The 72,089-nt window shown below is 44.1% G+C and overlaps 2 protein-coding genes across 2 annotated transcripts in view; one reads left to right on the forward strand and one right to left on the reverse strand.

Moving 5' to 3' along the window:
• The first annotated feature begins 13,997 nt into the window (after window positions 1–13,997).
• Window positions 13,998–46,676, forward strand: serpine3 (serpin peptidase inhibitor, clade E (nexin, plasminogen activator inhibitor type 1), member 3). Its single transcript, XM_034186475.1, has 9 exons — window positions 13,998–14,192; window positions 16,096–16,401; window positions 18,504–18,731; window positions 34,035–34,277; window positions 39,182–39,380; window positions 39,453–39,553; window positions 41,240–41,326; window positions 41,405–41,488; window positions 46,499–46,676. Exons 2-9 carry the CDS (start codon window positions 16,122–16,124, stop codon window positions 46,540–46,542), a joined length of 1,266 nt encoding a protein of 421 aa, XP_034042366.1. The 5' UTR covers window positions 13,998–14,192; window positions 16,096–16,121; the 3' UTR covers window positions 46,543–46,676.
• A 19,778-nt stretch (window positions 46,677–66,454) lies between these two features.
• ints6 (integrator complex subunit 6) overlaps window positions 66,455–72,089 on the reverse strand; it is a 61,438-nt gene continuing 55,803 nt past the window's right edge. Inside the window, 2 exon segments of the mRNA XM_034186539.1 lie at window positions 66,455–67,993; window positions 70,879–70,972. Coding sequence (XP_034042430.1) covers window positions 67,900–67,993; window positions 70,879–70,972 — 188 coding nt within the window. The 3' untranslated portion in view covers window positions 66,455–67,899.

A 72,089-nucleotide genomic window follows, 5' to 3' on the forward strand; every position in this document is an offset into this window, starting at 1 on the left:
AGGAGTAGAGACCGTATCAGCGGACTTGATTAAACAACGGCCCACACAGGCGGGTCCCCAAGACCACTTAAACTGTGGCTGTGTTTCTTTAACCAGGGGTGCCCCAAGATCGCCGAATGAGTCATTTTGTCGAATACATGAAAACTTATTGTCTCAGAGTGATTCTCTGCAATAATTAGCCAGACTGACTGTGTACGGTGGTTGATTTGACTGAGCTCATGGTCATCCACAGCATGCACCACCAGAGGGCACGAGAGGCGGTATAATTTAAGGTGCAGGGACCTGGCAAGAGAAGATAGCCACAGATTAGCATCAGAGCACGAGTCAATAAACACCAGCACAGAACAGGAAGGATACTCAGAGATGAATTTAGCAGCGATTGTGTTCTGAGGAATTACAGAAGAAATGGAACTCTGACTCACCCGCAGTACCGGTTTTGACCGTGCTGGGCCTACCCTGGACTGACAATCTGTGACCACATGCCCTGCCTGCCCACAGTAAAAACACAGGCCCTGGTCTTTACGTTCTTCCGTGGTCAGGCAAGTGCGACCCAGCTGCATGGGTTCCTCCGAGGAACTGCAAGGTGAACTTGAGCTGAGATGAGATGGACCAATGGGACTAGCTGGAGGCGTAAAAGAGTGCTGAGCCGGGAGGCGGGCCTCCCGCCAAGGTTGGTCTGCCAGATGGCGATTGGTGCAAATGGCGAGAGCAATGAACTCATCCAGATCTTCGGGGAGATCTATGGTGACGAGTTGGTTCTGGATCTGATTGGAGAGGCCCTGGAAGAACATGTCCTGGAGCGCTGCTGGGACCCACTCGCTCTTTCAAGCCAGGATGCAGAAGTCAATGGGGTAGTCAGTGACTCGTCTGCTACCTTGCTTAAACCACATCAGGGAATGGACTGCCTCATGCCCCAGTGAAGTGTGCTGGAATACTTGGAAGAGCATGATCTTAAAGGCCTGGAGTGAGCCACTTGATGGTGACTGTCCGCTCCACTCTTCCAATGCCCACGCCATTGCCTGGCCAGTCAGGTGAGTTATTATGAATGCTATCTTCATCTGGTCAGACGGAAACATTGCTGATATTAACCCAAAATGCAGTTCACATTGAGTGAGAAAAGGTTTTGCATCTCCAGAATCTCCAGAGAAAAGCTGTGGTCATGACAGCTGATTGCAGAATACAGGCACAACTGCAGATGCTGGCGGGGCAGGACTCGTACCTTGAAGTGGTTGACTGATTGAGACGGGTGCCGAGTCAGAGGAGGCCTGATGTGAAACAGTAGCAAGACGTTGCTCTATCTGAGAACTCACAGAACTCATGAGGTCGCTGATTGCGGAGCTCAGTGCAGTAAGACGGTCCTCTTGTTGTGCTACCTGGCGGCTATGGTGGCGTACACCACCTGGAACGCACTTGAATCTACTGTGTCCATGGTTGGCCAGATCGTTCTATCAGGTTTGATGGACAGAAACGTCTGGACACAAATGCAGGACTCAACACAGTAGCTCTGGTTAGTAAAAATGTTTACTGAAGGATTTGGTGGGGACCAGTACACAGCAAGGCAGTGAAAGATGAGCAAACAGATCCAAAACATTAGGCGTAAGGCGTGGTCGGTACAAATAGGCAGGTGGTTGAAACGCAACGTGGTAGCATGACTTGGAAACATAGAACACAGAGCTGGAAGCGACGGCACAAGGTGCAACGATCTGGCGAGGAGTGAGTGCAAACAGGGGAGCTTAAATACACCCAGGTGATGAGCTACAGATTAGAAACAGGTGTGTGGAAAGATCCAGAACAGGGTGTGGCCCAGACAGAGTGTGACGCCCACCACCAAGCACCAAGAGAGACGGACAAGAGAGATAGGGACAAACAAATCCCAAGCAGGAAAAGCCCATCAAGAGAAATCACACACTGAAACAACAACCAAAACTAAACTAAACTAAACAGACAAACATGATATAGCAAGTCCAGATCATGACAATATTGTGAGATTGTCTTATTTGAAACTAATCATGTCACTAAAAACAAAGTTGTCCTCTGAAGAGGGGGGATGTGGCAGGAGAAAAACAAAGAAAACAAATCATTATTTGTGCTACACAAATGTGAGGCTCAAAACTTGTTTTTACCCAATGGCCTCAGAACTGCAGGGACAAAAGCTGTTATTTACCATGGAATCGTTTCAAACAATTGTCTTTGGTCAATCACCGTGGCATCTCCTCTCCTTCATCCTTGTCTTCAAAATTCCACATTCTTCTATAAATAGAGCTGAGTGTTGAGTTTTACAGAATGCTGTGACTCGGGTTAACAAAGCCACACTGGTTCCACCAATTAGTCAATTCCAGTAAAGGATGGAATCTGTGTGAGACAAAGCACCAAATACCTGATGGCTAACAATCACATTCTCTCCTTCATGGGAAAAATGCCTGTACTTTCATTTGCTGGCTACCATGTCTCATAATTAGGAGGGCCAGCTGAGCGGACATCTTTCAATGGCAGATTTATTTGTCTGTAAATTACAGGGTGTCATTCTTCATTTTATTTCTTTAATGATTCATCAGACAAGTGCAGTCTACAGAGCCAGTGACAATGAATGTGTGTTTGAGTAAACACACTCATGTATCATTTAAATGGGGCTATATATATGTAGTAAAAATGACAGGAAACTAAACTTTGTGAATCTCCCTTTTCTGTGACATCACATATTCTAAATTGAAATCTAATTTTGCGTAAGTTTTTTAACTGTATTTCCCTACAGATTATTTTTTTCCATGGTTTTTCCATATTATGAGTGCAGAATATAGTCGTTGCTTGCTTGAGTCATTACCAACAGGTCAGGTTTGGGGTAATGTGCCAGTGATGCACGTCCCCACATCCACCACACCACGGAACTGCCCCAGGTCCTGGATGGCAACCACCGAAGCACACAACTGGATGCCCAAAGAAGCAGACAACTGGGAGCCCAGAGGAACCACATGGCCAAAATGTCATAGCTGATGCTCCCTCATAATGCAAGTGCAACACCTCACCTGAAGTGTAGCACTAAATAACTCCTCCTTTGACACAAAATATTCCAGCATTACCAAAGAGACCTTGTACCAAAGACATCAAAGTCTTTCAACCATGCAGCAACACAGGAATCACCAGGACCGTAAAGACTTGGACTTTCATTCATACCTCCAAAGGTCATCAGACACCTTTGTCTAGGAACCACGATTCCAAGGTCTTCACAGGTGTTTCACTACACCTGTGTCAGTATCTCAATTTTCTCTATACAGGCCAATCTCTACATTATGTATTTTGGCTAAAGTCCTTGATAAGTTTGCTATTGAGCAACTTAAAAATATATGTAAACAATATCTGTGAGAATTTATTAAATGCCGCAGTCATCTATTGTTTGTCCCTTTCAGTATTAAAAACTCTAGAATATCTGCAGTCTTGCCTTTGATGTTGTTCAGACCCACTTAATCTAAGATGGTGTTAAATGCAGAAAAATCCAAATACATGCTATTTCAAAATGACAAAGAGTTAAAGTCTAATCTTTCCAAGATCTCAACTAGTCAAGTGGGTGAAACTGAAATAGTCACAACTTAGCATTTAGGTATCATTGTTGATCAAAACCTGTCATTCAGACCACATACTGAAAACAGGCTGAAGGTTAAGTTGGGTTGCTTTTAGAAGAACAAATCCCATGTTTTCCCTCCAGGCAAGGCAACATTTGATATCAGCAAACCTTTTAACCTCTGCTGGATTATGGTGAGTTGTATTTTATGAATGCCCCTGAAGAGCATCTAAAGACATTGAACACTGTGTACTGTTGGTGCTATTACTGGCTGTGGAAATTGCACATATCACTGTACTCTGTGCGCCGCTGCTAAGTGGCCATGTCTGTATGTTGGCAGGTTCTCTCTTTGGTTGCTTTTTATTCACAAAACTATTCTTAGCCAAGTTCCCTCTTATCTGTCTACATACATATGAAGAAACCATAATCAATCAGACCTTTGCACCCATAACATTTTCCAGATGCTTGTCCCAAGAATGAGAACACAATGCTGCAAAACAACAACAAAAAAGTTTAAATATGCTGCTTCTCCATACAGGAATAACTTGGACAAGGATCTGAAATTGGCAGAGGTGGATTGAAAAAAATAGCTCCCTTGGTCAATGTGACTACTCATCAGTCACGGAAAGACTAGATCCTAGCTCCTGGAGATCTCCTGAACTATGTTTTCAAGCTTCCCTGCTGCAGCTTCTACTAATTAACTAATTCGGGTATGTTGGGCCAATCAACAGCTATGAAACATCACACCAAACTTAACTAATCAGCTGTTTACAACAGGCACCCATAGAAAACATGCAGGATAAGTGATCTCCAGGAATCAGGATCAGGGCTGGTGATCCCATGAACTTGATCGTAGCCATGCAACCACAGATCTGTGGTTCTATCAGTACCTGTTGTACTGGATGTTGTTAACTTATCACCATCTACTGAATTTGGTTTAAAGCTGCTGTGACACCACCTCTCCTTTAAAACCCCAGTGTGGACCCTATAGGTCTTTGACAACACAGTAAAATCACCAGTGTTAAATTAACACTGACAGTGAACAGATGGTCTTACTCGAGGCAGCGTAGGACCATATGTACACTGGCAGTGTTAGTGTAAGTGTTAGTTTTACATTGGTGATTTTACTGTGAAGCTGCAGACCTACTTAATATGGTGTTTCTTTGCAAGATTCTTGAGAAAGTGTTTGCTAATCAGTTACTGTTACATGTGTCAGAGAATCACGTTTTTCTGCATTTTAGGTACATCAATCCACACCAACAAGAGTGGTGATATGCATTATGTTATCCTCCCAGGGCCTGGCATCCACATATGTGGACATGACGTTTTGGTTGTCTAGACCATAATACTAAGTTTTGTTTCATGAGAACCTCGGGGTCTTAGGAGGTTAAGCATTATATTATATGTTTTTTAAAAAATACCAATACTATGAGCCCTATATTGATGGTGGACAAGAAAAAACAAGTTGCGCACAAGGTGTTGGCCCATTTGGGGCATGTCTGAGCATACTTTGTTGCTAGTTAAGTGGCAGTAAACCCTGTTTTCATTAGGCATGGGTGTATTGCATTCCAAACATGATATTAACAAATCAGTGGTAGATGCGAGTGAAAGGATTTAAGTATTAGTATCAACTTGCCAGAAAGAACAGAATGCAGAAGCCACCAAAGCTCCCTGACATGAAGTCTGTAGGAAGGTGAGAGTTATTGGTTTTTTGCACCCTGACTACAACCTCGACAGTGGTTTTGTTATTTAGAGGAAGCAGGTGCTGAGCTTAAAAATGTGCCATGTGTAAGGTCGGACCCTATGTCTCAATTTGGTCTACTACCACATTCCTTATACAACCCCAATTCCAATGAAGTTGGGACGTTGCGTAAAATGTAAATAAAAACAGAATACAATGATTTGCAAATCCTCTTCAACCTGTATTCAGTTGAATACACCACAAAGACAAGATACTTAATGTTCAAACTGATAAACTTTATTGTTTTTGTGCAAATAGTTTCTCATTTTGAAATGGATGCCTGCAACACATTTCAAAAAGCTGGGACAGTGGTATGTTTACCACTGTGTTACATCACCTTTCCTTCTAACAACACTTAACAAGCGTCTGAGAACTGAGGACACTAATTGTTGAAGCTTTGTAGGTAGAATTCTTTCCCATTCTTGCTTGATGTACGACTTCAGTTGTTCAACAGTCTGGAGTCTCCGTTGTCGTATTTTGCGCTTCATAATGCGCCACACATTTTCAATGGGCGACAGGTCTGGACTGCAGGCAGGCCAGTCTCATACTCGCACTCTTTTACAACGAAGCCATGCTGTTGTAACACGTGCAAAATGTGGCTTGGCATTGTCTTGCTGAAATAAGCAGGGACGTCCCTGAAAAAGACATTGCTTGGATGGGAGCATGTGTTGCTCCAAAAACTGAATGTACCTTTCAGCATTGATGGTGCCATCACAGATGTATAAGTTGCCCATGCCATGGGCACTAACACACCCCCATACCATCACAGATGCTGGATTTTGAACTTTGCGCTGGTAACAATCTGGTCTTTATCCTCTTTTGTCTGGAGGACACGACATCCATGATGTCCAAAAACAATCTGAAATGTGGCCTCATCAGACCACAGCACACTTTTCCTCTTTGTGTCTGTCCTTTTCAAATGAGCTTGGGCCCAGAGAAGGCGGCGGCATTTCTGGATGTTGTTGATGTATGGCTTTCACTTTGCATGGTAGAGTTTTAACTTGCACTTGTAGATGTAGCGACGAACTGTGCTAACTGACAATGGTTTTCTTAAGTGTTGCTGAGCCCGCGCGGTAAGATCCTTTACACAATGATATCGGTTTTTAATGCAGTGCCGCCTGAGGGATCGAAGGTCACGGGCATTCAATGTTGGTTTTTGGCCTTGCCGCTTACGTGTAGAAAGTTCTCCAGATTCTCTGAATCTTCTGATTATATTATGGTCTGTTGATGATGGAATCCTTAAATTCTTTGCAATTGAACATTGAGAAACACTGTTCTTAAATGTTGGGCTATTTTTTCATGCAGTTGTTCACAAAGTGGTGATCCTCGCCCCATCTTTGCTTGTGAACAGCTGAGCCTTTTGGGGATACTCCTTTTATACCCAATCATGACACTCACCTGTTTCCAATTAACCTGTTCACCTGTGGAATGTTCCAAACAGGTGTTCTTTGAGCATTCATTGTTGTGTGGGCCGCCAGAAGAGGAGGTACTGCTGGCCCACCACCAGAGGGCGCCCTGTCTGGAGTGCGGGCTCCAGGCACCAGAGGGCGCAGCCGCCTCACAGGAGCAGCCAGGGTGACAGCTGTCACGCATCACCTGCAACAGCTGTTACCAATCATCCGATCAGCAGGGGTACATCAGCAGGACGACGTCTCCACCTCTTTGCCGAGATATCGTTCTACCTGGAAGGTAACGTACTCAGCTGACTGTGTGACAGTAATCGTTTGTGACTTTTGTGAGTTGTTTAGCTGACTCCTTTTCCAACGAGAGGTGGAGGTAGTTTTCCTGCCGTGCGGATTGCTGGGTGCAAACGCGCCCACATTTAATTGTTTTTTGTTCCTCGCCAGCAGTACCAGGTCCGACACGCGGAGGCAGTGGCCACCTGGGAGTTCGGGACTTGGCGGCTCCAGTATTCCCGGGGTCTGGTGGCGGAGGAAATCGTGTGGTTCCGGTTCTGCTTTGGACAGACGTCTCCTATCTTCGAGCCTGCCCACACGACACCTTTTGTGATTTGGCTTTTTGTCTATTGTTGTAATCTGTTGTATTTGTTGTGCCCATTCACAACAGTAAAGTGTTGTTATTTGACCTCCTCCATTGTCCGTTCATTTGCGCCCCCTGTTGTGGGTCCGTGTACCTACACTTTCCCAACAGGATATCTCGGCCAACGTCATGGACCCCGAGGGGCGTCAACCGGCTGTTGAACGGCCAATGGAAGAGCAGGGCGCACAGGCGTCTGCAGGAGGAATGGTCGGTGAGTTGCAGCGAATCCTCACTGCTTTTACGGCTCGGCTGGATCTGATGACCGAGCAGAACGTCCTCCTTAACCGCAGGGTGGAGGCTCTCGCCGCGCAGGTGGAGGTGCGCCCTCAGGGCGCTGCTGCGGCTCCCCCTCCTGTCGATCCTGTGCGCAACAGTGACGTTCCACAGGTCGTTCAACGACCCCTCCCACCTTCCCCTGAAGCATACATAAGCCCTCCGGAGCCGTACGGGGGTTGTGTGGAGACATGCGTGGACTTTCTTATGCAGTGTTCGCTCGTCTTCGCACAACGTCCCGTCATGTATGCGACTGATGCTAGTAAGATAGCTTATGTGATTAATCTGCTTCGCGGCAAGGCACGCGCTTGGGCTACAGCGCTCTGGGAGCAAAATTCACGGCTCCTTCTGACATATGATGGGTTTGTGAGGGAGTTCAGAACAGTGTTCAATCACCCAAATAGAGGAGAGACCGCTTCAGCCGTGCTGCTGTCAATGAGACAGGAGCGCCGGAGCGCAGCTGCTTATGCAGTCGACTTCCGCATCGCGGCTGCGAGGTCCGGCTGGAATAACACTGCCCTCCGTGCCGCCTTCGTAAACGAACTGTCGTTGGTCCTGAAGGAGCTCCTGGTGGCCAAGGACGAACCGCGGGATTTAGACGGGCTTATTGATCTCGTTATACGATTAGACAATCGGTTAGAAGAACGCCATCGGGAACGAGACGAAGGGCGTGGCCGGGCACGCGCCGTCCCTCTCCCTTCCGGTTCCGACCGAGTTCCGCCCTCCCCACGCTCCACGGCCTCTACGCTCCGTGTGGTGACAGCTCCCCCTGTTGACGAAGCTATGGACACGAGCAGGGCCACATTTAGGGCACCAGATAGACAGAGGAGGCTGGCCCGCGGAGCGTGCTTTGTTTGTGGCTCAATACAGCATCAAGTAAGGGACTGCCCCGAGCGGTTAAAACACCAACGCCCCCCCTAGACACTGGGTTAGGGGTGGGCCAAAACATTCACGTGGGACATACCCATATTGCCACACGACTCCCAGTGACAATCCTTTATGAGGATTTAACCCTGAAGGCCCCAGCACTGGTGGACACGGGCTCTGAAGGGAATCTGTTAGACAGCAGATGGGCTAGGGAGGTAGGGCTCCCTCTGGTGGCGCTTACCTCGCCTGTGCAGGTGCGGGCACTAGATGGCTCCCTACTCCCTCTAATCACACATAAGACACCACCAGTAACTCTGGTGGTGTCTGGAAATCACCGGGAGGAGATCGAGTTTTTTGTGACTCCTGCCACCTCCCGCGTGATTCTAGGGTTCCCCTGGATGTTAAAACACAATCCCCGGATCGATTGGCCGTCCGGGGTAGTGGTTCAGTGGAGCGAGACCTGCCATCGGGTATGTTTAGGTTCCTCGGTTCCTCCCGGTTCCCAGGCTAAGGAGGAGGTCAGAGTCCCGCCCAATCTGGGGACGGTGCCGGTGGAGTACCATGACCTTGTGGATGTGTTCAGTAAGGATCTGGCGCTCACCCTTCCCCCCCACCGTCCGTACGATTGTGCCATTGATTTGGTTCCAGGTGTTGAGTTTCCGTCCAGCAGGCTGTACAACCTCTCACGACCTGAGCGTGAATCAATGGAGACCTACATCCGGGACTCTTTAGCCGCCGGGTTGATCCGGAATTCCACCTCCCCGATGGGTGCAGGTTTCTTTTTTGTGGGTAAAAAAGACGGCGGACTTCGTCCATACATTGATTATAGGGGACTGAACGAAATCACGGTTCGTAATCGATACCCATTGCCCTTGTTGGATTCAGTGTTCACGCCCCTGCATGGAGCCCAAATATTCACGAAGCTAGATCTTAGAAATGCATATCACCTGGTTCGGATCCGGAAGGGAGACGAGTGGAAGACGGCATTTAACACCCCCTTAAGTCACTTTGAGTACCTGGTCATGCCGTTCGGCCTCACAAACGCCCCCGCGACGTTCCAAGCATTGGTTAATAATGTCTTGCGGGATTTCCTGCACCGATTCGTCTTCGTATATCTAGACGATATACTCATCTTTTCTCCGGATCCTGAGACTCATGTCCGGCATGTACGTCAGGTCCTGCAGCGGTTGTTGGAGAACCGGCTGTTTGTGAAGGGCGAGAAGTGCGAGTTTCACCGCACTTCTTTGTCCTTCCTGGGGTTTATCATCTCCCCCAACTCCGTCGCTCCTGATCCGGCCAAGGTTGCGGCGGTGAGAGACTGGCCCCAACCCACTAGCCGTAAGAAGCTGCAACAGTTCCTCGGCTTTGCAAATTTCTATAGGAGGTTCATTAAGGGCTACAGTCAGGTAGTTAGCCCCCTGACAGCCCTGACCTCACCAAAAGTCCCCTTCACCTGGTCGGATCGTTGCGATGCCGCGTTCAAGGAGTTGAAACGACGCTTCTTGTCTGCACCCGTTCTGGTGCAGCCCGATCCTAGTCGCCAGTTAGTGGTTGAAGTGGACGCCTCGGACTCAGGGATAGGAGCTGTGCTTTCCCAGAGCGGGAGGACCGATAAGGTCCTTCACCCGTGTGCCTATTTTTCCCGCAGGTTGACCCCGGCCGAACGGAACTATGACGTCGGCAATCGAGAACTCCTTGCGGTGAAAGAGGCTCTTGAAGAGTGGAGACATCTGTTGGAGGGAATGTCCGTGCCATTCACGGTTTTCACTGACCACCGGAACCTGGAGTATATCAGGACCACCAAGCGGCTGAACCCCAGGCAAGCCCGCTGGTCACTGTTCTTCGGCCGTTTTGACTTCCGGATCACCTACCGTCCCGGGACCAAAAACCAGAGATCGGATGCCTTGTCCCGGGTGAATGAAGATGAAGTCAAAGCGGAGTTGTCGGATCCACCGGAACCCATCATCCCGGAGTCCACTATCGTGGCCACCCTCACCTGGGACGTAGAGAGAACCGTCCGGGAGGCCCTGGCACGAAGCCCGGACCCCGGAACTGGGCCGAAGAACAAACTATATGTCCCACCAGAAGCTAGGGCTGCAGTCCTGGACTTCTGTCACGGCTCCAAGCTCTCCTGTCATCCAGGGGTGCGAAGAACCATGGCAGTTGTCCGGCAGCGCTTCTGGTGGGCGTCCCTAGAGGCCGACGTCCGGGATTATATCCAGGCCTGCACCACCTGCGCCAGGGGCAAGGCTGACCATCGCAGGGCATCAGGACTACTCCAGCCGCTGCCTGTGCCTCATCGCCCCTGGTCCCACATCGGCCTGGATTTTGTCACGGGCCTCCCGCTGTCCCAGGGTAACACCACCATCCTCACGATAGTGGACCGATTCTCCAAGGCGGCCCACTTCGTGGCCCTCCCGAAGCTCCCAACAGCCCAGGAGACAGCGGACCTCCTGGTCCACCACGTCGTCCGGCTGCATGGGATTCCAACAGACATCGTCTCTGATCGCGGTCCCCAGTTCTCCTCGCAAGTCTGGAGGAGCTTCTGCCGGGAACTGGGGGCCACGGTGAGTCTCTCGGCCGGGTACCACCCTCAGACCAACGGGCAAGCAGAACGGGTAAACCAGGAGGTGGAACAGGCTTTGCGCTGCGTGACTGCCGCGCACCCGGCGGCCTGGAGTACCCATTTGGCCTGGATCGAGTATGCCCATAACAGCCAGGTGTCTTCAGACACCGGCCTCTCCCCTTTTGAGGTGTGTCTGGGGTATCAGCCCCCGTTGTTTCCGGTGGTTGAGGGAGAGGTCGGTGTGCCCTCGGTCCAGGCCCACCTACGGAAGTGCCGTCGGGTGTGGCGTGCCGCCCGTTCTGCTTTGCTAAAGGCCCGGACGAGGGCAAAAGCCCATGCAGACCGTCGGCGGACCCCGGCCCCTGCGTATCGGCCAGGGCAGGAGGTGTGGTTATCCACAAAGGACATTCCCCTCAAAGTGGACTCCCCCAAGCTACAGGACCGTTACATCGGCCCTTTCAAGATCCTTAAGGTCATCAGTCCAGCCGCAGTGAGGCTTCAGCTTCCGACCTCACTGCGGATCCATCCTGTGTTTCATGTGTCCCGAATCAAACCGCATCACACCTCACCCCTCTGTACTCCGGGTCCGGCGCCGCCTCCTGCCCGGATCATCGATGGCGAGCCGGCTTGGACTGTACGCCGGCTCTTGGATGTCTGTAGGATGGGCCGGGGCTTCCAGTATTTGGTGGACTGGGAGGGGTACGGTCCCAAAGAACGCTCCTGGGTGAAGAGGAGCTTCATCCTGGACCCGGCCCTCCTGGCCGATTTCTACCGCCGCCACCCGGACAAGCCTGGTCGGGCGTTGAGGGGGGGGTCCTGTTGTGTGGGCCGCCAGAAGAGGAGGTACTGCTGGCCCACCACCAGAGGGCGCAGCCGCCTCACAGGAGCAGCCAGGGTGACAGCTGTCACGCATCACCTGCAACAGCTGTTACCAATCATCCGATCAGCAGGGGTACATCAGCAGGACGACGTCTCCACCTCTTTGCCGAGATATCGTTCTACCTGGAAGGTAACGTACTCAGCTGACTGTGTGACAGTAATCGTTTGTGACTTTTGTGAGTTGTTTAGCTGACTCCTTTTCCAACGAGAGGTGGAGGTAGTTTTCCTGCCGTGCGGATTGCTGGGTGCAAACGCACCCACATTTAATTGTTTTTTGTTCCTCGCCAGCAGTACCAGGTCCGACACGCGGAGGCAGTGGCCACCTGGGAGTTCGGGACTTGGCGGCTCCAGTATTCCCGGGGTCTGGTGGCGGAGGAAATCGTGTGGTTCCGGTTCTGCTTTGGACAGACGTCTCCTATCTTCGAGCCTGCCCACACGACACCTTTTGTGATTTGGCTTTTTGTCTATTGTTGTAATCTGTTGTATTTGTTGTGCCCATTCACAACAGTAAAGTGTTGTTATTTGACCTCCTCCATTGTCCATTCATTTGCGCCCCCTGTTGTGGGTCCGTGTACCTACACTTTCCCAACATTCATCATCTTTTGTTGCCCCTGTCCTAGGTTTTTTTAAATGTGTTGCAGGCACCCATTTCAAAATGAGCAAATATTTGTGCAAAAACAAAAAAGTCTATCAGTTTGAACATTACATATCTTATCTCTGTGGTGTATTCAGTTGAATATACGTTTAAGAGGATTTGCAAATCATTGTATTCTTTTTTTATTTAGATTTCACACAACATCCCAACTTCATTGGAATTGGGGTTGTATGTTGTACCTCTTGATCTGATTATATGGAGATATGACCTTAATTATCAGTGCTATGTTGGTGACACACAGATGTTCTTGCTTGTTTGTGGAGGTAATGAAATTATTGCACATCAATGCAAATTATTTTTCCATGCTGGATATTGTGCACAATGAGGCACTGAGATTTATTACCCACCACAGCTGGTAATAAACAAATGGATGCTTTTATGTGCCAAAAGCCTTAGCCATTGGCATTTGTCCATCTACAAAACCATTCTGGGAATGACTTGTGTCACATGGACACATGGACGTCATAGTCTCCGGTCTGTGGATGCGCTGAACTTTGTTGTCCCCAAAGTAAGAACTGAACTGGGCAAGAAAGCCTTTAGGTTTCCAGCAACTAATGCTTGGAATAAATAACAATATGAACTTTACCTTCAAGCCCTGGTTCCACTGAATGAGTTTAAAGCTCTGGTGAAATTGTTGCAGTCTGCCTTTTCTGTGTGCAAGTGTTTTATGTGAGCAAGTTTGAATGTTGTTAATTTTATTCTGCTGTTATTATCTTTAATGTACAAGGTCTGCCTTGTAAAAGAGATCTTGATCTCAATGGGACTAACCTGGTTAAATAAAGGTTAATAAATAACTGGTGTAATCTTGAAGCTGACTTTTCCCAATTTGTGCCAAGCCTCCCTCAACCATTAATGAACTGTGCAGTGTCGCAACCCAGGAACACTGTGTGTGAGATCTGCATTAGAACTCTTCAAGCGATCCTGAATACTGCTGCTAAAGTTTTAACAATTATGAGAAAATTTGATCATAGAACTCCAGTGCTGCCTTCCTGTGTCCACCTCAGGGCTGATTTCAAGGTTCTTGCTGCCCCTGTTGAGCCTTATGTGCCGGCACGTGCCATATGGTCTCAGAACGCAGGCCTGCTCAATGTTCCCAGGGTGAAGAAGGTCACAGAACCTTTGCTTATTGGACACCAAATTTATGGATCAGCTTACCAGCTGATATCAGACAGGAAAACCTTGTGGAAGTTTTCAAATCAAGACTAAAAACATATTGTTTTATAGCTGGAATTAATGAGTGAGTTTTTATTTTAATCCTTTTCCTTCCTGATTTAGTTTTTTATGTACATTCTCTTTTAATTGTAAAGCAGTTGTATACTTATTATTATTAATTGTGCTCATGTGGGTGTGCCTGGGGTGAGCGTGGTTTTTTTTTTACCTTTTTTTTCCCTTCCTCCCCAGCAGCTCAGGATTTGCTGCTTGGTGCCATGTCTCCCTCCTCCCTCCTCCTGGCTCCTTATAGCACCGGAGCAGCAGGAGTGCCAGACGAGTGGTACGGACATCGCCGACGGAGACTGCAGCATCCCCCGTTTGAACACGGTCTCATGACTGCAGGCTGCTGCACACAGACACTGACACAGCTGGAGGGAACAGGAGCCTCCTCACGTCAGCACAGGTAGGCAGCTGCAAAGCATCAATGTGACGGGGCACTCAGAGTGCACGCCTCTGCATCGGGGAAAAACCTTTACCTCAGCCAGTAGAGTAGGACAGGAAGAATTATTTTTACCCAACAGAGCTTTGTCATGTCACAAGGCAAGAATTATAAAAGGAAAACTCTTATGTTAAAGACATGAAATATTTTCATGAAGTATTTTCTCATCTCTTCACCTGAACTTACCCTCTTCTAAAGTTTAATCTACTACAGTTCAGTTTGATATTTTCAATAAAAAGCTCTGTGATTAGAAACTTCATGGTAAAAAAAAAAAACAACAAAAAAAACAGTAGTTTGCCCAGGATGCACTGCACTGCTCCCCCAGTGCATGCTGGGATTGGACCCTGCAGCCCTCCAGAGGTTGAGCTCTTCCACAGAATGACTGGAAGAATGCACTACTGTATTTTTCTGTTTTAAAAAATAAGGACGTAATGTACTTGAAGTGATTTTCAGCTTTTGAGATTTTTGAAATTGATATTGGGCAGCACAGTGCATTAGTGGTTAGCACTGTTGCCTCACAGCGAGAAGGTCATGGGTTCAATTCCCGCCTGTGGAATTTGCATGTTTGCGTGGGTTTCCTCAAGGTGCGCCGGTTTTCCTCCCACATCCAAAAACATGCAGATTAGGTGGACTGGAATCATTAAATTGTCCGTAGGTGTGCCGCACACCTACGGACAATTTAAAGATTTGTGCGTGTGGGTGTGTCTGGGTTTGTTTGTATATATGTGGTGATGGTGATGGTCTCGGGGAGGTGATGGTGTAGTGGTTAAGGTGTTGGGCTTGAGACCAGAAGATCCTCGGTTCAAATCCCCGCCTGACTGGAAAATCACTAAGCGCCCTTGGGCAAGGTCTTTAATCCCCTATTGCTCCCGGTGTGTAGTGAGCGGCATAATTGTAAAGCGCTTTGAGCGTCTAATGCAGATGGAAAAGCGCTATATAAATGCAGTCCATTTACCATTTATGTGGCCCTGTGACAGTCTGTGTGTACTCCTGGGTGTACTCCGCCTCGCGCTCTATGACTGCTCGGATAGGCTCCAGCCCCCCGCAACCCCCAATTGGACTAAGCAGTTGAAGTGTGTGTGTATGTGTGTGTGTGTGTGTGTGTGTGTGTGTGTGTGTGTGTGTGTGTGTGTGTGTGTGAGAGAAATTGATATTGAGCCACAGATCAAATCACACAATTTATTTCCCAGCAAAAATGTGCTTCTTTCATAGGGGCTTGAAGCTAATATGTTGACTTTATTTTTTTCAGTAATATTCAGAATTTACATAATTATTTTTAATATCCCACCATGATACTTCTACACACGTTTAGTTTTACTTTATATTACTTTATAAAACATTCTGTGAACATAACATTGATTTTCTCGCCTTATCATGTGTTCTTAGGTTCTACATGGAACAGACACCTTCAAAATAAACCTAAATACATTAGCTAAAACATGATCATAATGTCAGCGTGGCACCATAAACACATGCTGGCAATAAGCTTTCAGCATAAACTGTAAAGCAGAGACACTTTTATATATGATGATGATTTAATGCTGTGATGTCATATACATATAAGCTGTTAAACATTTATGAAATGCATTTAGCATCTATGAGCTTTTCTACACATGTGCAGACATTAAGCTCAAATGACAGTCATTTTCAATCTCTGTATTTCAATATTTGGAGTGATTAAATAAAAAGATAGTTGTATTATTATATTTTGAAGGTGTTTGCCATCAAGATTACCTAAAAGAAGTTAATTTTCATAAAACCTGCTGAACCTGGGATGGTTTATCTGACTAAAGTCTGGTTAATATCTGGTCAAACTTAACACAGAGCACTGTAGTTTCATTTTTATTGGTGTTTTAATGTCTTGCAGGAGTTTCTTGTTTTAGCCAACCCACCATGACATTTTCCCACATGTGTCAGCTGTCAGTCACTTCGCTCTTTGTTCTTGTGTGGCTGGCGGAGAAGAGCCACAGCAGCGGTGGCCTCCAGGACAGCATGGCACAGCTGCAAACCAGGTTTGCTGTCAGTTTCTACCAGACACTTGCCGAGACGGAGAACAGCTCCAACTTGGTCGTGTCCCCAGCAAGCGTGTCCTGGTCCCTGGGGCTTCTGCAGCTCGGTGCCAGAGGCGGCACACTGCTGCAGCTGGAGGCAGCACTGGGGTACAATGTGAACGGTAGGATCTTTGTATGTAACGGTTGACGTGATTCGTGACCTTGGACCGGTTGGAGGTCTGCACTCAGTGCTGTTGGTACCAGGTGGTGTGGAGTGGCGCTGCTGCCGCTGCATGGTGTCTGGAGCCATAATAGCTCTAAGCTCTAAGCTCATTACACCCTGTACTCTGGGGTCAAGAGGTCAGTGTGTTTAATTAAAAAATAACAAGACGAAACAAACTGGAGTTCACATTTAACCTCCCATCAATCGGACACAGAAACAGTGATCCATACGTGTGCCTAGTCTGGTACAAATTGGAATGAAAAACCTCAATTTTGACCTTTGATCAATTTGATCTCACCTGAGCAATTTCAGAACTATCCTAACTGTCCCAAGTCTGGTGGACATTGGAGTGAAAATCATTTGCCCTTTGGCCCCAAAAGAAATTTTGAGAATTTTTCTGTTCTTCTTGAAACAGAATAGCAGAAGAACAAGAAGAAGCCCTCCAGAGAGAAATCCGATCATCTCTCCTGTCCCTCCATGACAGCTAACAGAAGAGACGTTGGAGTGAAGCCGTCAGGATAGTGAGGGCTGCATCCCGTCCCTAGAACTGATTAAGATGAAATCAAGCAAATGATTCAGGAGCATCATGGCCAAAACGGAGATACTATCCACAAACCAGAACATGTCTCTTTTAAACTGTCCAGTGCATCCAGCACTTTAAGTCCTCAACCTACAAGCACCAAGCACCTTTAGTAGTATAAGGCCTTTGTTCTGCTTTTATATAAAAATGTGTGTGTGAGTGTGTGTGTGTGTGTGTGTGTATACATATATAAACATATAGATATATCTATATATATAGATAGATATATATAATTTCAGTCCAACTTTACATGAAGTCTGTGTGAGAGTTGGCAAATTTGCACTGAATTTGACAACACAAAAGTGGTATGAATTAATTTGTTTTATTGTTACAAACATGCAATGATGTCATTGTTGTTGATGTCATCATCACTGATGCAACCTGGTCTCACTGCAAGTCGTGATTCAGCAGCACGAAATATACATTAATCTATTGGTTTGTGATATTGTGACGAAAAGCGCCTCATATTTGTCACGGTAGCATGAATTCATTCTAATTCATTCTGTGATGGCTGCACGAAATTAAAAGTGAAGCGGGGGGGGGGGGGGTTAAGATTAGGTAATGGTTAAGGTTAAGGTTGGAGGTAGGAGTAGGGTTAGGAATAGTGAGTTTAAAAAAACTCCGTCATGAAACTTTTACTCGTTTCATCACGGGAGCATGAAAAAAAAAGCGTGAGACTGGGCTGACTGACGTCAGAGATGTGATGCATTTGTTCATCCCAGGAGATCAGAGGCCTTTGCAGAAAACCACTGAAAGTGTGGGCTGTGGCCCCTGGTGAGCCCTGAAAGTTCTCACGATGAGCCATCAGCGGTCATTAAAAATAAATGAAAAACATCTTGGATGTTCAGTTTTGTAATAAAGTTGAAAATTACTTTAAAATATTAGAGTTTTTTTTTTTTATTAAAGTATAATCAAAAGTAATCAAACCATTCATTCATTCATCTGACCTGATTTAGCATATTGTATATGTGGAAACACTAATGCCTCAGTCAAAACTGTGATTAAGGCTTGTGTGGCCCAGAGGATTTTCAGATTTCAAAGTGGGCGCTGGTCTTCTTAAGTTTGGCAATAACTGATCCAGTACATGAAATTTAATCACAGTCTGTCCTCATTCGAAAATGAGGTAACGGCGTGTATTATTTATAGTGTTTATAAACTAGAGGGTGCGAAGGACTTGATTTATGTCTGTCTGTCTGTCTGTGTGTGTGTGAATGTGTGTCTGTCTGTCTGTACTCCTTTGCCAAATCCTAGTTGAAAAAAACAGGATTTTTTAATTTATTTATGGCTCCAAAACTGCCCTTCAATGAAATGTACAATAAAAAAAACAAAACTTTGAATATTTAAATGTTTCTAATGTTAAAAGAAAACAGACGCACATTAGCTGCACAGTGTGAAAGTCAAACCAACACATTTTCTTTGTGCTTTGATCAGTCTGTCATTACGAGCGGACAATAAGAAATAATGTCTTCTTTTTTTTCTAGATGTCCAGATACAAAACTTCCTTTTGCATTCACACGCTGATGTGAGCGACAGCAGCCAGGGCACGTGGCTGCAGAGGACGTGTACGTTGCTCATTCAGAGTGGGATCCAGCTGCTCTTTGATTTTACCCAGCATGCAACAGCCTGGGCCAACACCAGTCTGCTCCGAGCCAATTTCAGCCAAAGCAGGCACAGTGACAGCCCCGTGGAACAGTCCGGGTACAGCCACGGTGAGCCAGAGCACCAGTCTACATCGAAACAATAATCCCAGTGATGATGAAGTTTTGGTTCATCATCACAAATCAAGCTTGACACTTTTAAAACATGATGATACAATAAAAAACCCTTTGAGTTCCTGTCGTGAGTGACGACTGGAACATCCAGCCGCTGAAAAGCCAGATGTTCTTCACTGAAAGGGGAGATCAACCAGAACTTAAAGTGAATATTGGATTTAAATTCACCAGGTTGGACAGGAACATAACTTCAAATGCTGAATGAGTCTCTTAATGGTTAAGGCCTTTAGTGGTTAAGGTGTTGGGCTTGAGACCAGAAGATCCTCGGTTCAAATCCCAGCTTAACTGGAAAATCACTAAGGGCCTTTGGGCAAGGTCTTTAATCCCCTATTGCTCCCGGTGTGTAACGAGCACCTTGTATGGCAGCACCCTCATATTGGGGTGAATGTGAGGCATTATTGTAAAGCGCTTTGAGCGTCTGATGCAGATGGAAAAGCGCTATATACGAGGTCTGTTAGAAAAGTATCCAACCTTTTTATTTTTTTCAAAAACCATATGGATTTGAATCACATGTGATTGCATCAGCCAAGCTTGAACCTTCGTGCACATGCGTGTTTTTTCACGCCTGTCGGTTGCATCATTCGCCTGTGAGCAGGCTTTGTGTGAGCACTGGTCCACCCCTCTCGTTGTTTTTTTATTGCGAATAAATGTCTGAACAATTTGGAGCTTTGCTGCATCAGTTTTTTTCCAGAAACTGTGAGAGACCTCCAGGTGGACACCGTTCGGAAAATTAATATGGCTCCACCGTGACACGCGGAACTCCACTCCTCTTTCCATGACAAAAACTCCTGTAACAGTGGAATGTGCCATTCATTTCTAAACTGGATGCTGTCTTGAGCCGGTATGTCGTCTGACTAGCACAGGAATTGTGAAAAGATGTGGACATAAGCACTTTTTCGGCACATTGAGACAGACGTGCGGAGGAGATCTGCGCATCGAGGTGGAGCCGCATGGCGCAAAGAAACGCCGTGATGAAGCCTCACAGGAAATGTTGGGGCATGTCCAGCTCATGCTCAATTTCTCAGATAATCACACGACTGAAAAGCAACCGACAGCCGTCTGAAATCCACCTGAAAGCCGTCCTGTGAGACCAACACGGAGGTGGTTTTGTGCCGCGTAATGAACTGCTCCGTGGCGCGTCCCTCTGCTCCTCTTTCCATGACAAAAACTCCTGTAACAGTGGATAGAGCAGAGAGGGGTGGACCACTGCTCACACAAAGCCTGCTCACAGGGGAATGACGCAACCAACAGGCGTGAAAAAACTCACGCATGCGCACGAAGGTTCAAGCTTGTCTGATGCAATCACACGTGATTCAAATCCATATGGTTTTTGAAAAAAATAAAAAGGTCGGATACTTTTCTAACAGACCTCGTAAATGCAGTCCATTTAATGTACAGTAACCACAAATATTAACATTATCTCTGTGACGCAATGGCGACCTGTCCATTATGTGACCCACCTCTCATTTATTTATATAGGTTGTCTCCAGTGGTGTCAAAAGTACACACATTTGTTACTTAAGTAGAAGTATAGATACTGCAGTTTAAAAACACTCTGGTAAAAGTTGAAGTATCAACTTGACCTCTTTACTCAAGTAAAAGTGAAAAGTATGTGCTCCAAAACCTACTTAAAGTATAAAAGTATAAAGTAACCTTTAAAAAAAAAAAAAAAAAAAGGTAGATGCCACTATATGAATTGAAAGCTTAATTTAAAAACTGATTCGTTCTACATGTGGCCCAAGACCCCAAACCCAAAATTATCCCCCAACACCACCTGCATGAAAATGTTTGAATTCTAGAAGCTCTGAAATGCAATCTGGGACTATTCCAGACAATAAACTGCAGTGAGTGCAGCATCCATTTAGTGAGAAAAAAAACAATCAATTTTCCTTATTCAAATTCATTCCAGTAGTATTCTGCTCTTACAAGGATGCAGCAGTTTTCTATTTTGGCAGATAGTTCTGGAGGAAATCACCGAAGAAATTAACAAACTGAAAATATGGTTTGACCGAAACAAATTGTCATTAAATAAGACAGGGATGAAGTGGAGGTGTCAGAGTCACTAGGTGTTCACAGGTAACACTTATTTATTTATTTATGTATGTATTTATATATGTATGTTCATTGTTAGTTGCTTTTATATTTTCTGTTGTGTTTCTATTCAGGTTCTTTTTGCCTCTTTCTCTAAAATTGTATATAATAATCATTAGATTATTAATATATAAACAAAAATAAATTTAAGAATTACAATTTGAAAACAAATGTACCCGAACGTGACGAGAGCTGCTTAATGCTAACTTTTAACATTGAAAATGCCATAGACATGCTAACGCGTTAGCGTCGCTCCCGTTTTTAAGTTATAAAATACATCTATCAACTGTTTCAGAAGACCATAACAGATCGGTTTAACATAGAAAAGATAAATAATACTCACAGACGTATGCTCTTTAGGGTTTTAGCGGGGGAAAATTAAGCGAAAGAAAGAAAGAATAAACGAAGCAATAGGTCGAAGCATTGCTTCAATCTGCGAACCACTGCTTGGATTGGTTCACGGTTCAAAGCAAAGCCGCGCTGCAGAAAAGTTGATTACAGGCGCACATGACGTGAAATAAATATATATATACTCAACAAAAATATAAACGCAACACTTTTGGTTTTGCTCCCATTTTGTATGAGATGAACACAAAGATCTAAAACTTTTTCCACATACACAGTATCACCATTTCCCTCAAATATTGTTCACAAACCAGTCTAAATCTGTGATAGTGAGCACTTCTCCTTTGCTGAGATAATCCATCCCACCTCACAGGTGTGCCATATCAAGATGCTGATTAGACACCATGATTAGTGCACAGGTGTGCCTTAGACTGCCCACAATAAAAGGCCACTCTGAAAGGTGCAGTTTTGTTTTATTGGGGGGGGATACCAATCAGTATCTGGTGTGACCACCATTTGCCTCATGCAGTGCAACACATCTCCTTCACATCATCCGTGAAGAAAACACCTCTCCAACGTGCCAAATGCCAGCGAATGTGAGCATTTGCCCACTCAAGTCGGTTACGATGACAAACTGGAGTCAGGTCGAGACCCCGATGAGGACGACGAGCATGCAGATGAGCTTCCCTGAGATGGTTTCTGACAGTTTGTGCAGAAATTCTTTGGTTTTGCAAACCGATTGTTTCAGCAGCTGTCCGAGTGGCTGGTCTCAGACGATCTTGGAGGTGAACATGCTGGATGTGGAGGTCCTGGGCTGGTGTGGTTACACGTGGTCTGCGGTTGTGAAGCTGGTTGGATGTACTGCCAAATTCTCTGAAACGACTTTGGAGACGGCTTATGGTAGAGACATGAACATTCAATACACGAGCAACAGCTCTGGTTGACATTCCTGCTGTCAGCATGCCAATTGCACGCTCCCTCAAATCTTGCGACATCTGTGGCATTGTGCTGTGATAAAACTGCACCTTTCAGAGTGGCCTTTTATTGTGGGCAGTCTAAGGCACACCTGTGCACTAATCATGGTGTCTAATCAGCATCTTGATATGGCACACCTGTGAGGTGGGATGGATTATCTCAGCAAAGGAGAAGTGCTCACTATCACAGATTTAGACTGGTTTGTGAACAATATTTGAGGGAAATGGTGATATTGTGTATGTGGAAAAAGTTTTAGATCTTTGAGTTCATCTCATACAAAATGGGAGCAAAACCAAAAGTGTTGCGTTTATATTTTTGTAAACATTAAACTGAAGCCAAGAGTAACGAGGCTGTTTGTTTTAAAAATGTAAGGAATAGAAAGTACAGATAGTTGTGTGAAAATGTAATGAGTAGAAGTCAGAAGTAGGCAGAAAAATAAGTAAAGGAGTAAAGTATAGATACCTAAAAAGTGTACTTAAGTACAGTAACGAAGTATTTGTACTTCGTTACTTGACACCTCTGGTCGTCTCATTGTGACGTGAAGTCTCATTCACAAGTAAGACCTGTTTAAGTCAGAAATATACAATATAACAAATAAGAAATGGTTACAGACAGACAGAGATATCATTTATAAAGCAGGAATTAAAAGGAAAATCAAAAGGGTCAAACGGAAGCAGATTAAAATACTTAAAACAGGAACATGTTTCCAGGGATTTTTCAATTGTCCTTAAAATAAGTTTGAAATCTCGCTCTGAAATCAAACTGGACAACATCAGATCCTGTTCCAGTCCACTTTAAATAAATGGACTGCATTTATATAGCACTTTTCCATCTGAATCAAACGCTCAAAGCGCTTTACAAATTATGCCTCACATTCACCCTGATGTCAGGGTGCTGCCATACAAGGCACTCACTACACACCGGGAGCAATAACTGTAAAACTCAATGAGTTAGCTGAACTCAAACCATTTGAGGAAACCGAGTGCCTTAAACCATTTGAGTTTGCCAACTTTAAAAAAAATTATATTGTTAAAGTTTTAATATGCTAACAATTTATAGTTAATTAAACTTATGTAAATCTATTTTATGTTTTTCAATAAAAAAAGTGACAAATAAATTTCTGCCTAAAAAATTTACATTATGTTTTGGATTAGATTTCTTGATGCATTCTTTGGTTTACTTGTTGAGTCTGCATTGTGTTGTTATGACTCTGCCCATTAACTCCCCTCGGGACGCGAACTCACGATCCTCAACATGGAAGTCGGACTCTCTAACCAGAAGGCTAAAACCCAGGGTTCTGGCCTTGTGGCCAGAAAATTCTTTTGGGCTGTTGGGAGTGAGTTTTACTAACTACATATGCACAGCGACACCTGCTGGCCTCCTTTACATAAACTCAATTAAAATGAGTGAATGGAATGCACTGGAAATACATCACCAACACTTAAATGCACCAAAACTTTAAATGCACTTAAAGGAACTGAGTTGTTATGACAACAATTCATTTTTGAGTTAGTTTAATTAATGGAAATGAGTGACTATAACTTTTTTAAAAGTTTGAGTTACATTAACTTAATTAATGTATTAAAATAGTGTTCGGTTTAACAGTGTACGTACTGAAGGAACACTGAAAGTAATAAATGGATGGATGATACATCCCTTCATGACAAGAACAAGTATGTTTAACTTAGAAAAGTCATTTTCTTACGGTAAGGGTGTCATGTTGTGGTCACATGCTGATGGTAGAAAAAGTGCCGTCTGGTCATTACGTCAGAATCACAGTTGTCTGCTGCAGATGGTACATGTGAAATACTGTAATTTTGCATTTAATTACACATTCTTAATTGAAACCTAAAGCAGCATTGTAGCACATTGTGTGATGTTAGATTAAAACAGGAAACTGTGGCTCTATTTCTTCTTTAAAAGTCAACTTTTTGTGATGTCACGGGATAATTTCTCTCTATGATATCACATTATTCCTTTTTATCTGGGATAAAATAAAGCTAATTCACCTCTCACTTTTGTTAAAAGTAAATCAACATCAGCTTTGTCCTTCTCACTGTGACAAGCAGAAAAAGTTCAATGGCAGCTTTCGACAACATGTAATGTTGGAGGGAAAGAAATGGAACCTCTGGATTTGTTGGGAAGGTGTCGTAGCACGGACCCACAACAGGGAGCGCAAATGAACGGACAATGAGTAAGCCAAAAGGTAACAATTTAATGTTGTGATAATACACAACGAAATGTACAGTAATTTTCACAGTCAATAAACACCAGGTGACGTGTGGGCAGGCTCGAAGATAGAAGACCCCTGACGAGAGAGAAGCCGCGCCCCACACGGCTTCCACCACCAACGGTCTGAAGAACACCGGAGCCGCCAAGTCCCGAGTCCCCAGGTGGCCTCTGTCTTCGGCTGTCGACCCTGGTACTGCTGGCAGAAAGCAGAGATATGATGTGTGAGTGTGAGTCCGCACACTCAGTAATCCACAGTCCAAACACAGTTAGGAGGGAGCTCCTCCACCTCCAATCACACACACTCGTGCAGCTCCTGGTCAACCACTTATCTGAGTTGGGGTGTGAGGCGAAGCCGTCACTGTCACACCAAACGCCAATCCTCCAGATCAGGAAACACTCCAGGAAAACGGCTGCAATAGAAGTGCAGGTTAAACACACACAGTGTCAGTCAGCAGAGAAATTACCTTGTTACTGGTAGTCGATTTCTCGGCGAGGAGGTGGAGTTGCAGTCCGGCTTTTATGGTGGTGATGATGATGAACGAGTGACAGCTGGTGCAGGGGATGAATGACAGCTGTCACGTCTTCTAGGTCTGGCGCCCTCTCGTGCTTGGAGCCCGCACTCCAAGCAGGGCGCCCTCTGGTGGTGGTGGGCCAGCAGTACCTCCTCTTCAGCGGCCCACACAACAGGACCCCCCCCTCAACGGGCGCCTCCTGGCGTCCGACCAGGCTTGTCCGGATGTCTTGCGTAGAACTCGGCCAGGAGGGCCGGGTCCAGGATGAAGCTCCTCTTCACCCAGGAGCGTTCTTCAGGTCCATACCCCTCCCAGTCCACCAGATATTGGAAACCCCGGCCCTTACGACGGACGTCCAGGAGCCTGCGGACTGTCCAGGCAGGCTCCCCGTCAATGAGCCGGGCAGGAGGCGGCGTAGGTCCCGGAGTACAGAGGGGCGAGGTGTGGTGTGGCTTGAGACGGGAAATGTGAAAGACAGGGTGAATCCGCAGTGAAGCCAGGAGTTGAAGCTTCACTGCGGCCGGGTTGATGATCTTGAGGATCTTGAAGGGTCCAATGAATCTGTCTTTCAACTTTGGGGAGTCGACACACAAAGGGATGTCCTTGGTCGAGAGCCACACCTCCTGCCCGGGCTGGTATGTGGGGGCCGGGGAACGCTGGCGGTCCGCATGGGCCTTGGCCCTCATCCGGGCCTTTAACAGGGCAGAGCGGGCGGCCCGCCACACCCGGCGGCACCTCCTGAGGTGGACCTGGACCGAGGGCACACCGACCTCTCCCTCCACTAACGGGAACAATGGGGGCTGGTACCCCAAACATGCCTCAAAAGGGGAGAGGCCGGTAGCAGACGAAACTTGGCTGTTGTGGGCATACTCGATCCAGGCCAGATGCTGACTCCAGGCCGCCAGATGCGCGGAGGTGACACATCGAAGGGCCTGCTCCAGCTCCTGGTTGGCCCGCTCTGCCTGGCCGTTTGTCTGGGGGTGGTACCCGGACGAGAGACTCACGGTGGCCCCCAGCTCCTTACAGAAACTCTTCCACACCTGTGAAGAGAACTGGGGACCACGATCTGAAACGATGTCCGATGGTATCCCATGCAGCCGCATGACGTGGTGGACCAGGAGGTCTGCCGTCTCCTGGGCCGTCGGGAGCTTCGGGAGGGCCACGAAGTGGGCCGCCTTGGAGAACCGGTCCACTATCGTGAGAATCACGGTGTTGCCCTGGGACGGCGGGAGGCCCGTGATGAAATCCAGGCCGATGTGAGACCAGGGGCGATGAGGCACTGGCAGGGGTTGGAGGAGTCCTGTCGTCCTCCGATGGTCTGCCTTGCCCCTGGCGCAGATGGTACAGGCCTGGACGTAGTCCCGGACGTCGGTTTCCAGGGACGCCCACCAGAAGCGCTGCTGGACTACTGCCATGGTCCTATGCACTCCGGGATGACAGGAGAGCTTGGACCCGTGACAGAAGTCCAATACGGCAGCTCTTGCTTCTGGTGGGACGTACAGTCTGCTCTTGGGGCCAGTCCCCGGGTCCGGGCTCCTTGTCAGGGCCTCCCGGACGGTCTTCTCCACGTCCCAGGTGAGGGTGGCCACGACAGTGGACTCGGGGATGATGGTCTCGGTGGGGTTCGACAGCCCCGCTTTGGCTTCTTCTTCGTGCACCCGGGACAATGCATCTGATTTTTGGTTCTTGGTCCCAGGGCGGTACGTGATCTGGAAGTCAAAGCGCCTGAAGAACAGAGACCAGCGGGCTTGCCTGGGGTTCAGCCGCTTGGCGGTCCAGATGTACTCCGGGTTCCGATGGTCCGTGAAAACCGTGAAGGGCAACGATGCCCCCTCCAGCAGGTGTCACCACTCTTCAAGAGCCTCCTTCACTGCGAGGAGCTCCCGATTGCCGACGTCATAGTTCCGTTCAGCTGGGGTCAACCTGCGGGAATAAAAGGCACAAGGATGGAGAACTTTATCAGCCTCCACGCTCTGGGACAGCACGGCTCCTATCCCTGAGTCAGAGGCGTCCACTTCTACTATGTACTGGCGATCAGGATCAGGCTGCACCAGAACTGGTAGAGTCGAGAACCGGCGTTTCAACTCCTGGAACGCGGCTTCGCACCGATCCGACCAGGCGAAGGGGACCTTGGTGGAGGTCAGGGCAGTCAGGGGGCTAACTACCTGACTGTAACCTTTAATGAACCTCCTGTAGAAATTTGCAAAGCCGAGGAACTGCTGTAGTTTCCTGCGGCTTGTTGGTTGGGGCCAATCTCTCACCGCCGCAACCTTAGCCGGATCAGGGGCGACGGAGTTGGAGGAGATGATGAACTCCAGGAAGGACAAAGAAGTGCGGTGGAACTCGCACTTCTCGCCCTTCACAAACAACCGGTTCTCCAACAACCGCTGTAGGACCTGACGTACATGCTGGACATGGGTCTCAGGGTCCGGGGAAAAGATGAGTATATCGTCGAGATATACGAAGACGAACCGATGCAGGAAGTCCCGCAAGACGTCATTTACCAAAGCTTGGAACGTCGCGGGGGCATTAGTGAGGCCGAACGGCATGACTAGGTACTCAAAATGACCTAACGGGGTGTTGAATGCCGTCTTCCATTCGTCTCCCTTCCGGATCCGAACCAGGTGGTACGCGTTTCTAAGATCCAATTTCGTAAAAATTTGGGCTCCATGCAGGGGCGTGAACACTGAATCCAACAGAGGTAACGGGTATCGGTTGCGAACCGTGATCTCGTTCAGCCCTCTGTAATCAATGCATGGACGGAGTCCGCCGTCTTTTTTACCCACAAAAAAGAAACCAGCACCCATCGGGGAGGTGGAGTTCCGGATCAGCCCGGCAGCTAAGGAGTCCCGGATGTAGGTCTCCATTGATTCGCGTTCCGGACGTGAGAGGTTGTACAACCTACTGGACGGGTACTCAGCGCCCGGGACCAAATCGATGGCACAATCATACGGTCGGTGCGGGGGAAGAGTGAGCGCCAGATCTTTGCTGAAAACGTCAGCAAGATCATGGTACTGCTTTGGCACCGCCGATAGATTGGGGGGGACTTTGACCTCCTCATTAGCCGTAGTGCCGGGAGGAACCGAGGATCCTAAACACTCCCGGTGGCAGGTTTCGCTCCACTGTGTCACAACCCCGGACGGCCAATCTATCCGGGGATTGTGCTTCACCATCCATGGAAAGCCCAAAATCACTCGGGAGGTAGATGGTGTTACATGGAACACTATCTCCTCCCTGTGATTCCCAGACACAACCAAAGTCACTGGTTGTGTCTGATGTGTGATTAATGGAAGCAGGGTGCCATCTAGTGCTCGCACCTGCAATGGTGCCGGCAGAGCCACCAGGGGGAGCCCTACTTCCTTTGCCCATCTGCTATCCAGCAGATTCCCTTCCGACCCCGTGTCTACCAGTGCTGGGGCGTGAAGGGTTAAATCCCCACAAAGGATGGTTACTGGGATTCGTGCAAATTTGCGGGGTTTTCCCGCGTGCGTGTTATGGCCCACCCTTAGCCCAGTTTCTAAGGACGGGCGTTGTAGTTTGACCGTTTAGGGCAGTCCTTCTGCATGTGCTCACAAGAGCCGCAGACAAAACACTCCCCGCGGGCCAGCCTCCTTTGTCTGACATTTGTTTTTACTTTGGCCCTGCTCGTGTCCATAGCCTCCTCAGCAGGGGGAGCTGTAGCCACACGGAGCTCTCTGGCAGTGAAGCGTGGGGACGACGTCACCTTGTCGGAACCGGAAGGGGGAGGGACGGCTCGTGCCCAGTCACGCCCCCCGGCCTGCTCCCGACGATGCTCGTTTAAATGGTTGTCTAAGCGTATAACTAAATCGACAAGCCCGTCAAAATCCCGCGGTTCCTCCTTAGCCAGTAGGTGCTCCTTAAGGACCGGGGACAGTCCATTTACAAAGGCGGCGCGGAGCGCAACGTTATTCCAGCCGGACCTCGCTGCCGTGATGTGGAAGTCGACTGCATACTCGGCTGCGCTGCGGCGCCCCTGTCTCATAGACAGCAGCACGTTCGAAGCGGTCTCGCCTCTGTTGGGATGATCAAACACTTGTTTGAACTCCCGTACAAACCCAGTATAAGACGTTAGGAGCCGTGAATTCTGCTCCCAAAGCGCCGTAGCCCAGGCGCTTGCCTCTCCTCGAAGCAGATTAATAACATAAGCCACCCGGCTGGCGTCTGACGCGTACATGACAGGGCGCTGTGAAAAGACGAGCGAACACTGCATGAGGAAGTCTGCACACATCTCAACACAGCCCCCGTACTGTTCCGGAGGGCTTATGTATGCTTCAGGGGACGGTGGGGGGGTTCGTTGAACGACCAGTGGAACGTCTGATACAGGCCCAGGACCAGCCAGAGGAGTGGCTGCAGCAGCACCCTGATCACGCGCTTCCACCCTGGCGGTGAGAGCCTCCACCCTCCGATTAAGGAGGACATTCTGCTCGGTCACTAAATCTAACCGAGCCGTGAAGGCGGTTAAGATCTGCTGCAGCTCACTCAACACGCCTCCCGCTGACGCCTGCGCTCCTGGCTCTTCCATTGGCCGTTCAAGCTCGGGTTGACGCCCCTCGGAATCCATGATGATGGCCGAGAAATCCTGTTGGGAAGGTGTCGTAGCATGGACCCACAACAGGGGGCGCAAATGAACGGACAATGAGTAAGCCAAAAGGTAACAATTTAATGTTGTGATAATACACAACGAAATGTACAGTAATTTTCACAGTCAATAAACACCAGGTGACGTGTGGGCAGGCTCGAAGATAGAAGACCCCTGACGAGAGAGAAGCCGCGCCCCACACGGCTTCCACCACCAACGGTCTGAAGAACACCGGAGCCGCCAAGTCCCGAGTCCCCAGGTGGCCTCTGTCTTCGGCTGTCGACCCTGGTACTGCTGGCAGAAAGCAGAGATATGATGTGTGAGTGTGAGTCCGCACACTCAGTAATCCACAGTCCAAACACAGTTAGGAGGGAGCTCCTCCACCTCCAATCACACACACTCGTGCAGCTCCTGGTCAACCACTTATCTGAGTTGGGGTGTGAGGCGAAGCCGTCACTGTCACACCAAACGCCAATCCTCCAGATCAGGAAACACTCCAGGAAAACGGCTGCAATAGAAGTGCAGGTTAAACACACACAGTGTCAGTCAGCAGAGAAATTACCTTGTTACTGGTAGTCGATTTCTCGGCGAGGAGGTGGAGTTGCAGTCCGGCTTTTATGGTGGTGATGATGATGAACGAGTGACAGCTGGCGCAGGGGATGAATGACAGCTGTCACTTCTTCTAGGTCTGGCGCCCTCTCGTGCTTGGAGCCCGCACTCCAAGCAGGGCGCCCTCTGGTGGTGGTGGGCCAGCAGTACCTCCTCTTCAGCGGCCCACACAACAGGACCCCCCCCTCAACGGGCGCCTCCTGGCGTCCAACCAGGCTTGTCCAGATGTCTTGCGTAGAACTCGGCCAGGAGTGCGGGCTCCAAGCAGGGCGCCCTCTGGTGGTGGTGGGCCAGCAGTACCTCCTCTTCAGCGGCCCACACAACAGGATTATGGTAAACACTAATATTAAGCCATTTATATCACTTTTCTATTGCCCATGTGACCTTGGGTGACCTTGAAAGGTCACATTCAAAGCAATAACTATGTAACTGAAATGGCTTGGAGCCCATGTGTATTAAACATGGTGGAAGGAAGGTGTGTTAAGCCCCTTTCACACCGGCGCAAACGTAGAGTTGCATATTGCGGCATTGTGTTGCGTTTTTCGCGTCGTTGCATTCGTAGATGTGCTTGCAGCTATGTTTGTTTGCTTTTAATGTATGCGTCACGCGTAGCCCTTGCCGCACTTTTTTTTTCCCATTGTAGAAATGCACTCCATTCTCAAAAAGGTAAAAAGCAAACGGCACTCACATTTCCAGATGTACAGCGGGACACACTGCTTCCTTGTCAGGGCTGGGAACATCAGATCACAAAGTTCAGAGTCCTTGTGTGCCACCCCCTAAAAAAGTAGAAAATATTACCATTTAAACTCAAGCAAACTTAGACATCTCGTTTCTTGTTTCAGCATTGAGAGCGAGAGAGAGAGAGAGAGAGCGTTGTCTTACTCTGCCTTTTTTTTTCACAACGCTGCTGTTTCTGATCACCTTGCGCTGCGGCTGTGTGATCATGCAGTCGGTCACACACACGCGCGCGGGTTTGATTACATGTTCTGAACAGGCACACGTCCAGTTCTAATCACGCATGCATGCATGCACAGGCGCTGCTTACATGGTTCACCACACACACACACGTGCGCGCTTCACCTTCTCCCCAGTAGATTCACTCTGGATGAATGCATTCAGTGCTTGGATGTGTTGTCACGCATGTGCACATACACGCGTGCACAAATGAACTGTCTCGTACTTAATTCAGCAACTCCAACATTGTTCAGAACAGAATGCAGCCATTTACAATTACACTGAGTTTTCTGTTTTTATATGTCACACCTCTGTGGATCAAAGCTGTTCACATGCGAATGTCCACTGCTGCTGAAATCTTTTCACACTTGATGCTCAATGTCATGCTTCTGTAAACTGCTGCCTGGTTTGCACAAACTGAGGTACAGCTCACTCTCAGAGATCACCACAGATGACATGAAATGTTATCATGTCATTCCAGCCCTCACAGCAGCTCCTCAGCAGACTGATCGAGACGGCAAAGCCCCCCCCCCAGCTGTGAACAAATACGCAGCCTTCAAGGATCTAATGCGCCTCCTAAAAACATTTGAACTGTCAGATGCTGAAAGCGCCAGCAGGCTGTTAAGCTCTCACAGCTCATGGACAGAATGCTGCAGCTACTGAGAGGACACCAGCCAAACTTTTTGTGCACCAACTCCCTCCCCAGGTGCGCACATGATCACGAACTGCCGTGCACTGGCGGAGGAGGCTGACAAATTCTTCCTGGTCGGCAGCGCCACGGCATGACAGCAGCCACACTCACCCCATCATACGTAGCAGCAGAAGCCCCACAGCACACACCAGCACCACTCCGAAGGAAGCAGCTGCATCTCTCACGCCACAGCAGCGCTCACAAACCAGCTTCTGTTTCTACCACACAACATCCGGAGCCACTGACTAAGTTTGTACAGTGTACAGTTGTGTAGATTTGCATGCAGTAGCTCAGTGTAGCGCAGACTTACATGCAAAAGCGCAGACGTGCTTAAAAACGGCGTGCTTTCTCCATCCACTGCTCTATTAAACATATTTAATTTCTTGCGTCCGCCTCATGTACCCCTCATATTGCTGTGTTGGGGAACAAAAAGTCAGCACTGAGCTGTGTGGAGCTGCTTAAACTCAGTGTAGAGCTGCATAACTCAGTGTAGTAGGGACACCACAATGCGCAACTCTACATTTGCGCTGGTATGAAAAGGGCTTTAGTTGAAATTAAAGTGGTTCAGTTTGGGACAGAAGTGATTAAATGTCACAGCCACACAGAATCAAATATGATGGCAACACTTCATCCTGTACAGGCTGTGAGGGCCGGTGATTATCACAGGAGTCCAGAACATGAAGTGGGTGTGAGTCTACGACTCCCCATTGGATGGGACGCAGGTCCCAGCCAAAGCCAAAACCCATTTAAAGCACAGACCTAGACTGGAACACTGCAGATGAAATGTGTTGTGAAAAGACACAGACTGATAGTGTGAGTGGAAATCTAAAAGCCCCACAGAGCTGTTTGTACCTGCTGTGCTCACTGTATCACGTGATGAGCGAGGTGAGGGTGTGCACTCTCTGGGTGCCCCTGACTGTTTGAATTGATACATCTAAAAAGAAAGGAATATATTGCTCATTAATTAATTAATGATAGAAGAATATAGTCATGTACGGTGGCCCTGAAGTGCAAAACACAACAGCAAATCGCACAGCACAACAGCAAATCAAAAAAACACAACAGCAAATCAAAAAAACACAACAGCAAATCAAACAGCACAACAGCAAATAAAAAACACAACAGCAAATCAAACAGCACAACAGCAAATCGCCAAGCACAACAGCAAATAAAAAAAACACAACAGCAAATCAAACAGCACAACAGCAAATCGCACAGCACAACAGCAAATAAAAAAAAACACAACAGCAAATCGAACAGCACAACAGCAAATTGCACAGCGCAACAGCAAATCGAACAGCACAACAGCAAATCGCACAGCACAACAGCAAATCGCAAAACACAACAGCAAAAGAAAAACGACAACAACGTTAACCGAAACAGAAAAGGTAGGTACCTTCGGGCGACACGAGTCATCGCTGATTGGACAGTGGTCCGTCCTGTTTTGTGAACTGGAAGGTTTAAATGTTTTCAAAATATGAGCGCTGCTAGTGAAAACGTATGTGCTCTTAAACTTGAAGGTTGTGCTTGAGTGTCGTCACTGTCTTCTTTTAGCTGTTTCCCACAATCACTGCAGAAGTTTGGTTTTTCCTCAAACTCTTTGCCACAGTTTTGGTAATAGTTTTTGGTAATTTCTGTTCGTCTGGCGCCTGAGTATACGGTCTTCCGGTTCACAGGACAGGACGGACCACTGTCCAATCAGCTTTGATTCGTGTTGCCCGAAGGTACATACCTTTTCCGTTTTGGTTAATGCTGTTGTCGTCTCTCTTTTGCTGTTGTGCTGTGCGATTTGCTGTTGTGCTGTGCGATTTGCTTTTGTGTTTTGCACTTCAGGGCCACCATATTGTGCGCCTAAATCTTGACATAACAGGAGCCAAAATTAAAGAATACCAGAAATGTTAAAGTGGGTGGAAATTATTTTCACTATTGTTTTTTCTATTAAAGAGCAGCTGATGTGACCTTTAATCAATCCCAGTTTATCATGTGGCAGTGCATTTTGACTCTTTATGATGACTAGAGTACGCTTTGTAATTTATACTAACAACTAAATGTCCAGCCATCAGTTGTTACTGTGCAGTCTGAATAAATTTTTGCTGCCTAGTACATAAGCTGTGCAACAACATGATGCTTTTCTTCCCGTCATGAGTCATTAGACTGAAGACTTCCAATCAGTGTCTTTCAGACCACATGTCCTGCATATTAACCTTTGACCTCCCTTTGTTATTTTCCAGATGAGACGTGGCCCCTACAGGCAGGCAGCACCAGTGGGGAGCTCTCTGGTTCAGGTGAGGCCCAGGGAGATGATGTGTTGTGGGGCCACAGACTGCAGATGGCCCTGATCACCACCGTGGCCTTCCAGGGCGTCTGGCAGAAACAGTTTGTCTTTAGCAACACTCACAACCTGCCCTTCATTCTCCCTGACGGAAGGTCCATCAAAGTGCCCATGATGTACCAGGCAGCAGAGGTCCGCTTTGGTAAGAGACATCCATCCATACTTTCTCAATCAACTGAAAAGTAGGAAAGTATGTCCAAATCAAAATGGTAACAGCCTGGTACTGTATGTGTACGTATGTATGTATGCAGGTATACATACAGAATACAATGAATACATACATGTGTGCATTACATATAGCTATACATACTTATAGGCATACGTATATATGTACATAAAGCCAGTCAGCCGGCTATTTGAATGAATGAATGAATTAATTAATTTTTTCAGCACACAGATGAACAACAACAAAGACAATAACAAAACACATAAAAAGAACAACATACAGTGAACTTGTGTGGCCGAAATGGTGAAGGCAGAAGCAAAGTTTATAAATACCTTCCCCTTATACCATAAAAATAAAGAATGTATACATCTATAAATATATATACTCATAAGAATACAAAAGAAATGTGCACAAACCAAATAACTTAATCAATGTGCTAAAATTTCAAAACACAACCAAACAAGCAAGAGTGCACAATCCCAAGCACAATGACAAAATAGGTAAACGTAATTCTTCAAACTGTAACAGGTAAATATATTCTTTTTGTAAAGCGTTTTAAAGCTAACTAAGGTACTAAGTCATTTAATATTATCAGGACCAGTATTTCAAATATTAATACATTTGACGGAAACACAATGACTTTTTACAGTAGATCGGATATTTAATTTCTCAAATAATAATGTTCCTCTCAAATTGTAGCTGGAGTCCCTCATTTTAAACAGATCTTGGACATGTTGAGGCAAAAGTTTATTTTTAACTTCATACGTAATTTGTATTGTGATCAACCAAGTCCCAGAATTTAAAAATTTGTAAACAAGCAAACAACATATTCATTGGTTCACGATATGGTTTATTACTGATAATTCTTATAGCTTTCTTTTGCAACAGAAATATTGGATTAGTATTAGTTCTATATGTATTTCCACAAACCTCAACACAGTATGTCATATAATGGAACAAGTGATGTATGATATAAAATGGCTAGTGAATGTTGGGAGAGGAAGTCCTGTGCTTTATGCAGAATTGCAATGGTTTTTGACATTTTAGAATTAACATAATTAATATGTGTTTTCCACCTTAATTTATCATCAATATAAACACCAAGAAATGTTATATCTATTACAATTTCAATATCATGTAATAATAAGTTTCTGCCTAAGTTCCTGGACTTATTCCCAAATATGATAAATTTAGTTTATCAAAATGGAGCGATAATTTGTTTGAATTGAACCATTGTTTACATTTCTGTAATTCATTCTCCATTAAGTCCAGGAGCTGTGCCAAATGATCCCCACTACAAAACATAGTCGTATCATCAGCAAATAAAATATAACTTACGGACTTGGAAACCAAACATATATCATTAATATACAAAGTAAAAAGCAATGGCCCAAGGTCTGAACCCTGGTGCACCCCACATGTAATTTTTAAGAATTCAGAATTTGTCCCACCGATGTAAACACACTGATACCTATTGTGTAAGTAGCTCGTTATCCAACCATGTGCCAATCCCCTGATACTATACTTCTATAACTTGTCCAATAGCAAAGTATGATCTATAGTATCAAGCGCTTTCTGTAAATCAACCCCCCCCCACACACACACACAGTGTATTGCTTATTATCAATCGCATTGGAAATTTGTTCAACAAAATCCATTCCAGCTAATGAAGTAGTGCGATTCTTTCTAAAATATATTGCTGCTCGCTAAGGATATGATATTTAGTTAAGAAATCATTTAGCCTCATTACAAATACCTTTTCCAAAATTTTAGAAAATTGTGGTAAGAGGGAGATTGGCCTATAATTAAAAAAAAAAAAATGTTTGTCACCAGATTGAAATAATGGTATCACTTCAGGTATTTTCATTTTGAAAGGAAATTTCCCAGTCATTAATGACAAATTACAGATATACGTTAAAGACTTAACAATATATTCAATAACACTGTTAACCAAAAACATATCAAAATTGTCACTATCAGTTGAGTGTTTTTAAGTTTATGAACTGTGTCAATAATTTCTTTTTCATCTGTTCCTTTAATAAACAATGAATCCAGAACTGTATTAATTGATTTGCTGTCATCCAATGAGCACGTTTTAATACAATTGAATTTGCAAAATTTTTACCCATGTTAACAAAATAACCATTAAAATGATCTGCTATAGCTTTGTTTTCTTTAACAACTGTGTCAGTGTTTCTATAAAATAGGCAGGATATTATTTAACTACTTTTTTCTTATTTAATGTATGATTTCAATTAAAAACTTCCAAGATCCCAAATGCTTATTGAGTATTGTTAGAAGGAAAGGTGATGTGACACAGTGGTAAACATACCACTGTCCCAGCTTTTTTGAAATGTGTTGTGTTGCAGGCATTCATTTCAAAATGAGCAAATATTTGCACAAAAACAATAACATTTATCAGTTTGAACATTAAATATCTGGTCTTTGTGGTGTATTCAGTTGAATACAGGTTGAAGAGGATTTGCAAATCATTGTATTCTGTTTTTATTTACATTTTACACAACGTCCCAACCTTATTCAATTGGGGTTGTAAATGTGGCGAAGCAGTTGAGTTGTTTTTACTCCCATTCGCCTTGTCTTCCCATCTCCACTGGAACCGGAAAAAAAATGCACTTTTCGCAAATGCTTCGGTGACTGCAGCCGAAAATAAAACAGTACACCAGAGCGGCTGTCCCCATTAGTGGTCAAATCCCGCAATATCACACAGGGCTCAAACGAGACTGCGGTGCCCTATAAACTGGACTGGTCCAACAACACTACTGCACTTCATAAGAAAGGCTAGAGCAGACTCTACCTGCTGAGGCGACTCTGGGCTTTTGGCATGCGGAGGGCGCTCCTGAAAACCTTCTTTGACTCTGTAGTGGCATCAGCCATTTTTTACAGAGTGGTCTGCTTGTGCAGCAGTATCACCACTGCTGAGAGGAGGAGACTTGCCAAAGTGATCAGGAAGGCCAGCTCTGTCCTGGGAAGTCCGCTGGACTCAGTGCAGGAGGTGGGAGAATGGAGGATGATGCCTAAGATGTCATCCCTGCTGGAGAACATCTCCCACCTCATGCGTGAAATGCTGACTTCACTAGAAAGTTCCTATAGCGACAGGCTACTGCACCCCAAGTGTGTGAAGAAGCGACACCACAGGTGCTTCCTTCCTGCTGCTGTCAGACTCCACAGGCAGCACTTTTCTCAGTAGATCTTTGCAATAATAACTTGTACACTCATGTACAACATTGCTTGAGCACTCATGTGCAATATTATGATGCACCTTTTTTTTTCTTGCTTGTAAATAGTGCATTCTACAGTATATATTGTTATTCTGCACACAATTTGACTTCTGTGTGTTTTTGGTATTTATTTTCTTTTACCTTACTTCTGCACACTTTGCCCAGTTGTTCTGTGATTGTCCCTTTGCCACTGTAGCATCATCATTTTCTCCATCATGGGACTAATGAAGGATTATCTAATCTTACATTTTTGGTGGTTTATGATGCAAATGTTTTTTGGTGTGCCACACAATATCAACACACCAGCACCACTTAATCACACCTCATTTTAGACTAACAGGAGTGCTGTACATGAGTACACAATATTTGGACAACGTGAGCACTGAGAGCAAAAAACACAACAGCATCAAACACAAACTACAAGTAATGTTTGTATTGGCTTTTTTACTCCTTTGTGCTAGGTAAAGGAGAGGGCCTCAAATGTTCACACACACTCTCTCTCACACACATACATACAGCCATCCATCTTTGGCTGGTACTTGTGTACAGTGGTCCCTCGTTTATGGCGGGAGTTACATTCTAAAAATAACCCGCAATAGGCGAAATCCGCGAAGTAGTCAGCGTTATTTTTTTTCAATTATTATAGATGTTTTAAGGCTGTAAAAACCCCTCACTACACACTTTATACACGTTTCTCAAACAGGCATTAACATTTTCTCACTTTTCTCTCTTGTGTAAACACTCAAAGTTCAAACCTTAGTAGAAAAATAAGGCCAGTATTATAGAATGAAACCAAAGATCAAAACCTGTTTTCAGGCCCAAACATTTTTTTGAGAAATAAAAATAGAACATTTTCCTATAAATAATTATGATGGCTTTTAGAACTAACAAATTTAATTTTAACGATCAACCTACGAGGTTGGACACATAAGAAATTATTAATAGTGGCTCACCAGCATTTCACAGTTCATCTTCGTCCTGGCACCGCTCCGCTGTCGCGTCTTTTTCCACTGAGTGACACCTTGGTGCAAGGTGTCTTTTTCCGAGTGAAGAACATAGTTATGCATAGTTGTTGGCGCTCTTTTTTCTTCTGGGTGAGAAAATTATAAACAGGCACACGCAGAACACAATGCGCATGCTCTCTCTTCGCTCATTGCCACCGGTCTTACCGTTGCGGGGTATACGGATGCAGGACCCACAAAGAATCCAAGTCATTAAAAAGATACAAACCTCTCTCACTGGCCACAGAGCTCTGCGGCTGCGGTTACCGAGACCATGCAGCGCTGCGGATTTTCCCACAAGAAGTCGCGATTACTTGAGCCCGCAGACTCAGTAAGCGCATCGGAGGCAGTGAGAGCAATCACAGTAATGCCGACCGGCCCGCCTGATAAGGACGCAGAACACAATGCGCTGTTAAAAAAAAAAAGAAGAAGCATCATGCAAAATTGCACTAAAAAAAATTTGCGAAACTGCGAGGCCACGAAAGGTGAACCGCGTTATAGCGAGGGACCACTGTAATTCAAAGTCACTGCTTTGGTTTCTTTCTACTTATTGCTTATGACATTACACTTAAAAATAATCATTTTTGTGAAGGATGCAGCTTTAATTTGCAAGAGTAACCTCTGGTCCCCTCTACGGCAGGCCAGTTCCGGACGGTGTTGGGTCAGTGGTACACTGTACTGGAGCTACCCTTCCTAGGACACTTGCTGTGTCTTCAGGTGATCCTCCCAAGTGAAAGAAAGACACTACTGTCCTCCCTGGAGTCCCAGCTCACCACACGTCAGCTGTCCTCCTGGGATACGGGTCTACGCAGGACCAAGATGGACATTTTCATGCCCAGGTTAAGATCCTGTACTAAGCTTACAGTGTTTTAAATATGGATGATGGTAACTTGTCTGTTTGGTATTTATAGGTTTAAAATGCACAACATGTTCAACCTGAGGTCTGTGCTCCTCTCCATGGGCGTCAGTGATGCTTTTAACCCCACTGCAGCCGACTTCACTGGAATATCACGTAATGCAGTACTCACTGTACATCATTCAAAGTACAGACCTCAAAGTAAAGTGTCACTTCATGCTGTCAGACTGTTCTATCAAATCAGGAAAGGTACAGTGCTTCTGGAAAGTATTCACAGCACTTCACTTTTTCCTCATTTTCTTATGTAACAGCTTTATTCCAAAAGAGGTGAAATATATTTTCTTCAAAATTCTACACACAATACCCCATAATGACTTTGTTTAAAATAATTTTTACATTTAAAAATTATTTAAAACACTGACCCAGTGTAGGACCATATGTTCACTGTCAGTGTTAATTTAAAACTGCCAGTGTTAATATAACACTGGTGATTAGCATTGGCAAACGTCTGCTACCCCGTAGTGGGCAGCAGATACTTCACAGATACAACAGCTTGTTCTTTAAAGGAGCATTTATTGGGCAGCACGGTGGCGTACTGGTTAGCACTGTTGCCTCACAGCAAGAAGGTCATGGGATCAATTCCCACCTGTGGCCTTTCTGTGTGGAGTTTGCATGTTCTCCCCATGTTTGTGGGGGTTCCCTCCAGGTGCTCCGGCTTCCTCCCACATCCCAAGACATGCAGGTTAATTGAATTGGAAACTTGAAAAAAAAGTCCAGGGCCTATATCTGTGAAGCAACTCAAAGTCCTCTCAAAGAGCTCCCAGATTAGACTAAAATTTCCTGGCAAGGAATCTGAGCTAAGAGTGAGCCAGCAGGTGTCTGAGAGCAACTCTACGCAAGGAGGGGACAGAAACTCCTACCTTTGTGAGGAGGCGTGGTTGACCCTTTTGCTAGGTATGATGTAGACCCCTAAGAGCTGTGATTGGTTGTCATGGAAAGGGGAGAGGAAATAAAAAAAACAAATGCACTCCACCCTCCTAGTCGTGAATGGACAGTGAAATCAACCAATCATATAACCTGAACTGCATTAAGATGTGTAATTATGAGGATAACGTTGTTATGATGATGAAACGCAGCAAAATTAAATGAATTGTTACACAGTGTGAAAATGTTTGAGTGCACCTCATTCACATGCTGATAATCTAGGTATTAAAAGAGTGCATGTGTGCGCGCATGAGTTTATAAAGTACGTTCATTGTGAGCACATAATATAACTGTTAATATGTTAAAAATAATACAGATAATAATAATAATATTAACAGTGTATATGATAACAAGAACCAAAACAATTTATAAATACATTAAAACAGTAAATCAACACAAAATAATTACATAGATCAAGTGGGTCGTGTGTTACTGACTCACTGTCATCCTACATACAGAGAATATCGCTGCTTCCTCTCTGTCTTTTCTGCCTTCTCCTCTGCTTAAGACACTCTTAGGCTTCTTAAAAGTCCTCCTCCCTACTCTTACCAGTTTGGCACCTTAGGCGCTCTCTTAAGGCCTAAGGTGCTTTGTTCTTCATCTTACCAAGGGAAAATTCTAAGAAATGTCTAAGAATCGAGAAATTCTAAGATTTTTCTTAGAATAACGTCACTGAGAGCTATTTTTAGTCTTAGGCTGCTTCGTGCATATGGCCCCATGTGTCACTTCTAAAACAGAGCTTGATCTCAATGGGATGAACCTGGTTAAATTTAAAAAAGTTCTACAAACAGCAGAACACTGTTTTAGCTGTAGTTTTATTGTTAAAAAAAAAAAAAAAAATTTACTTATTTTCTGCAGTGGAGAACCGTCTGTACATATCTGATGCCTTTCATGAGGTCAGAATAGAAGTCAGAGAAGAAGGCATGAAGGCAGTGGCAGCTACAGGTGAGCAGAGAGAAATGATTAACATGATTTTGTAAGAGCACTCTGCAGGGTTGCTAAGAACATGTCTGAACTTTGCAGCTATGGTACTCCTGAAACGCTCGCGTGCTCCTGTTTTTAAGGCTGACCGGCCATTTGTGTTCCTGCTGCGACAAATCAACACAGGTATTCATTTCACACACACACACACACATTAAACTCAGCTCCGCTTTCATGCATGACACCAGGGAGGGGTCACCAACCCTCCTCATAGAGCAATGGACAATTTCAAGCTGCGCTTGAAACTGCACTTTAGACTTGGGAACCTCTCATCATTAGAAACACCAGCTAACCTGTCAGGTTTCCAGGGAGTGAAATGGCCACTGGAGGTGAATTCCACACCATATCAGAAAGTAATTTTATTGTCATTGTTTTTGTTAACCCACAAGGAATGAGAAGCAGTGCTGCAGTGGTGTGAATATCGATGTAAAGCCCCGGTCACATGGCACTAACGAAGGACACCAAAGCCAAAACGAAACAAGAAATCTGGACTTACGTTGACTTTCAGAGACATCATTTAACCGTCATCCAGCTTCATTCCTGCAGCTGGCACCTTGTCAGAATTTTCAAACTGTTGAAAAATGTGAACAAATCCTGACGACAACCTCAATTCATCCGTATTCCGTTTTGCTTTCTGTCTTGATGGTTCCTCATCGTTTGCGTACTTCCCGTACCGTCAGCGTTCCGTTTGATTGTCGTCCAATTTCATCCACCATCTTGCATGAACATTGACAATATCTGAACAGATCAATAACTAAAGATCCTCTCCAGCCACAGATGGCATGTGAACGTGCGCACAGCCGTCTGTGGCGCACAGCCGTTTGTGTGTGTGCGCACAGCCTCTCCAGCCAGAGACGGTATGCGAACGTGAAAATTTATTGTTTTGTTTTGGCTTCAGTGTCTTTCATTAGTACCGTGTGACCGGGGCTTCGTTGCTAGGAAAGTTCAGTAACCAAAATACCAACATTCTGTGCGCAATGAACATGTTTTCACTATTATTTGATTTGTTTGTGCAACTGACATCATTATTCAAGCATTCAAAAGGCTATTCCTACCTCCACACAACTCCAGCCACACACGCGAAAGTTTCTTGACAGTTCTTGTTGACCGAAACCGCGTCTCACAGCGGCAAGTCAATAAACGAGTAGTGCAGTCAAGAGAAACATGATAAACTACCACTCAGGATAGTGAGGTCAGGTTAGCACTGAGCAAAAACAGTTTCTGTCAAAGATGGAGTGAATGAACCGGGGCTTTTATGCAGGTGTAATGATGGCTGACAGGTGATCAGCTCTGTAGCGCAGTGCCTGGGGAAAGAGAGGGAGGGGAAGCAGAGCACAACAAGACCTCAGCTGAGATACTTCTTGGGGATGGTGACCTATTTTGCAAAGTTCATCCCAAGGTTTCCCACAATAACAACAGCACTTAGAATGCTTCTGGAGCAAAATAATGGGTGGATGTGGCAACATGAGTAAGAGAATTGCTTTCAGACACTAAAAAAACATACTTACAACAGAGCCAGTACTGAGGTTCTACGACCCAAAGAGGAACACAAGAATCTCTGCAGACGTTTCACAACATGGCTTAGGAAATGTTCTTCCACAAATGTATGAGGAAACATGGCAACCAGTGGCCTATGTATCCAGGGACAAGTGTAGAGGTCAACTATGCACAGATTTAGAAAGAACTGCTAGCTACAACCTATGCATGTGAACACTTCCATCAATATGTATATGGTCAAGCAGCTGAAGTGGAAACTGGCCACAAACCCTTTGTCACCATCATGTCCAAGCCATTGTCAAATGATGATACAGCGCTTACTGATAAGGCTACAGAAATATGTTGTGAAGATGACATACACACCTGGAAAGTACATGTATGCTGCAGATGTTCTGTCCAGAGCAGTGGACAAGCAGGAGAGTCTTGATGATGAAAAATGTGCTGATATTCAAGCATATGTTGACATGATGATGATGATGAACAGAACAGAACTGATTAGACAAGAGACTGAAAAGGACGAGACAATGAGAGAGCTCAAAAAGATAATCAAAAGAGGATGGCCTGAACACAAAAGTGACTGTCCGCTATACTGTAAGTGCAAGACTATTCCAGGCCCAGTGCGAAAAGACATGCTAGAAAGATACACGAAGGGCACTTGGGGAAACGAAAAATGCAAATGCAGAGGCATGCAAGGTTATGTATTGACTTCAAATGAACCAAGATATTAGCCCCACCACAGCCTGGTGTAAAATATGTTTGACATATCGAACTCAACAGCAAATAGAGCCGTGACATACCCTGTTCCCAATAGATCATTTGAAAGAGTGGGAGCAGATCTGTTCGACTGCAATGGTAAAAACCACATCGTAGTAAGAGATTACATTTCAAAGTATCCTGAAGCTGCAACACTCCAGACAACTTCTAGCAAAGTGGTCAATGCATTCCTGAAAACAGTCTTTGCAAGACATGGTGTGTGCAAAGTCAGCTGGTATCAGACAGTAGTCCACAGTTTACAAGTAGAGGGTTTGCTGACTTTGGCAGTGAAAGGGGGTTCAAACATATAACATCCAGCTCACATTATCCCAGATGAAATGGCCTCGCAGAGAGCTCAGTGAAGGTTAGCAAAAGTCTCGTGAAGAAAGCACATGACGGAAAGACAGAATTTCATCAGTTTAATGGTCTATCAAAGTGCAGCACTGCAGAATGGCCAACCATCAGCCCAGATGCTGATGGGACAACACATACACACAAACTTGCCAATACAGGAGCACCTGCTGACACCAACAGAGTCAAAACTTATAAAATCAGAGAAAAACAGAAACAAAAACAGCGACATGACACGAGAGCTAAACAACATGCAGGTTTGTGGTTAAAATGAGTTGCTTTTTTTAGTTATGTTTGTTTGAAAAAAAATATGGGTTTTTTTCTTTAAGGGGGGGTGTTGTTGCTGTTGTTGTTGTTCTAAACTACATTACCCAGCATGCTTGGGGTGGGAGGGCCACAGTGTAAAATGGTGTCAGTAAACATTTGGAGAAACCCACACAGACCGTCTCAGTCTTCTGTCTGCTTTTATACATAGGCAGGATGCGTTACAAATGTCATATTTGCATCATTCTTGGCACATTCCTGACATTCTTAATGTGACTTAACGCATCTGAATAGGTTTCTTAACAGTGCGTGTTGGTGCGTGATATTCGTGATTTTCCTGGAGCATGTTTTTGGCTGTCAAAAACTCTTCCACAAATGTCATGCACCACCCTCATTTCGTCTCATGTCATGGAGGTCGCAACCGAGCATGTTGATCTGTCTTGATTAATGATGATCCTTAATAGAGCATGACAGCATTCTTCTCTGAAGTGCGCACAATTGAACCCTGCTGCACCGCATTCAGTTTCATTGCTGCAGTATGCTGAAGAAGGACAGTGGTGCCAAGTTGGCTAAAAGTTTCGTTCCAGTGCCCCTCAGTGCACTCCTGCAGGTGTTCCACCTGCTGCATGTGCCTAATGTTTGGGAAAACGAGCGAGATGAGAGCCGCGTGGAGCCACACACCTGGCTCTCTCCATCTTTTCCTCTCTGCGCCACTCCATGGCACAGAGCCAAACTAAGCATGCAGTCGCAAAGTCCTTCTGCTGTGGATTTTGAAGAACAAACTGGAGCGATCTGAATTGTTCAGCAGCTGATGGTTGGATGAATATGGGGGTGTGTGTGGAGACAATTCACCTCATTCACAATGTGACAGAACTTAACGATGCACTGTTACACGCGATAGCAGCAATATTTGGAGAAACTACAAGGGAAGATTGAAAATTTTTGAGACTGACCCAGAAAAAGTAGGGCGTGGATCCCCATCTTATGCATTCTAAGAACATTTCTCTTGACAATATGTGAAATTTTGACTCACTGGGTGCAATGGTGCAGACACAATATTGCATGTGTCTGCAATCTGTCTATATGTCAGATTGGCAAGATGGACAAAGCTGGTGGGTGTGCTGTGATTCAGTATCTCATGAAAAAGGAATGTCTCTGAAGGTGATCCATGAGGACATGGTAATGACATTAGGAGAGGATGCACCATCTTATACTACAGTTAAACGCTGGTCAGCTGAATTCAAGAGGGGTAGAGCAAGTGTCGAAGATGGGGCAAGATCAGGAATACCGGGGACTGCCACCTTAACCGATATGATCCAGAAGATCCATGATATGGTCCTCGCTGATATAAGAGTAAGTGTACTTCAGATATTTCACAGGAGATAGTTCATTTGGTTCTGACAGAACTGAGCATGACAAAACTTTCAGCATAATGGGTTCCAAAGCTTCTTATGGCCGATCAGAAACACATGAGGTTTTAGATGTCCTGGTTTTTTTTTTTAGGCAGATCCAGATAACGTCATGTGACGATTTGTGACCATGGTTGAAACCTGGGTCCATCACTTCAAACTGTACTTCAAACAACAGTCGAAACAATGGAAATGTGGGTTCTCCACCGCCAAAGCTGTCTCATCTGCTTGAAAGGTCAGGGCCTTTGTCTTCTGGGATGCTGAAGGCATCATAATGGTGAACTATCTCCAGATGGGACAAACCATCAATGGAGCCTATTATGCTTCCCTTTTGCAACAACTGCTGGAGAAATAAAGCAGAAGCAGCATGGATTGCACCAACAAGGTGTTCTTTTTCACCAGGACAATGCTCCTGTCCACACGTCAATCATTGCAATAGCTGGCATTCATGATTGTGGCTTTGAACTTGTTCTGCACCCACCTTATTCTCCTGCTTTGGCTCCATCTGTTTCCAAACATGAAAAGGTATCTTGCTGGAACTCATGATAATAGCGATTACAATGTCGTATCTGCAGTGGAAGACTTCCTTGAGCTCCAGGATAAGACCTTCTGAGAACAGTATTAAGGCACTGCAGCAATGTTGGAAAGTGTTTGGACTCACATGGAGATTATGTTGAAAAATAAACATTACAATAAATATAGTCGTGGCTTCTTGGTCGTGCTCAAAAAACATTTCAGTCACCCCTTGTATCTCATTCACTTTTTCTACAAACAAAAGCTTTTGTAAGCTGAAGAATTTCACTGATATTTCAAACATCAGATAGGTGGTTTGAGTAATTTGTAACTTTGTGTGTTGTTTCAGGATCCATCTTGTTCATGGGCCGTGTGGTGAACCCGGCTGCCTGAGCCCCCTGATCACTGAGAACTCTTCAAACCTTTCCTATTTCACCACTATTTATTTGTGGACCAAGCAGAGGCTTCATTAAGAGGGACAATTTTTTTTTGTACAGATGTGTAAATAAAATTTTAATACATTTTTACATTTGGGTGATTTTTTTTTTTTTTTTTTTGGTTTGTTTTTTCCTTGATATTTAAAACATCACATTTTCTCCCAACAGTTACTTAAATGAACAAGCTGGTTTGTTTACTTTATTAATGTCCACTTTCTAAGTATAATACAGTGCATCTGTAAAGTATCCACGACACTTCACTTTTTCCACATTTTGTTATGTTACAGTCTTATTCCAAAATGGAGTAAATTAATTTTTCCCCTCAAAATTCTACTCACAACACTTTATAACAACAACATGAAAAAAGTGTTTTGTTTTGGGGTTTTTTTTTTTGCAAATTTATCAACAATAAAAAACTAAGAAATCATGTATATAAGTATTAACACCCATTGCTCAATACTTTGTTGATGCACCTTTGGCAGCAATTACAGTGTCAAATCTTGTTGAATTGGATGTGGAGCGTCGGTGCACGGCCATTTTCAGATCTCTCCAGAGATGTTCAATCAGATTCAGGTCTGGGCTCTGGCTGGGCCACTCAAGGACATTCACAGAATTGTCCTGAAGCCACTCCTTTCAGAATCATAATAGTCTTTATTCGCCAAGTATCTACAATAATACAAGTACTTTGACTCCAGTTTGAACTGTACTCTCTCTGTACAAGCATGTATAAATACACACTAAACACTAAATAATTCACAATAAAAAATGTGCAAACAAAAATATGCAATAAAAATGTGTGCAAAGGAGAAACAAACACATTGAGGTTGTTGTCGTGTACCACTCAGGTTAAACGAGCTTGAACAAACAATGAAGGTGCACGGGAACTATCAGCATTTATATAACGGCTGAGTGGATCCTTGTCATTTGATTGGTGCTTTGTATGTCACATGACTGATTAATTCATCCCATTTCTGTTGCATTGCATTTAGAGTGTAAATTTGGTTCCATACGTTTGGTACCATTGCAATCTGCACACACACGCACGCGCGCACACATGATTGTGTGATCGTGCACGCACACACACTGTTGGCAGGAAGTTGGAAAGAAAAGCTGGAGTCATTTCTGATGTGATTTTTTTTTTCGCTGGACTGAGGATGTACCCAGCCTTTTTTTTGGTAGTACATGCACGTATAAGTGCTGACCAGGTTGTGTGTGTGTGCGCGCACGAGGGGGACAATGACTCTCCCGAGACATAATTTGACTCAGCTAACTGACGCTGCTAATTCACACACACGCACGCACGCACACACACACACACACACACATACATACATACATACACAAAACAAATCCACTGTGCTGTCTGGAGGCTGTTAGCAGGAAGAAAGAAGAAAAGCTGGAGTCATTTCTGACGTGACTGACCCAGTTGCGTGTGTGTGTGCGCGCGCGTGCACACGCGCGGGGGACAATGACACAATGATTTAATTGAGCTAACTGACGCTGCTTGTAACATACACACACACACACACACACACACACACAAAATCCACTATGCTGTAAGCTGTCTGGATGCATGAAGACCTGTTCACATGAAACGCTGATGTGATTTTTGGCTGGACTGAGGAACTACACAGTCTTTTTTTTATGGAAGTCCGAAGTCAGTGCACAGCATCACTAGACTACACATTCCAGTGGAACACCAAAATGTAAGTCCCTTTTCTGTTGTTTATAAATTAATAAAATATCAAATGACAAGGATCTATTTTAGCCGTTATATAAAACAAATAATGAATGTTTTTACATTCTTTCAATGGAACAAATACTTAATTTGGTGAAAACTGGAACATACCATTCAACTCAGCTTCACCTCGTTGAATGGTATGTTCCAGCTTTCACCTCATGCAATATTTGTACCATTGAACTCATAAACATTCATTATTTGCATATTATTTACAGCGATTGTCAGAACAACCCTCTGGTCTCCTTCCTTTCACTCCACTTCTGCAGGTGGCTGTGCTGCAGTCACAGCCTTTGATATTGGTGCTTAGCATCCCTGCAGGTAACTCTGATTACTGCAGTATCACAATCTTACTACAGTCCTCCACTGAAGACATTAATAGCACTTGTTTTTTTTCTTTTCTTTTACAGCATTACATGTCCAGTTTCTGTGTAGGCTCTCAGTTGTCCAGGTGGTTTCCATAGTAGAGAAGCTTGAATCTTCGACTGGACTGGGTTGCTTGACGCGAGGACGTTTCGCTTCAAATCGCAGAAGCTTCCTGTCAGACTCTTCTCTACAAGAGTCAGACAGAAGTCAGACTTCCAGAGCAAGAATTTTAGCTGAGGAAGCTTCTGCGATTTGAAGCGAAACGTCCTTGTGTCAAGCAACCCAGTCCAGTCGAAGATTCAAGCTTCTCTACTATACATGTCCAGTTCTTTGCACACACTCTTATTTCTATTCCATTACCAGTTCAAGCGTTGTGGAGGACACACATTTCTTTCTGGATGCTCCACACGCTGTGTATCCATAGGATACTCCAAAGTTTGGTCTGTTTCCACTAAAACCTGAGGAACATCATTCTGAGGAATGTTATAGTTATCAGTTCACCTGCAATGTCCGTAACAATCGTAACAATTTCCTTTCTTTTTCTGTTCTTCCAATAATTTGTTCACATGTCATTTGAAAGTTTCCCTTTACAGACACCATGTAACAGGACCCAAAACCTGGGTAATTTCACCATTCACCCATTTCTCCCTTCCCCTGTAGTTTTTCAACTTCAGAAATGTCTCAAATTCACTTGCAAAGAATTGAGGTCCGTTATCAGTTGCCACTTCTTTAGGCAACCCAAAAGCAGAAAACAAGTTTCTCAAGACTTCGATTGTTTTGTATAGTAGTCTGCATATGTATAATTTCCAGCCATCAGGCATATGTATGCATTGATCACTACAAGAAACATTTGCGTTTTGGACTCTGCAAAATCAAAGTGTATTCTTTCCCATGGAGCTGATGCCCACTTCCATGTGTGTATTGGTGCTGTAGCAGGAACTCTACGGTGATGTTTGCAGATGTCACATTGGTTCACTTCTGTCTCAATATCCTTGTCTAATGAAGGCCACTACATTAAGCTTCTAGCCATGGAGTTCATTTTTACCACGCCCCAGTGGCATGTAGTTCTGAAATTAACCTGTTTTTCAGACTTTCTGGAATGACTACTCTGAATCCCCAAAATAGGCAATCATCTTCCACACTCAAATCAAGTTTTTGTCTCACATATGGCTGAAAACCCTCATCTGACACGTTTTGACCATCCTGACAAATCACATCGTTTCAGCTTTGCCAGTGTGGAAACCCTATCGGTTTCACATGCAATCTGCTGAGCAGTTATAGGCAGACTGTCAAGGTAGAGCCTCGAAACACTGTGTTTGACCTTGGAAAATCTTCATTTGCTATTGGCAGTCTGGATAATACATCTGCATTTCCATGTTGTTCTGATGGTTTGTACTTGATTTGGAGTATGCAGCTAAAATCAAAGACCATCTCTGCATCTGAGCTGCTGCTAGCGGCAGTACTCCTGTCTTTGGACCTAAGATTTTTAGCAATGGCTCGTGATCCGTTATCAGTGTAAATGTACGTCCAAACAAGTACTCATTAAATTTCATCACTCCAAAAACTAGACCTAAAGCTTCTTTTTCAGTTTGTGAGTAATTCTTCTCTGCTTTTGTGAGCATTCAAGAAGCAAAAGCAACTGATTTTTCACTTCCACATGGCATTTGGTGAGAGGTCACTGCACCGACAACTACTGGTGAAGCATCACATGCCAATAATAGTGGCAGATCTGGGTTAAAGTGTACGAGCACTTTGTTTGAAATCAGATGCTTTTTCGATCTTTAAAAGCCCTTTTACAGGTTTCTGTCCACTTCCACTTGACGTTGCATAGCAACTCAATGTTGACAAATTTGGTATGAACTTTTCATAGTAGCTCAACAGAGAGAGAAATGATCTTAACTCCATCACATTACTTGGGCTTGTGGTTTTTGCAATCGCCTCAAAGTTCTCTTGCATGGGATGAATTCCCTCTGCATCAATCGTGTCCTAAATACAATACACTGTGTTAAAAAAGTACATGTATCTTTGTTTACTTGAAGATTATAAGTTTACAGCCTTTTTAGAACTTTCAAGTTTTTCATGTGTTGTTCTCTGTTCTGTCCAGTGATCAATATGTCATCTAAATAACACTACTCCATCTAACCCCTGTAGAACTTAATCCATCAGTTTCTGGAAGATGGCAGGTGCACTGGCAATTTCAATTTCAGTTCAATTTCAATTTATTTCATTTATATAGCACCAAATCACAAGAGAGTTGCCTCAAGGCGCTTCACACAAGCAAGGTCTAACCTTACTGACTCCATAAAAACTGAAACTGGCAACTCCATAAGTCAGTCTGTTAACTTTATACAGGCCTTTATGCGTGTTATTTGTCAACTGCTGTTTTGAACTCTCATCCAGTTCCACTTGTTGATAAGCTTGTGATAAATCTAAATTGGTGAATCTGTCACCTCCTGCCAACTTTGTGAACAAGTCCTGTGGTTTTGGAATGGGGTACTGATCTACCTCCAACCCAGGGTTTATGGAAACTTTGTAATCCCCACAGATCCTGACAGAATTATTTACTTTTGGTATGTTTACAGTGGGTGCAGCCCACTCACTGTAACTAACAGGTGTAATAACCACTTCAGTTTCCATCTTACTTAACTGTGCTTCACTGCATCCTTTAGTGCTTATTGCACAGCGTGAGGCTTACAAAACTTGGGAATGGCACCTGGTGCAACATGCAATTTTGCTTTGATGTTTTGATGTCTTTTGCCTTACCCAGGCTAGGTTTGAACACCTCCGGATATCTCCCACAAAGCTCTTCTACACTTTCTGGTGCCACTCGGTTTACGAAAGACCAATCCAGTTTTAACCTTTTAATTCAGACCCAACCCATTAAGGCTGGACCACCTCCCTTTACCACAAATATCGTTAGTGTATGACTGCTTCCCTCACATTTTACGACCACTTGGAGACAACCTTTAACCTCCGGTGCTTGGCTGGTGTACGTTCTCAGTTCACAGCTGGAATGCACAACTTTAACCTTTGTGAACATTGCACAAACAATTCAAAAACACTGCGTGTACTGTAAATGCAAGTCATTGCATCAGCAAACCACATCAGAGCACAGCTCATCTGAACGATTATAACGAGATGTTAAATCTATCGTAAATATAGTTTTACAGCTGCACACAAGAAGGAATGAACATGCAACTGCATTACCAAGCTGTTGCAATATAAACATGACAAATAATTACCTTTTTAGACAGTTCCAAATGCTTTCTCCACCACATAAAGCGTGCGAGAGAGACTGAAAAGCTGCAGCTGGAGCAGTCCGCTGTGATTCTGGAAGCGATTAGAGGTGTTTTCAACAGCCAACTCACAGAAATTGATTATAATCCACTACGAAATAACGATTTTATACACACAGCATCCAGTGCACGTGTGGCAGCCAGTGGAACAAAGCACGGCGTCCAGCTGGGAACACAGCGGGTGGGATCGTCACGACGTTGTGCGCGCAAGTGTGTGGATCAAAGTCGTGCAAGTGTCAGGGCACCTTTAACCTAAGGCTGTGCCCCTGGCCTGCCCTGCATTCTGAACAGTAGGAATGGAGATCTCGTGAATTTGGAAGTGCTACCTGATTTACAAGTAAGGTTGTAGCGATGCTTTCATCTTGTGACACCCTCAGAAAGAGAGTTTGTGCATATTTGGAGGTCATACCTGAAATCTTGTAAGAGATAACCCATCATAGTGAACAAAACTTGTTTTAGGGGCATTTTCCCCTCAGCCGTGGTTTTTGCAGTGCAAAGTGGGAACAAAGTGACTTAGTGGAGGGTTTTTTTTTTTTGTAAAAATGGACATTATGAATTTTATCCCTAGAATTATGTACCATGGTCCATCTATGTGGGAATATGCTTAATTTGATTCAATTTAATAATCCTACCTCCGCCCCCCACACCACCATCACACACACACCCTACATTCCCCCATAAGGTTTGCACCCATAAAATACAGTAAAAAGTATGGTAATGTGCAATTTGCTATATTTGGTATCTAGATGAGAATCTTCTTTGCAGAGTTTCAGGTCAGATGTTGCCAACAAAGTACTGTGTACATCACAGAACGAGAGTCCATCTGTACCCCGGAGACATATTGACCATTAGCATAAAAGGTTTCAGACACTGGGGAAATTACATTCATTTAACAGTGATATTTCACATTAGGTTTCCCTCTCTATGTTTCCAGGTGAGCAGTGGCTGCTCGTACTACAAGATCAATCAATCAATCAATCAATCAATTTTTTTATATAGCGCCAAATCACAACAAACAGTTGCCCCAAGGTGCTTTATATTGTAAGGCAAGGCCATACAATAATTATGTAAAACCCCAACGGTCAAAACGACCCCCTGTGAGCAAGCACTTGGCTACAGTGGGAAGGAAAAACTCCCTTTTAACAGGAAGAAACCTCCAGCAGAACCAGGCTCAGGGAGGGGCAGTCTTCTGCTGGGACTGGTTGGGGCTGAGGGAGAGAACCAGGAAAAAGACATGCTGTGGAGGGGAGCAGAGATCGATCACTAATGATTAAATGCAGAGTGGTGCATACAGAGCAAAAAGAGGAAGGAACAGGGCATCATGGGAACCCCCCAGCAGTCTACGTCTATAGCAGCATAACTAAGGGATGGTTCAGGGTCACCTGATCCAGCCCTAACTATAAGCTTTAGCAAAAAGGAAAGTTTTAAGCCTAATCTTAAAAGTAGAGAGGGTGTCTGTCTCCCTGATCTGAACTGGGAGCTGGTTCCACAGGAGAGGAGCCTGAAAGCTGAAGGCTCTGCCTCCCATTCTACTCTTACAAACCCTAGGAACTACAAGTAAGCCTGTAGTCTGAGAGCGAAGCGCTCTATTGGGGTGATATGGTACTACGAGGTCCCTAAGATAAGATGGGACCTGATTATTCAAAACCTTATAAGTAAGAAGAAGAATTTTAAATTCTATTCTAGAATTAACAGGAAGCCAATGAAGAGAGGCCAATATGGGTGAGATATGCTCTCTCCTTCTAGATCACAGGTTTTAGTTGGTGTGGATTATGTGGAAGAGGCTGAATTTCCCAGCTGCATGTTTTTGTCATTTCCAGTGTGCGTCTGTTGAACCATTTGGTCATTATCAGTTCTATGGGGTGCAGGTTTCAATACAGTATGTGTAAGAGCATTGGAGTTGAATAATTAAATATTGTCATTTCCATACTCAGTTAGACCATTACCATATATTAGAAGGGGTATTTAAAACAATGGCCCTAACACCACTTTCTGCAAGAGTTTTGTGGTGATAAGTATACTGTTTCTTTAATTCTGAAAATTTCCACCACAATGTAATCATAATCAGAGGATCAACAAAGGGAAACTACTATCCAGATGGATTCCGTTCGGACCAAACCTGTGCCTAAGTCCTACAATGTCAGATCCCACTGGACTACACTGATGGATAATCCATGGGTGCAGACTTTTTTAAGCAATATGTGCCTTAATTTGAGTTTTTGACAATAACATTTGCAAAGTGACCTCTCATGTAAAGTTAAAGTGCCATTTCTTTTATCACCAAAACAACCAAATCAGTGTTCCTTTAATAAATATACCTCCATCACAGAAGCATGTTTCTGTAAGCTTCACATTTTATCCTCAGCCAATATATGTTCCAGATCAAATTCAAAATAAAATCCCATTTTGTAGGACAATATCAGTCAGTCATTACTTTGACTTTTCCTACTTAAACAATGAAAACAATAGCTCCTTGGTGGACAAGAACTATTTTGAAGATCATTCAAAATGATTCTTTTTTTCCCTCAAAACCATAAACAAAACATTATTTTGCTGCAGTAACTACAGCCAGCCAGATTTTGGGCAACTTTGCTGAGTTTCAGTGTCCACAGCTGGAACGAGAAAAAACTCAAAAGTTGCACGTCTCTGCCAAGGCCAACTATACCGCTGAAAATTAATTTTGGCTCCTGGATCCAAAATACAACTTGGATCAAATTAAATCAAATCAAATCAATTTTATTTATATAGCGCCAAATCACAACAACAGTTGCCCCAAGGCACTTTATATTGCAAGGAAAAAGCCATACAATAATTACAGAAAAACCCCAACGGTCAAAACGACCCCCTATGAGCAAGCACTTGGCGACAGTGGGAAGGAAAAACTCCCTTTTAACAGGAAGAAACCTCCAGCAGAACCAGGCTCAGGGAGGGGCAGTCTTCTGCTGGGACTGGATGGGGCTGAGGGGAGAGAACCAGGAAAAAGACATGCTGTGGAAGAGAGCAGAGATTGATCACTAATGATTAAATGCAGAGTGGTGCATACAGAGCAAAAAGAGAAAGAAACACTCAGTGCATCATGGGAACCCCCCAGCAGTCTACGTCTATAGCAGCATAACTAAGGGATGGTTCAGGGTCACCTGATCCAGCCCTAACTATAAGCTTTAGCAAAAAGGAAAGTTTTAAGCCTAATCTTAAAAGTAGAGAGAAATAAATGCATGAATTAGTTTTTCAGCATCACTCTGAGACAAGACCTTTCTAATTTTAGAGATATTGCGTAAATGCAAAAAAGCAGTCCTACATATTTGTTTAATATGCGCTTTGAATGACATATCCTGATCAAAAATGACTCCAAGATTTCTCACAGTATTACTAGAGGTCAGGGTAATGCCATCCAGAGTAAGGATCTGGTTAGACACCATGTTTCTAATATTTGTGGGGCCAAGTACAATAACTTCAGTTTTATCTGAGTTTAAAAGCAGGAAATTAGAGGTCATCCATGTCTTTATGTCTGTAAGACAATCCTGCAGTTTAGCTAATTGGTGTGTGTCCTCTGGCTTCATGGATAGATAAAGCTGGGTATCATCTGCGTAACAATGAAAATTTAAGCAATACCGTCTAATAATACTGCCTAGGGGAAGCATGTATAAAGTGAATAAAATTGGTCCTAGCACAGAACCTTGTGGAACTCCATAATTAACTTTAGTCTGTGAAGAAGATTCCCCATTTACATGAACAAATTGTAATCTATTAGACAAATATGATTCAAACCACCGCAGCGCAGTGCCTTAATACCTATGGCATGCTCTAATCTCTGTAATAAAATTTATGGTCAACAGTATCAAAAGCAAGCACTGAGGTCTAACAGAACAAGCACAGAGATGAGTCCACTGTCCGAGGCCATAAGAAGATCATTTGTAACCTTCACTAATGCTGTTTCTGTACTATGATGAATTCTAAAACATTACTGAAACTCTTCAAATAGACCATTCCTCTGCAGATGATCAGTTAGCTGTTTTACAACTACCCTTTCAAGAATTTTTGAGAGAAAAGGAAGGTTGGAGATTGGCCTATAATTAGCTAAGATAGCTGGGTCAAGTGATGGCTTTTTAAGTAATGGTTTAATTACTGCCACCTTAAAAGCCTGTGGTACATAGCCAACTAACAAAGATAGATTGATCATATTTAAGATCGAAGCATTAAATAATGGTAGGGCTTCCTTGAGCAGCCTGGTAGGAATGGGGTCTAATAAACATGTTGATGGTTTGGATGAAGTAACTAATGAAAATAACTCAGACAGAACAATCGGAGAGAAAGAGTCTAACCAAATACCGGCATCACTGAAAGCAGCCAAAGATAACGATACGTCTTTGGGATGGTTATGAGTAATTTTTTCTCTAATAGTTAAAATTTTGTTAGCAAAGAAAGTCATGAAGTCATTACTAGTTAAAGTTAATGGAATACTCAGCTCAATAGAGCTCTGATTCTTTGTCAGCCTGGCTACAGTGCTGAAAAGAAACCTGGGGTTGTTCTTATTTTCTTCAATTAGTGATGAGTAGAAAGATGTCCTAGCTTTACGGAGGGCTTTTTTATAGAGCAACAGACAGCATCCAAAGTTGTCTTCAATGAGGATGTAAAACTATTGACGAGATACTCTATCTCACTTACAGAGTTTAGGTAGCTACTCTGCACTGTGTTGTTATATGGCATTAGAGAACATAAAGAAGGAATCATATCCTTAAACCTAGTTACAGCGCTTTCTGAAAGACTTCTAGTGTAATGAAACTTATTCCCCACTGCTGGGTAGTCCATCAGAGTAAATGTAAATGTTATTAAGAAATGATCAGACAGAAGGGAGTTTTCAGGGAATACTGTTAAGTCTTCTATTTCCATACCATAAGTCAGAACAAGATCTAAGATATGATTAAGTGGTGGGTGGACTCATTTACATTTTGAGCAAAGCCAATAGAGTCTCAGCCCCAACCAGTCCCAGCAGAAGACTGCCCCTCCCTGAGCCTGGTTCTGCTGGAGGTTTCTGCCTGTTAAAAGGGAGTTTTTCCTTCCCACTGTAGCCAAGTGCTTGCTCACAGGGGGTCGTTTTGACCGTTGGGGTTTTACATCATTATTGTATGGCCTTGCCTTACAATATAAAGCGCCTTGGGGCAACTGTTTGTTGTGATTTGGCGCTATATAAAAAAAAAATTGATTGATTGATTGATTGATTAATAATAGATTAAATGCAGTGTTGAGGCTGTCATTCTCAGCATCTGTGTGGATGTTAAAATCGCCCACTATAATTATCTTATCTGAGCTAAGCACTAAGTCAGACAAAAGGTCTGAAAATTCACAGAGAAACTCACAGTAACGACCAGGTGGACGATAGATATAACAAATAAAACTGGTTTTTGGGGACTTCCAATTTGGATGGACAAGACTAAGAGTCAAGCTTTCAAATGAATTAAAGCTCTGTCTGGGTTTTTGATTAATTAATAAGCTGGAATGGAAGATTGCTGCTAATCCTCCGCCCCGGCCCGTGCTACGAGCATTCTGGCAGTTAGTGTGACTCGAGGGTGTTGACTCATTTAAACTAACATATTCATCCTGCTGTAACCAGGTTTCTGTAAGGCAGAATAAATCAATATGTTGATCAATTATTATATCATTTACTAACAGGGACTTAGAAGAGAGAGATCTAATGTTTAATAGACCACATTTAACTGTTTTAGTCTGTGGTGCAGTTGAAGGTGCTATATTATTTTTTCTTTTTGAATTTTATGCTTAAATAGATTTTTGCTGGTTATTGGTGGTCTGGGAGCAGACACTGTCTCGACGGGGATGGGGTAATGAGGGGATGGCAGGGGGAGAGAAGCTGCAGAGAGGTGTGTAAGACTACAACTCTGCTTCCTGGTCCCAACCCTGGATAGTCACGGTTTGGAGGATTTAAGAAAATTGGCCAGATTCTAGAAATGAGAGCTGCTCCATCCAAGTGGGATGGATGCCGTCTCTCCTAACAAGACCAGGTTTTCCCCAGAAGCTTTGCCAATTATCTATGAAGCCCACCTCATTTTTTGGACACCACTCAGACAGCCAGCAATTCAAGGAGAACATGCGGCTAAACATGTCACTCCCGGTCCGATTGGGGAGGGGCCCAGAGAAAACTACAGAGTCCGACATTGTTTTTGCAAAGTTACACACCGATTTAATGTTAATTTTAGTGACCTCCGATTGGCGTAACCGGGTGTCATTACTGCCGACATGAATTACAATCTTACCAAATTTACGCTTAGCCTTAGCCAGCAGTTTCAAATTTCCTTCAATGTCGCCTGCTCTGGCCCCCGGAAGACAATTGACTAGGGTTGCTGGTGTCGCTAACTTCACATTTCTCAAAACCGAGTCGCCAATAACCAGAGTTTGATCCTCGGCGGGTGTGTCGTCGAGGTGGGAAAAACGGTTAGAAATGTGAACGGGTTGGCGGTGTACACGGGGCTTCTGTTTAGAACTACGCTTCCTCCTCACAGTCACCCAGTCGGCCTGCTTCCCGGCTGCTCGGGATCTGCCAGAGGGGAACTAACGGCGGCTAAGCTACCTTGGTCCGCACCGACTACAGGGGCCTGGCTAGCTGTAGAATTTTCCACGGTGCGGAGCCGAGTCTCCAATTCGCCCAGCCTGGTCTCTAAAGCTACGAATAAGCTACACTTATTACAAGTACCATTACTGCTAAAGGAGGCCGAGGAATAACTAAACATTTCACACCCAGAGCAGAAAAGTGCGGGAGAGACAGGAGAAGCCGCCATGCTAAACCGGCTAAGAGCTAGTAGCTGCGCTAAGCTAGCGGATTCCTAAAAACACGCAAAGTGAATAATGTGTAAATAATTTAGAGGTGATTCAGCAGAAGGAGTGCTTTAGTTAAGGCACGTGAAGATTACACTGGGAAACAAATCGTAATCTAGATAACTAGATCAATCTAACTGCGCAGATTAAACAGCTAACAGATACAGCAAAACACCACTGTGCTCCGGAACAGGAAATGATACAATACCGCAGTGAGAGCCAACCACCAGTAGAGGCGGTTAACATTCCACTGTTAAAGGAGATTTTGTAATGAAAGAACGTGCGGGCAGATTCGCATGTCGGCCGGACCCAACTGCGGGGGGTCGCCCCAGGAAAAACAGCTCCGTTGGATACCTTAACGGAAAAGTTGGAACATGCCCAGCTGTTAAACAATTTCTCAGATACTCACTTGTTGAAAGCCATCAAAAGCCGCCTGAATTTTACAAATGGTTTTCAACACGGAGGTGTTTTTCCTGTGGTGGCACGAACAGATTTGGGGCGTCGTCACGGACCCGACTCGGCAAATTCGTCTGCACGTTCTTTTATTACAAAATCTCCTTTAACAGTGGAATGTCAATCAATCAATCAATCAATTTTTTTATATAGCGCCAAATCACAACAAACAGTTGCCCCAAGGCGCTTTATATTGTAAGGCAAGGCCATACAATAATTATGTAAAACCCCAACGGTCAAAACGACCCCCTGTGAGCAAGCACTTGGCTACAGTGGGAAGGAAAAACTCCCTTTTAACAGGAAGAAACCTCCAGCAGAACCAGGCTCAGGGAGGGGCAGTCTTCTGCTGGGACTGGTTGGGGCTGAGGGAGAGAACCAAGAAAAAGACATGCTGTGGAGGGGAGCAGAGATCGATCACTAATGATTAAATGCAGAGTGGTGCATACAGAGCAAAAGAGAAAGAAACAGTGCATCCATGGGAACCCCCCACGCAGTCTACGTCTATAGCAGCATAACTAAGGATGGTTCAGGGTCACCTGATCCAGCCCTAACTATAAGCTTTAGCAAAAAGGAAAGTTTTAAGCCTAATCTTAAAAGTAGAGAGGGTGTCTGTCTCCCTGATCTGAATTGGGAGCTGGTCCACAGGAGAGGAGCCTGAAAGCTGAAGGCTCTGCCTCCCATTCTACTCTTACAAACCCTAGGAACTACAAGTAAGCCTGCAGTCTGAGAGCGAAGCGCTCTATTGGGGTGATATGGTACTACGAGGTCCCTAAGATAAGATGGGACCTGATTATTCAAAACCTTATAAGTAAGAAGAAGAATTTTAAATTCTATTCTAGAATTAACAGGAAGCCAATGAAGAGAGGCCAATATGGGTGAGATATGCTCTCTCCTTCTAGTCCCCGTCAGTACTCTAGCTGCAGCATTTTGAATTAACTGAAGGCTTTTTAGGGAACTTTTAGGACAACCTGATAATAATGAATTACAATAGTCCAGCCTAGAGGAAATAATGCATGAATTAGTTTTTCAGCATCACTCTGAGACAAGACCTTTCTGATTTAGAGATATTGCGTAAATGCAAAAAAGCAGTCCTACATATTTGTTTAATATGCGCTTTGAATGACATATCCTGATCAAAAATGACTCCAAGATTTCTCACAGTATTACTAGAGGTCAGGGTAATGCCATCCAGAGTAAGGATCTGGTTAGACACCATGTTTCTAAGATTTGTGGGGCCAAGTACAATAACTTCAGTTTATCTGAGTTTAAAAGCAGGAAATTAGAGGTCATCCATGTCTTTATGTCTGTAAGACAATCCTGCAGTTTAGCTAATTGGTGTGTGTCCTCTGGCTTCATGGATAGATAAAGCTGGGTATCATCTGCGTAACAATGAAAATTTAAGCAATACCGTCTAATAATACTGCCTAAGGGAAGCATGTATAAAGTAAATAAATTGGTCCTAGCACAGAACCTTGTGGAACTCCATAATTAACTTTAGTCTGTGAAGAAGATTCCCCATTTACATGAACAAATTGTAATCTATTAGACAATATGATTCAAACCACCGCAGCGCAGTGCCTTTAATACCTATGGCATGCTCTAATCTCTGTAATAACATTTTATGGTCAACAGTATCAAAAGCAGCACTGAGGTCTAACAGAACAAGCACAGAGATGAGTCCACTGTCCGAGGCCATAAGAAGATCATTTGTAACCTTCACTAATGCTGTTTCTGTACTATGATGAATTTCTAAAACCTGACTGAAACTCTTCAAATAGACCATTCCTCTGCAGATGATCAGTTAGCTGTTTTACAACTACCCTTTCAAGAATTTTTGAGAGAAAAGGAAGGTTGGAGATTGGCCTATAATTAGCTAAGATAGCTGGGTCAAGTGATGGCTTTTTAAGTAATGGTTTAATTACTGCCACCTTAAAAGCCGGTGGTACATAGCCAACTAACAAAGATAGATTGATCATATTTAAGATCGAAGCATTAAATAATGGTAGGGCTTCCTTGAGCAGCCTGGTAGGAATGGGGTCTAATAAACATGTTGATGGTTTGGATGAAGTAACTAATGAGAATAACTCAGACAGAACAATCGGAGAGAAAGAGTCTAACCAAATACCGGCATCACTGAAAGCAGCCAAAGATAACGATACGTCTTTGGGATGGTTATGAGTAATTTTTTCTCTTAATAGTTAAAATTTTGTTAGCAAAGAAAGTCATGAAGTCATTACTAGTTAAAGTTAATGGAATACTCAGCTCAATAGAGCTCTGACTCTTTGTCAGCCTGGCTACAGTGCTGAAAAGAAACCTGGGGTTGTTCTTATTTTCTTCAATTAGTGATGAGTAGAAAGATGTCTAGCTTTACGGAGGGCTTTTTTATAGAGCAACAGACTCTTTTTCCAGGCTAAGTGAAGATCTTCTAAATTAGTGAGACGCCATTTCCTCTCCAACTTACGGGTTTATCTGCTTTAAGCTACGAGTTTGTGAGTTATACCACCGGAGTCAGACACTTCTGATTTAAAGCTCTCTTTTTCAGAGGAGCTACAGCATCCACAGTGTCTTCAATGAGGATGTAAAACTATGACAAGATACTCTATCTCCCTTACAGAGTTTAGGTAGCTACTCTGCACTGTGTTGGTATATGGCATTAGAGAAACATAAGAAGGAATCATATCCTTAAACCTAGTTACAGCGCTTCTGAAAGACTTCTAGTGTAATGAAACTTATTCCCCACTGCTGGGTAGTCCATCAGAGTAAATGTAAATGTATTAAGAAATGATCAGACAGAAGGGAGTTTTCAGGGAATACTGTTAAGTCTTCTATTTCCATAGAAGACTTAACAGTCTTCAGTCTTAAGACATTCCTGCAGTTTAACTAATTGGTGTGTGTCCTCTGGCTTCATGGATAGATAAAGCTGGGTATCATCAGCGTAACAATGAACATTTAAGCAATGCTTTCTAATAATACTGCCTAAGGGAAGCATGTATAAAGTGAATAAAATTGGTCCTAGCACAGAACCATGTGGAACTCCATAATTAACCTTAGTCTGTGAAGAAGACTCCCCATTTACATTAACAAATTGTAATCTATTAGATAACTATGATTCAAACCACCGCCAGCGCAATGCCTTTAATACTATGGCATGCTGTAATGTCTGTAATAAAATTTTATGGTCACAGTATCAAAAGCAGCACTGAGGTCTAACAGGACAAGCACAGAGGCCATTAAGAAGATCATTTGTAACCTTCACTAATGCTGTTTCTGTACTATGATGGATTCTGAAACCTGACTGAAACTCTTCAAATAGACCATTCCTCTGCAGATGATCAGTTAGCTGTTTTACAACTACCCTTTCAAGAATTTTTGAGAGAAAAGGAAGGTTGGAGATTGGCCTATAATTAGCTAAGGTAGCTGGGTCAAGTGATGGCTGGTAGGAATGAGGTCTAATAGACATGTTGATGGTTTGGAGGAAGTGACTAATGAAAATAACTCAGAGCAATCGGAGAGAAAGAGTCTAACCAAATACCAGCATCACTGAAAGCAGCCAAAGATAACGATATGTCTTTGGGATGGTTATGAGTAATTTTTTCTCTAATAGTTAAAATTTTATTAGCAAAGAAAGTCATGAAGTCATTACTAGTTAAAGTTCAAGGAATACTTGTTGTGAAAGTGTAGTGACACGGACCCACAACAGGGGGCGTTAAATGAATGGACAATGAATGAGCCGAAAATAGAACACTTTACTGTTGTGAATGTGCACAACGAAATACAGACGATTACAGAATTTGTATGTAGTCAATCTACAAAGGTGACATGTGGGCAGGCTCTAGGATAGAAGACATCCGTCCAGAGAGGAGCCGGAACCCACACGATTTCCACCGCCACCGAACCCGGAGAATACTGGAGTCGCAAAGTCCCGAGTCCCCAGGTGGTCACCGTCTCCGGCTGTCGGATCTGGTACTGCTGGCAGGAAGCAGAAACAATCAAGAGTGGGTGTGTGCACACCCAGTAACACAGTCAGATCAGTTAGATTTCTCCTTTTAAAGTGGGAAAGAACACCTCCACCTTTATTGACAGTTCAACTCCGGTTGTCTCTGTAGTGCGGTGTGACAAGTGAACACCCTTCACTTCGTCACCACTCCGTACTCCGACAGAACAACAACAAGTGAGCAGACTCCTGAAACAGTATCACAGAATAGAGAAAATAATGTGTGCACGGCATGATCACGGCTGAGGTATTACCTTCTTCGCTTGAAGATATCTCGGCAGCGAGGTGGAGATGTCATCCGGCTTTATGGAGTGGTTGATAGATGACAGCTGTTGGCGATGATGATTGACAGCTGTCCTGAAGAAGCGGCAGCACCCTCTCGTGCCTGAAGCCCGCACTTCAGGCAGGTGGAGGACTTATGTATGCTTCAGGGGATGGTGGTGGGGGGTTGTTGAATGACCATTGGAACGTCTATATTCGGCACCGGGTCAGCAGGAGGAGGAGCTGCAGCAGCGCCCTGAGCGCGCGCTTCCACCTGCGCGGTGAGAGCCTCCATCCTGCGGTTGAGGATGACATTCTGCTCGGTCATCAGATCCAACCGAGCAGTAAAGGCGGTGAGGATTTGCTGCAACTCACCAATCACGCCTCCTGCAGACGCCTGTGCACCCTGCTCTTCCATTGGTTGTCCAACAGATGGTTGATGCCCCTCGGGATCCATGACGTTGGCCGAGATATCCTGTTGTGAAAGTGTAGTGACACGGACCCACAACAGGGGGCATAAATGAATGGACAATGAATGAGCCGAAAATAGAACACTTTACTGTTGTGAATGTGCACAACAAAATACAGATGATTACAGAATTTGTATGTAGTCAATCTACAAAGGTGACGTGTGGACAGGCTCGAGGACAGAAGACGTCCGTCCAGAGAGGTGCCGGAACCCACATGATTTCCACCGCCACTGAACCCGGAGAATACTGGAGCCGCCAAGTCCCGCGTCCCCAGGTGGTCACTGTCTCCGGCTGTCGGATCTGGTACTGCTGGCAGGAAGCAGAAACAATCAAGAGCGGGTGTGTGCACACCCAGTACAGTACACAGTCAGATCTGTTAGATTTCTCCTTTTAAAGTGGGAAAGAACACCTCCACTTTTACTGACAGTTCAACTCCGGTTGTCTCTGTAGAGCGGTGTGACAAGTGAACGCCCTTCACTTCGTCACCACTCCGTACCCCGACAGAACAAGAAGTGAGCAGACTCCTGAAACAGTATCACAGAATAGAGAAAATAATGTACGCACGGCACGATCACGGCTGAGGTATTACCTTCTTCCCTTGAAGATATCTCGGCAGCGAGATGGAGATGTCATCCGGCTTTATGGAGTGGTTGATAGATGACAGCTGTTGGAGATGATGATTGACAGCTGTCCTGAAGAGGCGGCAGCACCCTCTTGTGCCTGAAGCCCGCACTTCAGGCAGGGCGCCCTCTGGTGGAGGCCAGCAGTACCTCCTCTTCAGCGCCCCACACAAAAATACTTGGCTCAATAGAACTCTGACTCTTTGTCAGCCTGGCTACAGTGCTGAAAAGAAACCTGGGGTTGTTCTTATTTTCTTCAATTAGTGATAAGTAGTAAGATTTCCTAGCTTTACGGAGGGCTTTTTTATAGAGCAACAGACTCTTTTTTCTGGGCTAAGTGAAGATTTTCTAAATTAGTGAGACGCCATTTCGTCTCCAGCTTACGGGTTATCTGCTTTAAGCTGCGAGTTTGTGAGTTATACCACGGAGTCAGGCACTTCTGATTTAAAGCTCTCTTTTTCAGAGGAGCTACAGCATCCAAAGTTGTGCTCAATGAGGATGTAAAACTATTGACGAGATAATCTATCTCACTCACAGAGTTTAGGTAGCTACTCTGCACTGTGTTGGTATGCGGCATTGGAGAACATAAAGAAGGAATCATATCCTTAAACCTAGTTACAGCACTTTCTGAAAAACTTCTACTGTAATGAAACTTATTCCCCACTGCTGGGTAGTCTATTAAAGTAAATGTAAATGTTATTAAGAAATGATCAGACAGAAGGGGGTTTTCAGGGAATACTGTTAAGTCTTCAATTTCCATAAGTCAAAACAAGATCTAAAGTATGATTAAAGTGGTGGGTGGATTCATTTACATTTTGAGCAAAGCCAATTGAGTCTAATAATAGATTAAATGCAGTGCTGAGGCTGTCATTCTCAGCATCTATGTGGATGTTAAAATCGCCCACTATAATTATCTTATCTGAGCTAAGCACTAAGTCAGACAAAAGGTCTGAAAATTCACAGAGAAACTCACAGTAACGACCAGGTGGACGATAGATAACAAATAAAACTGGTTTTTGGGACTTCCAATTTGGATGGACAAGACTAAGAGTCAAGCTTTCAAATGAATTAAAGCTCTGTCTGGGTTTTTGATTAATTAATAAGCTGGAGTGGAAGATTGCTGCTAATCCTCCCCCTCAGCCTGTGCTTAGAGCATTCTGACAGTTAGTGTGACTCGGGGGTGTTGAATCATTTAAACTAACATATTCATCCTGCTGTAACCAGGTTTCTGTAAGGCAGAATAAATCAATATGTTGATCAATTATTATATCATTTACTAACAGGGACTTAGAAGAGAGAGACCTAATGTTTAATAGACCACATTTAACTGTTTTAGTCTGTGGTGCACTTGAAGGTGCTATATTATTTTTTCTTTTTGAATTTTTATGCTTAAATAGATTTTTACTGGTTGTTGGTGGTCTGGGAACAGGCACCGTCTCTACGGGGATGGGGTATTGGGAGGATGGCAGGGGGAGAGAAGCTGCAGCCCAACCCTGGGTAGTCACGGTTTGGAGGGTTTAATAAAATTGGCCAGATTCTAGAAATGAGAGCTGCTCCATCCAAAGTGGGATGGATGCCGTCTCTCCTAACAAGACCAGGTTTTCCCCAGAAGCTTTGCCAATTATCTATGAAGCCCACCTCATTTATTAAAAATTAAAAATAAAACCCATAATTTCTAACATTATCCATCTGCAAATGTCGGTGAAAACATTACATCCTTGGCAGAGGCAATTTGACACACAGAACTAGTTTCTATGTTATCAATATAAACCCTTATTTCAGAAGACACAAATCAAGTCAGCTTCAGTTACATTACAAGAAAAAAAAAAATCCACTAAGTGACATTTTTACAGAACACTTTATTTACATGGCCCTTCACAGTGTAAAATAGAAACTTTATTCATGAAATACTTACAAAAAGGCCATTCCCACTAAACTTTCTCTTTAAATAGTATTCTAGGGTTATTTACATTTTTTTACAGTGTATTCAAAATACTTATTTTTGTAGCGACCTCTTCAAAAACAAAGACATTTATGGCAGATTTTGGTCCCTGTCCAAGGAGGGAGGGAAAGTGAGAAGACTCCCCCTGAATCATAAATCAACTCCTCAAACTTATTCTGATTGTGTAGATTTGAGAACAATCCAAGAGGTCTGACCAACAGAACTACTGTTGGAAACATTTTTCATAACAAAGTAATATTAACTTAAATTAAATAAACATTCTCAAATGTACACAAGTGCATTTGCTGTGACGAGGAGTTGGCCTGAGATTCCTGTTGGGGAGGAGTTTAAAGGCGGGGTACGTATTTGGCAGCCACTAACACAGAAGCCATCACAAAAGACGTCAGGGCATCAGTGCACCAGCAAACACCAAAAATGTTGCATATCTGCAATGTACGGGACATGTAATGCTGTCACACCAGTGTGTGTGTGTGTGTGTGTGTATATATATATGTATATATATATATATATATATATATAGTTGTGTTTTTCAGTGGTGTGACAGCTTTACGCTTTCGTGGTGAAGTCAGGTTCAAACAGAAACCAAAAAGTGAGGGGTAACAGCGTTATTGCTAATCGTGATGCATGTTGTACGTTCCTGAGTTTTTCGTCCTGTATTTTTGTCACGGAGATTCTGTTTTATTCTGTACAGATCCGTCTAAAGAGTTGCCTTTGTTATTTCCAAACGTGTTTACCCTCCACACGAGTCATGCTGCATGTGCAAAAGTGCACAGCAGAGGGAGTGCTTGTCAGTGGAGTGGGCACATTTGAAAATTCAACAGCGTGTAAATTGTCACAAGACTATGACCTCTCTCTCTCACTCAAAAAAAAAAAAAAAAAAAAAAAAAAAGTCGAAAAATGTTTAACAAAACGGCTGGATTGTACCCGACTGCAAGTTAGCTGAAAAACCAACAGGTCATCACACCTAAAACGTGTTGACACTGGTCCAACGCTGGCGCCGTGTCCATGCACTCACATCCTTCATTTCCATGTTAACACGTAAACTGAAATAAATCTGATGTGGGAGGGAAGCGGTGGAGCAGAGTGCTGCAGGGCAGGAACACAGTTCAGAGAGAATGTGAACTTTCTGTAGCACAAACATGAAACAGCTTGACCTGCAGCACAAAAGCTCAACGATGCATGCACATTCATTGCATGTGACACGCAATCTGTGCACCAGCACAGACACCGGTTACATGAGGAAATGAAGGCCACTAGAGACCACTGAAGAACGGATGCTGCCTGGTGTGTCGGGGCTTCCATGAGGACGGACGATGAGCTGTCCTCAGAGAGAGTTCACGTGGTTCAGGTTGTTTGATCTGGTGTGAATCTCTTCCAGGAAGGTTTCCAGTTGCTCAATCAGAACTCGCTTCTTGAACCTTTACAGAGAAAACAATAAAAACAATTAAGAACTTTCTAAAACACCATTTCATATTTCACTTTTTTTTTTTTTGACAAAACAATATTTTGTTGCTCATTTTAGGGCAATACATTAGGGCACAAAACAAAAATGATATAAATGTTATTCTTTGGTGTGAAGCAACGACCCCAGGATAATTCTGCTTCTGGACCATATTCTAATTCGTGACTCAACTATGAGAACCTCCTGCTGAACGCTGCGGACACCCATGACCTGAGTGAACCTGTCTTTGTGATTCTAAGTGTGACGGGGCCCTTAATGTCGATCTCTAGTATCAAGATATTTATATTCAGGTAACCTGAGCAATGTTGTAGTGGACTAAAGCAACATTTCAAACATGAACATTTTAAATGAACATTCCAGCTTGAAGAAGTTTCATACATCCAGTCCACCAAACCTGAGCCTGAAATGGAGCTGTTAAAGGTTGTTGAAGACACTGTGATGAATTCAGACGGCAGCATTTGTTGTGGACTTTTACTGCTGATTCAGTTCAACCAACAGAACACTATGTGCACTGTTCTCAAATGTTTTCAGCTTTACCTGACAGAAGAGAACTTTTATTTTTCCATACATGACGAGGGCTCTTAATTGAAGGCAAACACTGCATGCGACACTCCCCAGAGTTCTGGACTTAGTCTATTACTATTTTAGGTCATTGTGCTTCCTTTTGGTCCAGTAAAGCTGTGCTCAGACAGAGATAAGGGTGTCAGTGATTGAGGAGAGTCACTGACAGTCTCTGTCTCAGGCCCCTCAAGAATACGGTCATGACTTTGTTGAAAAGAGAGGAAAATGGGGGGGGGGGCTGCAGTCACATATGTCAAGGCCCTGTCACACCTTGACATTGCTTTAAAAGTTTAAATCATCACAGTGCTTCTATGTGATGAGAACGATGTACTGGCATCTTCTGAGAAGCGCACCAGGAGCAGAAAAACCATCGAGGTCTTACTTTAAAATCTATGTTTGCAGCCACAACAAGGAATTAAAGTATTTTCAACCGTTGTTTTTGAAAGTCAGGAGCTTTATGTGGATACATGTCCATCAGGCTGTGGACTGAAATGAACAGGTAAGACTTTATATTTACTCCGTCTGTTTGCACGAGGACTGCAGCTTTCAGCCAATCAGTGGCCAGCATTAACGGACATATTTAAGCTTATGAGTAAATTACAAGAAACGTCATACTGCTCAGCGTGCCGCTCTCGGAGTGACACCTCTGTTATTTTGGCATTGTGGGATAGCTCACCCATAGATTGAGCTCGCCGGGCTACTTTCACCACCCTGCTCAGCATGATGCTCTCGGAGCAACAACACATAGAATGTGTCTCTTCCCAGATAGATCTCTGTCAGTGCAGCTTCTTGTTCTGACTATAACACAAAGTTAACACTCAAGTTTTTCATCGCTAACGGTAAATGGTAATCAAAACATTCCAATCGTATCTTTCTGAACTCTTCTGCATCAAACTCCATCGTGTCAATGTTTACAATGTGTTTGAGCAATAAGGTGAAGTTGTTCATAAACTTTAAGTTTCTTAAATATTTATTACAGCCACTCTAAAAACTTCAGTCACCTTATAATTTTATTACTGGTAAGTAAGTTCCTTCGACGACTCCCTTGTTTGCACTCGGGGTCGCCACAGCAAATCCAAGATGGATCTGCATGTTGAATTTGCACAAGTTTTACGCTGCCCTTCCTGACGCAACTCCACATTACATGGACAAATGTGGCAGGGGTGGGATTTGAACCCAGAACCTTCTGCACTGAAACCAAGCGCATTAACCACTTGGCCACCACACCTTATAATTTTATTACTGGTAAATTTTAGAATTGATTTGGATGAGATATACTCATTATCTCACAGAAATATATCACAATTATCTGGGAACTACTTTTTGCGCAGGAATTCATCAAGGACGTCGGCCATGGGTGCAAACTAACAGAATATCCAGAAACTGGATAGTTGTTCGGCCAAAGTGAGAGCATCCACTTTTAGCTTGCCATAAGCTAAGCTAGTGGCGCATGTTAGAGTAAAAAGACACGTGCGCCAACAATCACAAAATTTACCTTCAACTTATGTCCCGTGTTGAAAATTTTCAGTATGCCCAAATTTTTCGAGGAGCTCAGCGTATTAGGACATATACCAGCGTGATTCAACGTGCTCTTAACTTACATACCCTTAAATTATTAGACTTATGCCAGTGTTTAATACGGTTGCCATATGCTGGCAAAATCAAAAAGGTGTGGCAGGGCCTTTAGACTCTTTTGTGATGGCTCATGCGGAAGCTGGCCGTGGTACTGAACATGATGCTTTTTGTCAAAGAGGACGGAGGATGTGTCTGCAGCAACAAATGTGTGGTATTGCTCTGCGTATAAAACAACAGGCTGTGCAACACACCCAGGTACACGCTTACACAGTTCTGTGGTGTGGTTCAGGTGGGACCGCACCCCTGACCAAGCAGGGAAACGAGTCCATTTTTCTGTGGAGTGACTGGTCACTCACTACTGACCAGAAGGGTATTTTATATTCAGTTTCCTAAAGACAGTTTCATGACAACTTCTTCTTCAGATAAGATGTACAACTTCAATATCCTCTTGTATTTTTACATACATTTTTACTGTCATGTTTCAATGTGTGCTGAAATAGATTTTCTTGTGTTTTTGTATTGTGTTAATTATTATTGATTTATGGTTTATTGTGTAGAGCACTTTGAAAACATGTTCTCAAAATAAAGATAACTGCAAATTGTATTTTTTTAAACATACTGACAACTTGGAACCAAATGCCTGGTCTGAAATGTGATGTTTATTCTGTAAAAGCCTTTTTGCCAGATGAAGGACGAGTTCAGCACCTTGCCGCCTCTTTGATGATATTTTGAAGGAAGATGAGCCGGGTGTCAAGATTACCCTGGATCTGCTTCAGAAAGTAGAATATCTTCTCATAATCTAAAAGAGAAAGAACAGAGAGAAAATTCACAGATGGCAATTTAATCTTATATATAAAAACAAAGCACCAAATCAATTGTCACTCCTGTTTGAGAACCACCACGACCCGGTCCAGATAGGCGGTTGAAGATGAGTGAGTGAGAGTTTGAGAACCAAAACAAGGCCTTAATCCACTTTTCAATCAGAACGAAAGACCTGGTAACACTGAATCTACACGTACTGTTGATGTTTTTATTTCCAGCAAGAAAGATGCCTTCAACAGCGCCTTTGTTATCTCCTGGGGAACAATACACATGTGGATGGGATGAAGTTGTGCTGTATGATGGAGCAAAACATGTTACATGAGGACGTAACAGTAAGGGTACAGATTCTGCTTACAGTACTGGTCACCCATCGCCTTGTATAAACTGGACAGATATGCAGGTTCCAAGAAAAATAAACCAAATTTAAAAATGTTGCTGGTGATCCAAATACAGGATCAGGTCTGGCAATGTGCACTGGTGCGAGATGCTACAGCATCATCACACCCTAAGAGAGCCCAGGTCCTGATGGCAGCCACCCAAGCAGACGACCAGTCTGTCCCCGAACTCGACTTAAGTAATCATCTATCATCCACAGTCAGCTGGAACATGGGCATCCTCTCGGTCTTTACAAACTGCTGGGGTCCTCAACTCTGAGGCACCTACGTGCTGGATCACACACAGAAAAATGCTACATGGCCAAATTGTCACAACTGACATTCCATCAGAATACAAATTATATTCTTGATGTGAGTTTCCCTAAAGTACCCCTTCACTGGTTAACATCAGTCTCACAACCATACACTAAGACAGGAAACACCAGGACACTATAAATGGTGCACACCATATTCATCATTCTCAATGTGCAGCATTTCACTCCAACCGATGTGCTATATCAGGCATTTCTGCTTGAAATCACAATTACAAATAGAACATTAGGTATGTCTATTGCGATAATCACTGTATCGATTTATCGTCCAACATATAAAGATGAACAAGGTCATTTTGCTTGCCTCGACATTTCAACCTTTACATGCGTGTTTGTTTACAAAGTCACCAACATTTCAGAGCCACACGGTTTTTGTCCCCCTGTCTCC

This window comes from Thalassophryne amazonica, chromosome 14 (genome assembly GCF_902500255.1).
Source record: "Thalassophryne amazonica chromosome 14, fThaAma1.1, whole genome shotgun sequence".
Lineage (NCBI taxonomy): Eukaryota > Metazoa > Chordata > Actinopteri > Batrachoidiformes > Batrachoididae > Thalassophryne > Thalassophryne amazonica.

Bases quoted from the DNA above. Each gene is read 5' to 3' on its own strand.
- serpine3 (XM_034186475.1), top strand. From the start codon at position 16,122: ATGACATTTTCCCACATGTGTCAGCTGTCAGTCACTTCGCTCTTTGTT. The intron at 16,402-18,503 runs GTAGGATCTTTG...TTTTTTTTCTAG, and splicing joins ACTGGGGTACAATGTGAACG to ATGTCCAGATACAAAACTTC. The intron at 41,327-41,404 runs GTGAGCAGAGAG...TGAACTTTGCAG, and splicing joins GAAGGCAGTGGCAGCTACAG to CTATGGTACTCCTGAAACGC.